Raw genomic sequence first — 66,552 nt, 5'->3', positions numbered from 1 at the left:
CAAAAATATCATTTTGGTTGTACAGATTTTGGCGCGGTTTTTATACAAGGTTCGACCGAGGTCAGTGAGATCACAATCTACTCCACGACCAAGTTTTTCAGTCTGCGAAATCTTTTTTTTATCCACAATCGCAATACTTTTTCTCTGATTTTGTGATTGAATGCAAATATTCAAAAGTTTAAAAGTGTAGTATCAAATTATAGAGGACTGTTTGTTCAATTAAGAGAAATGGACGATACCCACAAATTTATTCAATTCGTCGACAATATACAAAATTTTAATCAAAGTAAAAGTAGCTAACATTGTATATCACTAAGCCACTTCCTTCTGCCTTAAAAAAATAACCTTAATTCTATTTTATTCCAAAGTGAACTTTTGTTAACCCGAATGATTTTAGCTTCGTCATTGGAAAAACATGTCATCAGCTTGTAAGGCTTATCAACACGAAGAACATCGTGTCAATAAATTTACCTCAGAAACTATAGGTGCCAGGCAGATTTACTCTACGATTCTACGACGGGACCTTAATTTAGAACGCACTATACACATTTCCTGCCACATTCATATATATTATAATATTAATTACAAACAAAATAACGACCAAACCCAAGTTCGTGATAGTTCAAAGAAAGCCTGTTGAGCATGATCGCCTGAACTATTTAAATTTAAGACGAATGCTGTAAGCCACATGCACCTCAGGAAAAAAAAAATTTCGACTCAGCACGGAATATTAATTTAATATTTATTTATTTTTTGATTTTATTTTTTAATGATTTTTAATCACACTTCTATTAATAAAGTAGTCGATACTTCTCCAATCCTTCCGATTCTTTTTTCATTAAAAATAGAACTAGAGCTGATTTATATAAATTATGTGGTTTGTTGTATCTATTTTTATCTTAGTAAATGATATTCAGGTATAGACTCGATAATTTTCTCCGGAATACTATTTCGCAAAGATCTCGTCAGCAAATTCCAATGTTGCTGAGTGCTGACTAGCTTCGAATCACTAGTTTCATTCTCGGCATATCTTGACATTCATAAGAATGCTAGAAATAATTGTTACTAATAAATAAGATGCCGAATTGCCAAAGTTGTTCGTGTTAAATGCCTTTACCGTAACAAGTAATAGACTAGGAAAAAAATAACAAATGATTTTTTCTTGTCGAACATGGCGTTGTTGGTCACCAAACGAAAAAAACTTCTTTTACATTTTATGTAATCAATGATTATTAATTCTTCGATTTTGATTTTGAATATTACTCTGGGACGTAAGCGAAATCATAATCATCATTTCCAAAGGAAAAAATCACTTGAAATATGGACGCAACCTGTGAAATTTATTCTTTGATTTTTAATTCAATAATATTATTACGCTTGACGTAAGCGTAATCAAAATCACCATTTTAAAACAAAAAATATTCTTGAAATTCTGATATATACTATATTCACAAACCATGTGCGAAAAAGAGCCATAGTTTTAGAATCGTGAAACCAGTGCAAATTGCAATCCAAGAAATAAATATACCACTTAATGAAGAGAATCTTTTTATCATACATGTTAAAGGTGATGGAATAGTGTTGTGAAGATTCCGAGAGAAATATAGTTTTTGTAGGTTAACGTATTACTTCTGTTGTTGTGTTTTTCTATGTTCGATAACTCGAAAAATTTTGTAAATTTGTTTACTTCGGAAATTCCATAGCCATGTAGTTGGGCATGTAAATCTCGTGGCACAAAATTTCTATCTCATTTCGATGTTAAAGCGTTTACAACACGTGTAACATTGCTAGAAACACGGCTACGATACTTTAACAATTTGTAAATGATTACCTGAATGTTTTACTAGGTTTTGTGTATATTGTCAGCAAAAAACGTTAAATTATTTCGTAATTTTCGTGTCATTTAATTTCTGACGTCGAAGTCGAAATTAAAAAATTTGAGGTCAAATTTATATTTAATATTCCGAAAAACTAACTTACAATGCAATTCTTGAATCAGTTATTTTTTCACGCCCAAATCTGTAATATACAGTGATATATAAAGTAAATTTCTACCGCCATATTGGGTCAAACGAATGGTAAATGGAGAAATTGCCTATTTGCTATACAAGATCACAATAAAGTGTATTATGTAGATCAAATACAACCACACTAAAACATTGAATCATCATTTTGATTAGACCACTTCAATTTAAATTTTTAAAACATCGCTGTAATCGACCGAGAATCGCAGCATCGAATAATTTTTCATCGTTGTAATAATAGATCTATGACTAACACAGAGAAATTTCAAACCGTTGCAATTTTTTCGAGAAAGGGAAAAAAGGGTTTCAACATGGTTTTAACTTTAGAAATGATGTAATGTAATGCGATGGTTGGAAGGTTTCCTTGGGCGATATGTGATGTCATTTTGCCAATCAAGTGAGACCGACCGTTCATCCGTGATTCTCGTGTGCGGTTGTCGACATAGAAACCTAATAAGTTTGATTTTAAACAAAAATTCATAGATTTATTCCACTTTTGATAAACTTTTTTTAGTTTTCATTATTAAAAGTCAACGACATCGCTGTAGGTAAAGTGAAGTATATACATATAGTCTTTCAACCCTACAGTTTTTGCCTTGCTATCTGTGATCACTGTTGCATTTATAATAATATACAATGAAGAGGTCACATTTTATATGCTCCTATTTTCGCAAGTATTTTTTGATATATTCTAAATCAAAACAAATTGACTAATCACAAAGTAACTTATGTATCAAGAGAAGCGCGCCAATACCTCATTTATCAATAATCATAGTAAAAAAATTCGAGTAGAATAGTATACAATCGAATAGATTCAAATCGGTATTACTTAAAAATTTTATATTCACATATTTTTTCAGTAGTGTATGACATTTGAAAACGTAAACGAATTACGAACGAATTCTACGATGTGATAGCTGGTTTTACTTTGGTTGATATCCTTAGGCGATGTATGATGATAGTTTACATAAAAATTTGTATTCTGCCTCAACTGTAATCCGGTTACATATGAAATCGTTCGGGCGCAACAATTTTCCGTAATCCTGAAAATCAAACGTTTACCTTGGCGAGGAAATGTACATACAACATGTCAGTCGTTTATAAAATTCTACGACAACGGCTTTTGAAACTTTGCCTACTTTATATTTGCTTTTCTATTTCGGTTTCTACACCATTTTGTGTAGCATACAAATCCTTCCTGATGATTTGTGTTTGCGATATATATATATATATATATATGGAATAATGTTGGGCCTGTCATATATTGCTCTAATTTGGTAAAGTATGGTATTATTTCTTCTGCTATGAAAACATCGAACGAATTCTATACCAATTTTTTTTACCAAACTACCTAACTATTTGATTCAGCTGGGCTCGAATATCAGCAAACGCTTAATCACCTTTTACCAGATCAAAATATTATAAAATTATAATTTTCAATAAAATTATAAAAATATTATTTTTGTTGAAATTTTTGCCTTAAACAATGCTTCACGCACTACTTGATAAGCAAAAATGCGTAAAATGATCAAAGCTTGCGATTTCTGGTATAAAATTTATGGAAAATAAATTGCATTGCAATAATAGGTAGCTTCACCAAACTGATTTGGTATTGCTATTTGAATTTTCCTTCAAGCATTGCATTGTGTTTCACTTAATTTACTACCAGATTATTCGAAAATTTATCCTACTTTTAGTTAGTTACCAAAATCTATTGGAATGAGTTATTCCAAACCTTGCACTCAGCATGAACTTGGAATCCCAACTTGGAAATGTGAGAGGCCAAACTCATAATGTAATTTGTATACATTGGTATTTTGCACTAACAAAATTTAGTTGTGGTCTTAAAATATGCTCATTTGAATTTCTAAGAAAACCTTGGCAGTTGACGGGTGGGAATGTACTAATACTTTTTGTCCAGTTTCATATTTTGCATGTTCGATTATACGCAAAATTTTTGTGTTGTTAGTCGTTACAATGTTGAAATCACCCTTTCGAGTTCAAAATTGAGATTTTATGCGATAGACATATAATTAATGAACGACATTCTCACCGTATTGCTTCAAAAACAAGCATTTTAATGACAAACTTCACAAGTGCTCATTTTCTTTTTAAGTATGAGAATACAATCGATAAGTTGGTTGGAAAACAATTGCAAATCACACTTTTGAGATAGATGAAAGGCGCCGGGTCACCGCTGATTGCTTTCTGCGAAAATTGACCAAACTAAAAGTAACTCTAAACATTTTCCGGTCTGAATCAAATACTATTATTTAGTCTGCTCTTCGTTGGAAGGCGTTATTAAAGCAGATGGCTACCCGGTAATTTTATCAGCAAATTAAAAAGACTTAACCATTGATTGCCAATTTCTTTAGTTTTCTTGACAGGAAACAATTTGTCGCACATCTCATTACAGAATCTAGTCCACCTTTAGCAGATTACTACAAATTTTTTTGAAATATTGTAAAATTAGTACTCTTTACCTTCTTCAATTTGGATAGTTCAAATTTTTAAAAGACTGTCATTTTAGTAAGCTGGTCTTGATTGTTTTTTAGATGACCTCTTTCAAGATTGTAACGACGGTAAAGTGGTACCGGACAATAAAACAAACTTGACTCTCTTTACTGAACGCGTATTATCACAAAATATGTTTGCAAATATTGAAGTATTCGTCTATGGCTGTCGATTGTGTTGTTCCGTAGTTCAGAACGTCAAACATGCATGTACAAAACTACAATTATATTTTTTTTAAATGTTAGTTGTAAGTCGTAGTTTCACAATTCGGTAGTAAAATATTTTACACTGTTCTCGATTTGAAATTGATTTAATATATGATCCAGTAATATTATTCCTCTTTTACTGAGATTGTGTCAGTCACTCAATGAAGTGAAAAGGTTATAATTTTAGAGTGAGAGCCTGTCATTCTTATGCGACTGCTGAAACAGGTTTGTAAGCAGATTGCTGTAACCTAACAGGAACTACAAGCCTGAAGCCGAAGCCATATTTGACCCAAAATTTATTTGATTTTCTTCCGAATTCCTATCTATTTTACCTTAATTGCTAACCCGTTTGTAACAAATTAGATATATTTTATGATCATGTTTTTTTATTGAAATACAATAATATAGTGCTGTGAATTACCTCACACACACAGTATTAATAAAATAATACAGAAAAGGATAAAAACAGATAAGAACAGTAAGTTGACGCTAGGAAAATATCGCGAAAATATGTAATAGCGAATTAAAATTTTAATAACAATAATTATACCAGGCGATCGCATCTTTCAAAAATCACAAAATAAAACAAAAATTGGCTGATAAAATATCAAATATAAATTATTTTATGGAAGCCAATAATTTATTCTCTAAAATAGAAATGCATGTATATTACAATACAAATAATTACGAATATAATTTAGCGTTAATACACAAAGCAAGAATTTTAAAAAATAATACGAATTTTAAAGGAAAATGAGAATCATTATGTCTTCATAAAGACGGTATATAACGTTCAATACTAAATATTGGTGAACGGAAATAAATATTCATAATTCTGATAAGTCTGAAACCATTTCACAATTTGGAACTTTGCAGCACTCACAAAAAATGCTTTGTGGAAATATGTACATACAATTGGTATTTCACAGTAATTGAACTATAGTGTCGCTTTTTCAAGTTGAAATCTTAGGCGTGTGATTTTATAATTATACTAGAGAATAAGAATGCTTTAGATAGTTGGCCAAGAACCCTGCTGATGGGTGTATATCGAAGACGGAACTTGGTGATACTGGTGTTGATTTTCGTGTTGTAGATATGAATTAGCATAATAAGGATGATGTCGAAAATGATGCATATGCGACATGCCATTGGCTTGGGTAGTTTGGACATTTGTATTTCGATAATCGAAGTGATTTTGGTTGGCATTGGCACAGTTTGAAAAATTCGAAGTTGCCATATTTATTGGACTGTTAGCGGCGGCCATGTCTTGAACGTCTTGTGAATGTCCGACCTCACAATACTGGGAAGAAAATAAATTTGGAGCAATTGATGCTGAAAAATGTCCGCGTTGAATTTTTCCTTGTAAATCTCCTTGATGTGTTGAGACTGTTTTGTATCCAGCATCCTGCTTTACATTCGATATGTTGTTAGAAATTTCACCACCATAAAAACCTTCGTACTGTCGTTGTGCCGCCGTGTTACACATCGAAACATTGACATCACATTGACTGGTATCAGAGGATTTGCCGCTTGGAACTGTTCCAGTATAGTTGGAGGTAAATGCAGGATTTGCGTGCTTTGGGATTTGATGGCCCGTTGGGGACATTTGCTCTGTTTTAACTGGCACAGTAGGTAACATGTTCGAATTTTGCGACGCTTCGTATTGTGTTACCGGCGAGGGAATACTTTTTGGAGACCTTTGTGACATTTTTTGTGGCGACGAAACCTGACCGCCGTGCATCGAAAAAGTTGACGTGGGAACCGTAGGAGATGGCTCCATTCCACAACTTGATTCATTTTGCGGGTACTGCGTCATCGTTTGATGTTGTTGTGGAGAGGTGGAATGTTGTCCTATCTGTGGAACCACTCCGTCTAATGTCCCAGAGTCGACTCTAGTAAGCGGTGAGGATGAGCTACCCTGTATCCAACCAGAATTGGTTGACGACGAGGATGATACTCTTCTCAAAGGCATGAATGGTTGATGGGGTGATTGTGAATCGTGCATTGTACCCTCGCACTGTCCGTGTTGAGCACGAGCGGAATAGTCGACCGGGGACATCATTGCTTCACTGTTTTCGTAGTATATTGACCCTTGATTTTGTTTCGAATAATCCAATCCTGCAGATCCAGGGTATCCTTGATACCGAGATGTCATTTGCGCCGAGTTAGCATTTGAATACTTTCCATAGTCCTCATAACACGAATCATTTCCGGCCATCAAGGTGTCCTGGGCTGTCGCAGAAGTATAATCTTGATGCATTGCATGAGAATATGGGTGGGGCAGTTTGCCTAAAACGTTCAGGTGCTGCGGACGACTCATTGATTTAGCATCGATGTGATTATTTTTATGAGTGTCGCACATTGACTCGTCTTTTAGTCCGCTGTTTTCATGTTCTGTAATTTGCATTTTGGAATGTATTTCGCCATATGCCGAAGCACAAGCAATTGAAGATGACTGATTCTCGTGTAGAGAGGAGTTAATATAGTCCATATTCATTGGGTTGCTAGCTGCCGTGACGCTAGATTGTCCCATTGAGGAATTAACAAAATGAGACGAATCATTTGACATTGGGTAGTAGGGACTTGTTGTTGGCCCATGCAATGAGGAAGATGTGGGTGAAAGTTGACCATAAACTTCACCATTTGTGGGTGATCGATGCTGGGTAATTGGATGCGCCACCAGAGCAGCTTGTTGCTTTTTCAAATTAATTTGCGGCATTATTTGCTTTTTGCATGGTACTTGTTGCTGTTGGCCTGGTCCAATCATCTGGCTTGGATTGGTTTCTCCCGAAATATTTTTACTGCTTTTCCTTCTGCGAGGTTGGTATTTGTAATCTGGGTGATCTTTCTTATGTTTAATACGAAGTCTTTCAGCTTCGTCGACAAATGGTTTCTTTTCTGCATCACTCAACAATCTAGAACAAAGACACACAAAATTGAAATTTATGTTTTAATTATTAAATATAGGAAGTTTACTCAAGACTGTTTATGGTAGAGTCGCATTTAGAAACGTTTTATCCATATTGCAAATATGTTTTAATTCTTAGCAAACATAAACATAGTTATAACAATAGATGAAGAACAATTGACTCATCCGTCAACGGCAATTAATTACTTTTATCTATGAAGTAGAGTTCAAAGTTCAAGTGCAGTATTGTACAACACCTGTATTTGCGATTGAAAAACGAAATTACAGACCAACATAAGCTCCGCTGAACCTAATTTTCTATATGCCTGCGTCGCTTCCTTGTTTAGGACAGACTCCTGGCATTAAGAAGTATACTAAAGACCCGATAAAACTCAATATTCTATACCGTGGCTGTTTCTTTTATTCAAAATATGTGAATTAGTAATATGTATGAAGAATTTTATATCAGATGGTCATCCATTATACGATTATATCGCAATATGTGTGTTCTGCGGACCATTTGTCATTCTATGCTATGTGTTATACGCTCATATTGCTTACCTCCAAAGTTTTCCCAATGTCTTGCTCAGTTCAGCATTATGCAGATGTGGATACTGGTCGGCTAGTTTTCTTCGTGCCGCCTAGAAATAAATTAATACAAATAAGTCCGGAACTGCAATGAATATGTTTAACAGTGATAAAAACAAATTTCAAGATCGTTATTTACCTGTGCCCACACCATAAAAGCATTCATTGGTCTTTTGACGTGTGGCTTCGATTTTTGCGATCCGCCCCCACGTACAGGCATCGGCACTAAAGTCCAATCATATCCTTTCAGCACTTGACTGACCGCGTCTTTTATATCTTTAGACATGTCGTCCACGTCACCTCCGGAATTGGATTCTCTGTCAGAGGAAGAGTCATCACCTCCCAATAACGATGAGCATGTGGATGCAGTTGATGCCGATGATAATGTGCTACAGAGTGGAGTAGAAGTTCTTCCCGTTGCAGAACTGGTGCTGGAACCATCAGCGCGTGACTGAATCAGAGTCGCGGCAGCTCTCGCTACAGCAACCGCGGAACTAACATCGCATAGGTTGCCGAGACTAGAGGTATTCCCTTCAATATTATCATCATTTTGTTCATGTATATAATTTTTCAAGCAACTTTCTTCCTTCATTGATTGTCCGTCATTTCCATCGAAGGGAGTTAAACTTCGTGCCATTAAATCTCCTCTTTGCTTGTCGTGGTACATCGGTAAAGAAAATGCATTACTCTCAATACTTGTGGAGCCTGCCATACTGTCACCACCGTTCTGATTCTGTATTTGGTTTTGATAGGTATAATTCGATCGTTGTTTTCTATTGCTGGTCTGTCGATTTGATGTTCGTGTTTCAGTAAATTTCGAATCCGATCCAATCATGATATTATGACATCGGGTTATTTAAGTTTCATTACAGCTATATCAATGATATATCTATGATAAATAAGTAAAAATTATATTAAATAGACCATAAATGATAAATCTCTCAAGCTCATTAAATGGTAGTGTATACAGATTAATATTTAAAACAATTCATATACTAATCATACTTCTATCTATCTGTAACTGAACTGCTCTCTGCCACATTCTTTAAAATGAAACCTGTCCGTCGAGAAAGCCGAGTCGTTATGAACGAAAACTCAGAATCGTCTCGTCTTAAATAGTTTGAGCATCGCAATTGCTCGCTATGCGGTTCAAAGCGCGCTCTCGCTTGAGGTGACATGCCAAGCCTTACCTTCTGTGCAACGAGAGACGTACAGTATTTCAAGCAGAGACATCATATTGCTATTTTAGGCACGACCATTTTCTGACAAAAATCTGAGAGACGCTTCCGAGTCTGAAGCAAGTAGTCGTTTTATCCTAGTTTAAAAATATTTTTGTTGTCGTTAAGCTGAAAATGGGTAATTCATGTATGCCGCTTTAAGATCTGTATATGGCGCGTGATTGGAAATCTACGATAAATAACTAGTATATAACTAAGTTTGTCCGCTATCGAAGATGTCGATCATTTGTACTTTTTGCCTTGCTACTAGAACCAACTAAAATTGTTTGTTTTAGTGAGAATAGCCCGACTGTGGCCAATCTCTACTTCCACTTCCAAAGCTTAATATAATATCGCTTCATCTACAATGTACGGTAATCATAACTTCAATTTCTCCTAATTCTCTGCAAGCGATTTCAAAGTTAAATATTATCGAAATGGCGTTAATGCTTTGATTTCTTTTACATACTTCACGTTTAAAAGATGTCTGAAATTCTATTTGCTTGTGAATGTCATAAAACGTTTACGTCACATTCACTAAACTTCATTTAATGAGGACAAATAAAAAAAATAACCCATGTGCCACACAATTTAATTGTATTGATATAACTATGACAAAACTGTGAAGCTGTTGGACAAAACATTTTCCATCTAATTTTTTTTTATTATGAATGATGTGTATACACTAAAATGGTCGCGATTACTATTTCTATTTACAACATAATTTTCCGGCTTAAACTGATTGAGCGAAGGGATGTTTTATTTTCTATAAAGCGCAACATGTGTGCCTATTTTTTCAGCCAAATACCTTGTTTCATAGGGTCAAAAATATTTGTAAAATTAATGCAGAAGTCAAAGTTATTTGAATTGAAATGATGCAGTAGTAGTATTCTGTCACTGTTTCATGCCAATTAGCATTACGGCATAACCTACAATCTGAAATTATGAATGAAACATTCCACAGCATGTATAGCGGTCGTTCAATATCGCGCGCGAAATTTAGCTTCTCTATCATGCTGTCGGAATTTCTAAAAATAACTTGGTAAGGTAATTTGACGTTTTCGGACTATTTTTTCACGCTCTATGCAACTTTTTTTGCGATTTTTATAATCTCCAACGAGAGGGTTGCTCACGAGCAGGGATGCGTTACTAACTCGTCTTTGAAGTGAAAAGTGACGCGGTATTTGAAAGTTGGGTGAAGTTTGGTTGACCCTAGGCTATTTTTACCATTCTTTGACGCAATGCTAATAAAAGTTATTAGTATAACAATGCGGACAAAATTGCATAAGCTGATTGTTGCCAAATTTGTTTTTCAAAATATAATTATAACATGCATGTAGTAACAACGGGATAAAAATACAAACCGGCGCCAGACGCAACGTAACGTAACCACTCGCTTAAAACTGTCTAACACCCTGCGTATAAACAACTATTGCATATTTTGGGATTATTGCTCTTGTTTTTAGGGCTGCTGTGAGGCTTACGTAAGGGCATATTTGTGATCGTAAGCAAAATAAATGAGAAAGTGTTGAAAGTCGTAGAAACGATTTTTCTGGAAGCTAAACCAACCAGAAAATATTTATCCACGGCGGAAATCAAGAGTGGTTGACTGCTTCGTTCTTGATTTGTGGTTTATCTAAGAATCGCATTTGGCACTGGAACTTTATCTTTGAATGTTTCGCTCATATGTAGTATATTTTAATTCATTTAAATTTGCTTGGTTTTTGGATTTAACGAAATAAATCATTTGTTTTGGTAGAATGTATGGTCAATTCATTACATACACACGCCGAATGAACGTAATAATGGTATTCATATAGTTCCAATTTAGAATATTAAAACTATATCTAATATACGAAGTTCAATATCATAAAGTATAACAATGAAATATATCTAAATTGAGAAAAACGGGAACTTTTCGAAACAAAACTTTTTTTTAAAAATCAAACTCTGCTCAAAGGGGATAAAGCGAGCCAAGTACCATTCCCGAGTATTTCAAAACATACCAGATTTTGAGATATCAAACTGCAGGTCGATGATCATTTCGTTAAATCCTCAAAGTCAAGTTTCGCCGCAAATTGGCTTCATGTATGTTATTACCTGTTTGAAATCTGACTTTTCATTTACACGACAAAGTAATTTTTGTACGTGTGCGCCTAATGTTCATGAGTATGAATATATGAATTTCGATGCAAAATTTGAGTCTTGTATTAGATGTAGACTGTTTCATGTGTGAAGTGTCTACCTCCATGTTTTGCTATATTACGAATTTTTTGAGTGTGTTTAATAGCTTGTTTAGAAATATTTCAATACTAACTGACGAAGAATATCCTGCACTTCAAGTGTCAGAAGTTTTCTTTTTTTAGGCATTTCCACATTTTTTTAACTTTTCAAGACTTGAAATATACAATAAATCTACCGGAAAGTCTTACTGAACTTATGCAACTCCATCCGTGACGTTTCCACGATGAAGAAATATGTATTTCCGTATACGTACAACTAATGTGTTTATTCAGACGTCGACATCCTAATACCCACTTGTGATTATGGTGTATCTAATTTATGAACTAAGGTTAACTATGTCATATATTTTATCAGGGTCACGCCACATAAGTTGGAGCAGATTCCTATTGGCTATTACGTGGATTGGTGATAAGAAGCACAACAGAGGTTAAAAGCGGTCAGAAAAAATATGGAATATGCTCATCGGTAAGCTATATAGTAAACTAAACATTGACCTGAACTTTATTAGATAGACCAATAGTTTTGGCCACACATGGACTGCTTCTCAAAAATAAGAAGAAACATGGCCCGCACTCGAATTTATGTAGACTAACAATCATTTCGCACTGGGACGTGGTGTAACGCAAATATTGCCGTTGCAATCAAACCTTATCATATTGTCAAAAACTCCGTAAGTGTAGAACAAATTGATCTGGTCAGGCAATACAATGAAAGAGAGCATTATTTTTTCGCATAAAATTTGCTCAATTCAAGGTAACGCGCACTAACTCAGAAGTACAGGGATCTCATTTCTGAGCAGCAAAGTTACAGGCGATCACTGGAATGCCAAGATCTTCTGGAACTATGTGGATTTAAATAATCCGACTTTTTTGCAAATTCATACAGTAGGAAATAGATAATTAAATAGTTTTAAACACATTTTGAAAGCACATTCAACAATAAAAAGTTTTTGTATACGAAAAAAAAACTCAATAAACCCTACGCACAAAATAGTTTGGATATCAAATTTTGGGTGGGAGCCTTATTATACGAATCAAAATATGCATTTGTGTATTCTTTGCTCTTAAACCAAGCTTATCTCTAAATACACAAAATAGTTCATTGCGCTCGATTGAACACCGGTCGCGCAAACACATGCATGAGCTTATGTCTGTCTCGTCTCCACAACAGTGCAAATTTGCTGTGATCACCGGATAGTCATACGATATAACCTCGTTTACTTTCTTATCAGCAATCTCGAAATAAATGTTCTATCGGCCAAGTACGATGCGTTGGAAGAAAAGCATCTATAACACAAAATTCATATCAACAAACTAGGGCTGATAGAGGAAGGGTTTGGGTATAGCTGAGAAACTGTGAACTGTGAATCAAATTTATTTCACAGTATTACGACTATTATTAGCATTCTTATTTTCGCATCGTTCTCCTCGTGTTAAATAATAATCAGCAATTTCACTGGGTTTCCATACAACTAGTTATCATGATATATTTTGTATGATATATCTTAAATATATTATTGATCAATATTTAATTTCATACACATCAATATTGGCATGGTTTTAAATATCAACGAATAAATAAATACCAAACGAAATTAGCAACAAAAATATTTGAGATTATAATGCTGCCCCGCAGATTAGCAGGGGAGCAATTTTTGAATAATATAAAATATATGGTTTTGTAATTGTTGCTATCCATACTACGAAGTCTCATAAAGCAATTTACTGTTTACTCAAACCTCGAACAAATAAGTTTGGAAGAAAAATACCTTGCTGTTTTCCGTTACTGTTAGTTTTATTATATGTGTTTATTGCTTTACATTGATTCTTGCTCGATGAAAATGAATATCGAAAACTGAAAAGATATAACACGTTTAATCTCATGAAATGATTCTTTAACAATGACTGTCAGTGATCGGATAATCCACAATTTGTGAAAAAAAGTATGGAAAAATTCCAATTAAAGTATGGAATTGTCTTCCGTAGAGAGCTCAATTTAAACACTTTCTGCAGTGTTCGCATATCGTTTGGCATTTCCTCTGACTATTTGCAGATCAAACGACAGCTCTTCTCCTTAATAATAGTTACTACAAAAACCCCGCATGTGTATTACTGCTGTATTTTAGATCAGAATCGTTATTGTTACAACTCTGTTATCAAAATCTATTGTTCATTGTCGCTTGAACAAAAGATAATACGAATTTTATGACTGTTATTACTGAGGATGACGCCATATGAAGCATGCGATCTAGAAGTATGATCAATTTTGTATGCTTTGCATAATCTTTGTAATAGTTATTGTAATATAACCTAAAATATGAAACTGTATGCGTGATGAAACGCAACACTGCGTTCTCTGACGCACTTTGGCGGTTGAATATTCTATTTTTGGATATTCTAGGGGAGACGAGCACTTTCTCTCGTGTACATGATAATATAGTACACTCTCTATCCAAAAAAGTCTGCCAGCAATTTATCCATCACCCACAAGCAATTTGGGTCATATATAATTAACCTTAGTGGATGAAGATAATGATTTATAGTAAGTTGTGACAATAGCTATTGCCTGAACTATCTATTCGAAACACCTACTTGTATGCCCGTGTTTAGAAGTGTTAAGGTTCTATATAATCTGTATTGCTGTAGAATGCAAGTGAATTGCTGTCTCGGATATTAAAGTGTACAGTCCGACCGGTAATTTACGTTTTCCGCCTTATTGTAATTCGCGAAGATTTGATTCAGGCTTGAGTGCGTCGGTGGGTCTGTTGGATTACCAACGCCACATTAGGGGACGAAATTGACGTCACAACTTGGACCGCAAAACTGAACGATAACCTCAAGTATTATCTGGGTGACTATGATTTAAAGGTTGGGTCAAGTAGTGGTTATACCGCTGTTACTCTCGTTTCGTCGGCGTTGTGGTAGGCGTTCGTTTCGCACTTCTTGAGAATGGTAATGAAAACCAGCTATTTTTAGAAGCTGACTGAAGTCCAAAAGTTGGATTATTACACCTTGTTTGCCGTTTGGCGTCACTGGTTTATTTTGCACTAAATGAAGTGGCGCGACCAAACAATCCGGTTTAATTGATAGAAGTAACTGGTGAATGAATCGCGAATCGGAAATTATTAGGCTTTAATTTTTCTTGGCCACAAATGGTAATTAAAAGCTTTACTGAAGTCAACAGAAAACGACAAGCTACACTAATAGAAACATCACAACTTTAGAGTGGCTTTCAATTAATTTAGTATTGGGTAGCTATAACTTCAACTGCAAACTCATGGCGATCAAAGAGGTCAAATCGTATAAAAAGAGGTACTTTTCTAAATAAATAGTGTACCTTAACTATTTAGTCCCCCTTTTTTAGGAAATATTGGATTATATTGTAAGCGTATTTCGCCTAAATTTCGATCTCAATTGCTGTTGTTTTATCAGCTGATTCTTCTTAAACATTTTTCCTAATAATTGGCAGACCAGTGAAGGAAAATATTCAAAATCAGACGAGACTATAAACTGATAATCTACGATCTGATCTGTTAAGAATCGCGTCATATATAGAAATGACATCACGAATGCCGGCGGCGATTAAAATGTCGTGTTGTGGTGCCCACACCCTAACATATGATATGTGAACTATGACAGTATAGGTTGACACTACACTAAAAACAAAAATAAACATATTATTCAAATTCAGATTAATTTAACCGATTTTCGAAGGAAGACAGTTTTGGTTGCAAGGAATGTAGTTGGTGTAAAGTGTGCCGAAAGAAGTACCAATAATTCAATACTATGAGCAATATCGCATTATGTCTATGACACTTGCCAAGCCTGCAGCTACTGCATGTTTGAATTTATGAAGCATATTCTGTTTTATTGTAACATGGTAGTGAAACTTTGCTCACTTTTAATAATACGATCGTCTTCTTACAAAACTTTACCACAATAAATTTTGTTTACATCTGAGATTGATCTAATGGCGTGTCATGTTGATGATATCAGAATCGGTTGTTAACTATCAAAAGATCACATTTTGACTCATGTGACTAACATAATCCGATTCCGAAGCCAATGGAAATCCAAGATAGTAATTTGTAATATGAGGAATGTTTTACTTTTACCATTTATCAACAAGTGATTATTTACTTAAAGAAAATATCTGATATTTCTGGAATAAATTATATAAGACAATTGACTTAAATAAATTTTGATATTATTATAAACCGAGCGATGTCAATCTTATCCAAATGTCTTCGATCCAAAGTAATTGAGTGAGATCGCCGGATCAAGTGTTGCCGCGAGCAAGGCGATTATATTTACCAGCAATAAACATACACTTCCTGTAGCGGAGAAATGCGATAACGCCGAACACGGAACTTGAGAACCACAACGTGGATCATTTTTCTCTCTTTTTTACCAAACTTTTTTGAAAAAAATCTCTCATTTTAACCACGAACGATTATTTTCGCTGCATTACTCGAAATAAAGCTCAACCATCGTGTCTATATTTAAAGGTATGATGTAATCATATGAAGACATATCTAATATCTTGATATCGTTATAAATCGTTTTTTTCCGACTTTTCGGGCAGATTGTTATCATTTCTACGTTCATCATGATTCTGTCAATGATTTCCTAATTAATCACATTATCATGACCTGCTAGGATTATTCCAGAAGTACGCTAAAGTTAAACGAATGAAATTAAATTTCACTTCATTTTTTTATTAATTTGAATTCAGATCCCAATCCAAATTCGCAAAAATATTCATTATAGAAAATAGAAATAATAGTATTTTAGTAGACTTCCAGATTAGTGATACAAAGCAATATCTAGGCATGAATATTGGAATAGACATGAAAAAATATGTGAATTTGGTTTATACATTTGAAAAAAATCTGTGAACTATATTTGTATACCAAGCGGCAATGTGTTATTCCTAAACTTTCTGACAAATATTTCTAGACACGAGTGAATTTTTGTAAGAGTTAGATATTTTTGGAGATTCTATAAGTCAATTTTACAATATAGAACATTGGATATCGCAATCAGACGATGGAATCCGTCATTTTGTGGTTGTTTAATTAAGTTTGTACCATTTGTCTATTATTTTACATGGGAATATTACGTGTGAATTTCATGCTGTGATTAACCAATTTTGATTCAATTTGAAAAATCGCGGCTGTTTAATTTCAGATAAATTATCACGGCTGTCAAGAAACTTTTCTCAGAAAAAGAAATAGATAATTAACAACTGGTTCGATTTTATAATTTACCTATGTGTTCTATGTGTACAATAGAGTGTAATTTTGTTATTCATGTATTACACTAAGTGAGGTTGTTTCAATGTTTAAACATACACAGTTTACTAAACATACTTAAGTTTACGATTAGTAACTCAACAGATCTTGCAACATTGTATTGACTGGAAAATATCCAATTATGATGATTTTCAGGCAATATATTACATTTCATGAGTATGTATCGTTGTAAGTCAAAGCTTTCGAAAATTAAAATATTATATTCGATGTAAAAAAAATTTGTCCTCTGAGATGTATTCGAAAATATCTTATAGAGAAATTATGATTTAGAGCAGTGTTTTTCATACTTTTTGCATCACGACCCCATTGGTACGGCAAAAGTTTTTTGCGGTCCCCATAGGAACTAAAATGAAAATAAAATAAAATGCAATAACATTTATTTGCAAATATTTACATTAATGAGACCGAGGTGCTTGCATATTTTCGCACAAAAGATCGAAGCTTGTCTCTATTTCGATGAAGGGGAGATTTCAGTAATGGTTCCTAATTTGATCAATATTTTGTAGAATAGAAAAAGATTCTTTAAATTTGAAACAAAAATTAATTCTTCTAAAATGGAAATGATACGAACGCTCGCAGAAAATATCATCACTTATACATAAATATATTGTTGTAATTGATTTAGGGTCGAGGTGATATGACAATTTAATTTAATTATACAAAATGCGAGTAATCTATTCGAATAAAAATTCCGCGGTGTCTATGCTCAGAACTTTGCCACAGCCACGAGCTTCAACCTAACAGCATTTAATACCGTGGCTAGTGACCACAGCACCCATACCACCGGTGAAATGTACATATTTGAAAGAACTTGAAATGAAGATAATTATTTATAATTAGGGTTTTAATGTATTACTAATATCTCGAAAGCGACTTTAATGTGATAATCGCATCACCCTTTAACATCCGATGCGAGCAATTATTCTCAGTCAATTTTGCGGCTCAGCGTTTATTATCAACATTAAGTCGGTAGAACCTTATCATTAACTCACTTTCCCATAGCTAACGAAGATATCTTCATTATTTCGAAAGTACATGGGCCCGTATTTATACAAAATACTATAACACAATTCGTCTATGGCCGCTGTACGATGTCAAAGTTTACTTACATATATTAGGCAAAAGCGATCTATTTGCGGGGAAAGTTTGTAAATCTCTGATAGCTAGAATTAATAATATTTTACTGGATCACTTTGATGTTGCAATTAAATCTGCATGCGATTTAATTGGAAAACTTGAAAATACGCTTGAAAAGGGGTTGTGGTGGACGTTGACCGCCGATTAATAAGTAATTATTGAAATGAATAATCAGTGAGAATATAAGAATTATGTGAACTATGATGAGTTCACTCAAAATCATTTTTTATTCTTACGAATGGCGAGTTTACAATGGTTCGTGTTTCAACGATGATTCATACTTGACTTTCTCAAATTTCGAAAATTATTCAATATTTTTAAATACTCGAAAATGGACTTTGCTGGTTGTCATCTCGTGAGTATAATGATGCTCGAAAATTTAAATATTAATTTTTTAAATTTCAATATTCGAAGTTTTTGTAATTTTCTGTAAAATAGGCCATTTTCGAAATAAAATAAGGATGTATGCCAAATATGAGTGAATTTTAGCATACATCCTTCAAAATAGATTTGAATAGTCACTTCTTATTTTGACTAGCAATGCATATTTTTTTATTAACCTACACTACAGCCTACTTTCTACGAAAATTATTTTTTTTGCAATAAATAACATTATAGTAATAAAATAACAATGACAACACTCGGTATGTTTTATCGATGATGAAACAACTTGAACAAGAGTCATAAAAGCTCCGTAAATCTTAAATAAATAAGTAAATATTATCGTGACTGGCAAGTAGAGGGATACAATTTCGAACCGATCAGCACCTTCAGTGAAATATAGGTTATTTTTAAGAAGTTCGAGTAATTAAAAATTGATCGACCCGACAAGAGCCAAACCCATCCTCACGAAAAGCGCTTGTTTGTAAAAAGTTCAGTCAACCGCGCTTAAATAGTTTCCATATTTACGGAATGCTCAACTTTTATTAGATTTTAATTTTCTGGACACATTCGCTAGATTATAAAAACAATTTTTAGTTTGTAATTAATTACAAAATTCATTACTTTTTAGTTTGTATTAGTTCCAATATAAATGCATATCAATAAAGTAAATTACACATATTGATAAAAGTATAATATGAATATTATCTATAAAATTATAGTTAATTCGACGCATGTTTGTTATAAAGTTATTCCGATGAATAAAAAATTAACTCAAAATTATCTAACCTGCGGTGATGTCCGATTTACCGAGTGTATAGATTATTATGTTGATATATCGCTATCTAATCCTTCATATTTTGTACAACATCGGCTTTTCCGCCCAAGTTTAACCTTTCTAAGAAGTTAGTACGTTGCCTGAGGTCGTTATTTGTTTGTTTATACAAGATAAAAAGCTTCCTCTATTGGTGGTTATCAGTCAAACGTAATGCCTAAATTAGTAATTGAAAGTAACTTGCGACATCAAGTGTCTGTTACATACGCCTCGTCATGAGAAATGCCAAAGAGAAGTTACAATCACAAAAATTCACAACTCGGCAATCTCAAATATTGCTCTGTTATGTAGGTGAACTTTCACGCCAAAGTAGAATCACGCCAAGTAGAGACATAATAGAAGTGGAATCCATTTTTATTTACACCTGTTTTTGCAATGTCCATAAGCTAGAATTAATTTGCAAATATCTAGCTGAAGGAGAAAAGTATAAGCAGTGCTCACTTTTATAAATGAAAAAAAGTATAGATATCAAACATTTATATTTTCATTACACATTTAATACCATTAATAAATGAATTTTTTTAATTTTTCAGATAGCATGGATTCGTTTGGAAAATCTTGTCAAAGATGCGTTAAGTTCACCGGAAAATCTGCTCAGTACAAACACAGTAAGTTATTAATATTTTATTTTATTTCTTGTTTTATGAATGACCATTTTTAGACGAATTGTCACCTTTGCTTTTGAAATAGTAGAGTTTCGGAACAATCAGAACTCGATTTCGGAACTCAATTTGAAACATATTTGGAGCAGTAGTGATTGTGAGCAAGAACCAAGAATCTTAATTTGCTGTGAACAGATTTAAAATATAGTATACTTCTTTGCTGTATCAGCGTGAGTGTTTGCTTGTTTCATTGAAAGGTACAATTTACATAAAAATTAGTAAAACAATAAAAGTCAAAGAGAACATCCATTTAAAACTCAGTCACAAATGGTTATTTTTAAGGTGAATTCGACATGCGATGCGGTAGCTACAGGTAGGAATTAACATATACCGGTAAGGGAAAAATAGCTTCTCCTCATATGGGAATTAAAATCAAAATTCTTCTTTATTTCATATATAACAAAAAAATAATGCTCAATACTTTTACGCTAGTTTAGTATGACATTTGGAGATGTATAACGGTATTTTGTTATTTTTCTACACGCTTGAATATAATCATAGTCTCTTGTGAACTTTGTTTATATTAATATCTTTTTCCTATTTTGTTGATTTATATTCGCTAGATTTTTGGACGACGTCTAATAACGAAAACGCGTCTTGATATATTGTATATTGACATAAATCTGAGAATCGTTTAATCTTAGGTGTCGTCATTTAAAATACGGTTGTAACAAATGACCCGGGGCGTTCGGTCACTCCGGTAAAATTTCCTGGAGTTTAGTCAGGCTCGATGTTTCGTAAACAAAAGCATTTCGTAATCTATCGATGAGATAAACATTCAGGCAATAAATATGATGTAATGGAGAATGAGTGACAAAAGTCAGGTCCTGCTATGTTGTTTTTGTGAAATGATGTTCCGAGAATATCCTTTAGGCATAGGGAAAAGGTACATGCTTATGCTTGTATGAAACAGAAGCAACGCACCATCGGTGGCGCTCATCGTTGCCGTATCATCGCGCAAACGAGTCAAAAATATTTCCTATTGAAGATTGGGTCAAGCACAACGACCGAAGCAGGGTCACCCGATAATATTATTAGACTGATGATCGGATAATAACGAAAATATTCATACTCCAAAATGGTGGTTCACAAAAACAGTTTCACATTTTCTGCTTTTAAATCTTTCGAAATGCTTTTAAAATCTGAATTTCAAGAAAAAATACATAATACATTCATCAAAATACTGATAATATATTTAGAAAAAGTACTCGGTTAAATTTCCATACTCACGACGAACTAAACGTGATTTGATGCTGTCTATTGTTTGGTTGACACTGCATGATACCGCTCTTTGCTCTAGGATTCCAAGTGTGGCCTAAGCCTACATCTAGAATAGAAAGGAGTTTGAACAGTTTTTTGGACTTGTGTCGAATACTAATTGTTCTGCGCCATTTCAATCGTTGTCGACAACAATGTCAACCAAGAAATCAAGCCACAGACTTAGAATTATCTCGCCCAGATGTGTCGGTTAAGTATTGTGGGCAGGCCAATGTAACCACGTTAGATAACCGAGTTCGTACAAATTCAATGTATACAATTTCATTTGTAAACGTTTATAATACCAGTAAAATTATGCATATTTTTTGGTCATTCATATAATTTTTAAGATTTTTCATTCTATGGAATGGTGAATTCAATATTGCACTTTTGTAGATCGAGAAAATGTGTTTTTAATTTGGTTCTAAGTTGACCATTCACACCATTTTATATCAAAAGTTACAGTTTTTTCGGTTAATTTCACTGCATAAGTTGAATCGTATAGTCGCTGACACTATAAGATAATAGTTCTACCGGAAACAGCACCGACCTTCAATAGTCGATGACAGACAGAGTGTGTGAATATGTTTGCAGAATATCATACCACTGATAAATGATGCGACATTATAATAATATCTGCGCTCAACGATTACGTTCACACTATGATAAAAAGCATCATTTTAACTGGCGTTAAAGTGTAAATAACACTCCAAAAAAGTTTCAGTTAGGAAAACATATCAACCACTCAGACATTGAACTTGGCTTGCAACCAAGTAACGGCCAATTGTAACATCATGCGCTTAAAAATTAGTACTATCCACAGTTCTTTGAGGAATATTCATTTTCAAAGCGTTTCCAAACCCTCAATATATCGAGCAGCAGGGAATATAATTAATCTACAGTGGGCATGTACGAATTTTCGCTGGAATAAAATCATGAAGTTTAAAAATTGCTCTCAAACATTAATCAAATATTCAAATGTGGAGAATTTAAAATTGCCACTACTTGAAATGAATGATATAAAGGAGGTTGATATATTGAAAGTATTTAATGATAATATATATCTATACATTACCTGAAGCTGTATCTATTTCATTCTTTTCCAAACTTGTTGTGGCTGAAAGTCTATGACAAATTTAATACTATTGTTAAATAACAGCTATTTTCGTATTAAAAATAATAATTTACTTTCGAGTAAGTGTCTTTAGAGATGCCCCAAGCAGTCGTTTCGTCAAATGACAATTGTTTTGATCTCTCGGGATTTTTGCAGTATTATATATTTTTATTTGAGATGGCAACAGTGCGTTTGGCATTTCATTCCTCTATTTTAGTGCCCATAAGGCCCATTAGATTGACTTCAAGGACATCCAATTAATAACTTCTTCTATAAAGTAGTAATAATTCATTTATATATATATTTGTACACTGGTGAATAAAACTTAACGTCGTAAGCTACGAATAAAATTTTTCTAAAACACAACTCTACTCTGTTCAATTACATTTCTACCGGTGACTCGTAGAATAACAGAATTCGTCATGCTATGATCAAGTGATGTGAAGGGGAATTCTAATCGTTTTCGCTCGCCACGATCGTATATTCTACCTTTACTGGCTGAATTTGTCATACTACAAAGTTGGGAGTCGCATTTTAACAATAAAACAACGAAAATTTCAACACTGAAATTTTCAGAGCCAGTATATGTTATTTGCCATGAGGTGGAGTACGACAACTCGATTTCGCAACCCAAAAATATGCGCTTGGATTTGGTATGATGTACAACTAAAAAACACAGTTATCAAAAAAGTAGCAGAAATTGAAAATGTCAAATGTTATGTCATGTGAGTTGCGTTCTATTGTAAACATGTGTAATAATTACGGTGAAGTTAGTTATTCAGTTGACCGAGTATACTCTTACAATAGGAAAGCTACTGAAAACCATGTTTTTGCCGTTCGGAATTGAAAATCAACTAGAAACTAAATTATGCTTCTCAGCCGATCCAAATTTCTTATCTATTATGTAACTAATAATCGGATTTGTATCGTAATCTGTGAGTTGATGAATCTGTCTAAAAAATCTCTCACCCAAAAACTTCTGAAGCATAAATTTTGTTTTCAATGCCGGAGGAGAGAATCAGAAAAAGATTTGTGCGTCTGTTTTACTGATTACTAATTCGACTCAAAATTCATTTGAGTGAGATATCATAGACAAGTGTTTCACTACTCAAAAACCAGCTCGGAAAATTTACGTCATCATAATTTATCAGAGAGGAAGTCCTCTAGCGACATCTTGCGGCACTCTGCTATAAACGCGATTAGAAACAAAAAAATTAGTTTGTAAATCAGTGATAGATTCGCTTTAGTATGTTGGCATTGCAGGATATAAATGATGAGTCACTTAGTTTATATTCACCGCTTTACCATGGTGTAATGTCTTCGATAGACAATACCAAACCGACGAACCAGAACCAAACGATTCCCTTATTACTGGCGCATGTGGAATACTCACTCAGCTGCGGTGGTGTCAAAAATCACATACTAAGAAAATTAATCCATACATGGCATTTTAGTGACCTTGAGAGAAATTTTGTTGTTCCCAAGTGGCCAGGATCCTAATCAATTGTATGCATATATATATTGTTCAAAATAGCTTGTTACAAACAAAATCTTTACTCAAAATAGCCACAATTTTTTTTACTATTTAGCACATAATAGCCTACATACTGCAGGTGCATTTCGAATTCAGCCCTTTACTTTGACCTGCACTGATTTCTCTATTTTATTCTGATAAAATTGAAAATTTCACGAGTCATGCATAAAGCAGAATATATGCCGTACTGATTAACTGTATCTCTAAGCGTCATCACATGGTCGACTTTGGATTCAGGATTCATCTCCATAATATGATAGTAGGAAATGAAAAGAAGACTACGTGCGAATAAAAGATACATCATTTCAATTTTGCACTTACTAAATGTTAAATCAATTATATCCAACAAAATGATCTTAATTCGTTTTACAACATCTTATAATTTTTATCTTTGCACATATATATATATATTGAAAACTCACCACAGCAGAACACACATAAACAAGATGTAACCAGTAATATGACACTGACAATTTTTCGACAAAAATCAAATATGTATTGAGATCTGGAATAATTCCATTGCGAAAATGTAATAAATTTCGAACATTGATAACACCCCATTTTGTGCATACAATACGATTTGATTTGTTGATGGCATGCTGATTTATTATGAGTTCTTGAAAGTGATATCGAATGATGATATGAAGTTATCACGAGTACAACAGGGGATACATTTGGATTGTATGGCTCGGGTTATGCAGAAAATACGTTCAGATAAAGAAATTGGGCACACATCCATGCAAATTACAAGAACATATCTTCAATGTGTGAAGCTATACAAAATTTTACATTTCTGTTCGTGAACTGCAAATTTTGACAAAAAAATCAAATTTTCGCCATTAATTCATAATTTTCATATTAACCCATGAGATTTAATATTTTTATATAATCTGCGCAGAAAAATCCCTTCCATTGAATTTTTGATGTTTTTTTAACGACCGCTTCCTAGTTCAATCAGGAACACGAACTTGACACGTTTCTGGGCCACAATCTCGTACACATGCTATTTTCAGTTGCTAACTTAACGGTAAGTGTCGCGTCGCTGGTCGTTCAATGATATAGCACGTACATAAATAGCGGCACAATAACCACATGTTTTCCATTGGAAAAGATATTTCGTACTGACAATATCCAGAACTTCACTACTGCAACGACAGTTTAGGTTATAAAGGTATACAGAGTATACTTCAGATTTCGATTTTTAAAATGTAGTTTAGGTTTTCGAATCCACAGTTCAATATGATCAGCTTGTTCATAGTTTTATGTAGAATTATATTTGTTTATTTGTTTTGCAATAAATAATTAAAATCAATCCCCGTAGCCTATCTTCTCGAGATTTAAAAATGAATTGGAACAGAAAAATGCTTTTTTATTATATATATATATTATAATGAATTGCTGTATCTACCATAAATTTGACTGTTGGGATTGTTAATGTGAACGAGAGAATTGGATACATAGGTTTTTGAAATTTTAAAACGCAATATTCTAATATATAGAAATGATATTCCAGGTGCTTTTCGGAAGAAAATGAATAACGAAGCACAAGAGCAAAAGGATCAAGGATGGAGTTTATCGTATGGAAGAAAAGCCTTCTATGCACCAAGAAGACCTCAAGACAGACCAATGCCTAGCGCAAGTATGCAAAACACATCAATATATTTCAAGCCTTATATAATGCTGATGAATGTAAAAAAATACGAAATTCATACTTCCAGAACAGCCTGCCTACAAATGTACGTTAAATAAAATGCTCTGTAAATTTTAGGACATGGAATAAACCGCTGGAGAATTGAACCGAGATCAATATTTGATTACGACCCCGTCGAGGATGGCAAAGAATCTCTGAGTCTCAGTAAGTAAAGTTGAATTTGTTATACAATCCAAACTCCTACGAACGTTAACTACTAGAGGCAACAGCTCACGTCAATTTCGGCAACGTGATTTGCTTTTGGTTGGTGAAGACATATGCTATCCCAATATTGAAACTTATCTCGCTAGATAAGTCCTGGTTGGCATAACTAAACTAATTTTATTTTGGTGAATAATTCTAATTTTTCATGAAACGACTTGTTCTGACTCCAAATGTGATGCCCGATCACAGATGGCGTGCAAGACCATTTTGTCGACTCTAGTTATCTCAAGCTTTATACGCTATCGTTTATCACCGTCTTATACATCAGTGATTTCCAAACTTTTTTGTACCATCGCCCCATTTCAGTCCTTTTGACGTTATCATCGCCCGCCGGCAAACAAATTTATTGCAAATCAATTTACAAGTAGACGAATCATGGTGCATCGCGTTTTCAATAAGATAAATAATTTTCAACGAGTTTTTTTTCTTTAATACTCGAAGACATTTTAGTCAGGTATGTCTGCTGAAATGAAGATGATTTCTTTGATTTAATGACCCCCTTTCCTATCAAATAAGATGCTAGAAATAAAAGAGTCAACAGTTCTACTTTGTCGAAATAAATGCCAGATGAATTGCACTAAACTATATCTTCAGTATTAATTTTATTTCGAATTATTCATCAATAGCATTTTCAACTTCCATATCCTCTGAATTGGCAGGTTCAATTATACAACATGGGACAGTGTGGTTAATGAGATCTGCAAATCGAATGTGCTAATTTGTAGGAATAGATATCAGTTAGAATTACGAAATTGAAATTTAGGAATATTTGCTGTTGAGTTCGTAATAGGATTGTTGTACCTTCGTTTCTAAATTATCGTTTACAATTTTAGGCTATCTTCACGAATCACACGAGAGAACTGTATACGAAGGATACGGAAAACGACAGTTCCATCGTGCGAGAGAAGACAATTCCCTTGGTATTGAAGAATATTTTGACCCAGCACACGACAACAAACCGTCTTTGGTTTCATTCCATCCAAGTTTCCGGCCGAAGACAGCCGAGCCACAGAACGATTCAGACTCAACAGCAAAAATTACTGAATCTGGTTCGAATATATCTGATAACATGAAAACAGCAATAGAATCTCAAGCTGTGGAGGAAATAGCAAATGATACTCCTGACTTTGGATCAAATTCATTGCAGACTTCAACCGGACTACGTTCATTTGTTTATTCGCCCATCCCGTTTGGATACCACGAATTCGTTCCGCCAGAAGTTCCAATCTACACCAATTTCAATCGTGTGCCCACTCCCTTCACAAAGAAATAAACTGTTTGGTATTTTACAATGAAGTATCGCTATGACCCCAATCTGTTTTAAATTTCCATATTCTGATAAAGTGGAAAGTTTCGCCGCCATCATGCTTTTGCCTAAATACTAAGCATATTACGCTCAAAATATTCATCACTTATTCTACATTTTATTTATAAAAAATAATATTTTATTCTGTATTATTGCCATATATCAAAGATTCAATATTGCAATTATTTTCTGGTGGAATTTTCGGCCTTTGTCACAGCTTTTTTTTTATGATATATGAAATAAAGATTCAACTGTGCAAAAAGGTTTTTCATTTCATCTTATTCATATATATATAGTCGACGCGGAGTTTAAACTAACCTTCTTTGAACATCATAAAATAGATGAATCAATAAATCTTATAAACCAGAGAGCAATGCTCAAATAAATGGACACGAAAGCCAAAACCATGTAATATCAGATCTTTAATAGTACCGGTAGTATTCCTTGTTAAAAACTCCATACTTTGTGACCACCAGATCGTTGAAATGCGATCGCGGAACCGCGCAACTTTTAATTTTGATAACGTGATCACACAAAACTTCTCAGTGGAAAACGAATTCCACAGAGTCCACTGAAATAAATAAAAGTGATATAATAGCCTTTTAGTGACAAAAACAATCTTTAACCACTGATATTTCAAAGCAATTTGCATAGTGTAGGTAATGAAAAGGGGATTTTTTCATACTTAGTAACAACAACGAAATTAACAAAAACAACAACAATTTAATTAACAAAACTATCCATATAGGTCCACTTCTTGTCCAGAGATTTATTGATTCTAATAATGAAGATACGGAAATTGAGAAATCAGCAACAAACTAATCAAGTCTGGAAGGGAAAATGATCCAGGGAAATCCCAAATGGTTTTTTAGTATTTTGTACTGGACCTATACCGAAACAAAATAATCTATCTGTTAGAAAATATAAATTGTATATATATTATATGCTACTTTGGCAAGTCTGAAATCTATTGTAGTCTTGCGATAATTTGCTTAACTATTCGTTATTGAATGAGCTTCTCATCCCAAGAATTCTGATATATATCTTATGAACTATTGGAAGCAACATCTAGATAAATTCATTTAAAACAGCATGGCAAAAACACAAAAAGGGGAAGGATCTAGCGAATGCTGAAAACTGAAAATAGCTTGAAAACATACCCAAAGCGTTTACCCGCAGTATGGAAGAAAGAAAGACCGTGCTTCGTTAGTCATGGGTGTAACTTTGTAATCAATTTATTTTGCGTAGCTTGCTCACAGACAGGTCATTTTTTGCACTTCATTTGGATATGCTATCGCATCACATATATATAACATAAATTGGCGGAGTGATCTCTTATTAAAGCTTTAATGTTGTTATCCTGTTCATTCTGGGAGATGGCCCGAATGTTCTCTAATCGTTTTTTTTTTCATGTCATAGTTTGCCCGGCTGACGATTAATTCATTTGCTTTGGTTTATTGCGTCATGGCCGCCAACGAACATATTATGGGATGAGTACGAGTAGGGCAGTTGTTTTCAACTGAGGTACCGTGGCACATTGGAGTTCCGCCAGTACAGTTCAGACAGGGGCGGATTATGCCCCTTTGGTGCCCTAAGCACTGAAGACTTTGGTGCCCCCTCATGTGTAATTTAATTATAAAAACAATAAACCACATAAGTGTATTATTATTCATTAAAAATAATCATAACCAACAGTATAAAACAACTTTTACGAACATTTTTAGATTTTTTAACTGTTATATATATATATAGACACAACATCGGGCCGATATAACGGTTGAGCTCTAAACCTGAAGGAGTGTGACAATAAAGATTCATGCTTTCAGTCTCAACGTGAATCAAAATACCAAAGTATACAAGTCTTTGCCTAGTTTGCCTAGTAGTCTACCTCAGGGGGGGTTCAAGGTTGCTAGGTTGAAGGACCGCAAAAACTTTTGAGGAGGTCTCGCGGGCCACAAGTCGGAGAAAACCCAAAAGTGATCGAAATATCGCGAGTTTACCGCTCTAATCAGACCATTATTATGTTGCATGGGTGGCGATTTTTTGAAGAAGATGTATAAAGCCTTCAGTTATTTAAAAATTAATTTCCTAAAATTAACGCTGTATTTTCCGCATCTCGCGTTTGATGTCGCTTCAAAGTATATTCTTTCGTAACAGATATTACTTGAATTCAAACCAGACACTGTGTGAGGGGCAAGGAAATACGTTTCCGCCGTGTTTTCCTTATGTCACTTTTCTTGTGACAATCATTTTATTACGAATTGTTATATTTGAGTAATTTAAAAACTTGCAGCGTGGGCAAGCTTAGAGCCATCGTCAAATAACCACCAAGTCCGTCTAAGTTGGTATTTCTGGACCTTGCTGAAAAAAACGAATTGCGCGGCGTTAAGTCGGCTCTGCGTTTCGTCACTACTGTCACATGGCCCACGCTTGAAAACAGAAGAGTGTTTTTACTAAAAAAAAAGGCAGAGAGCGTTAGAAAAAAGGGTTTGAATCTCTGTGGGCCGCACGGAATGAATGTATCAGCATGACAGGGTCTGGATTGGACCACCCTGGTCTACCTTATCAAAAAACTCCCGACTTCGCTGACCACTAGATCGTTAAAATGCGATCGTAGAATCGCCACATAGTGCAAATGGTTCATTGGTCCAATTGTTGAAGAGTAAATAATTGTTTTTAAAACAAAAATGCAGCAACAAGGAGAATAAAAAAAAAAATTTACAAAACCACTCATAGGCTCATTTCGTGTCCAATAAATAAGTTTCAGTGTTTATTTTTAATAAAGAAAGATAATATGATACTTGAAGACAAAAAATAAGCAAACATTTTAAAGTTTGGGTCGTATGGTGAACTAATATTTTAAATAAACAACGATAAACTATATAAAATTCTGCTATAAAAATTTCTGTGTTGCCCCCTTTGCTTGGTGCCCTAAGCACGTGCTTATATTGTTTAATGGTTAATCCGGCGCTGAGTCCAGGGGTTCGCAACAAGCTGCAATCCCAACGACCGTACACTTACGTTGAAAGAAACTTCATTCTGTTCAGAGCTCACAAGGTGTAGATGCATTACACAAGAGCCATAAACATTTACAGTATAGGTATAGTGTCCGTGTGAACCTTAATGATGAAATGACCGTTTTCGACCAGAACTCAAAGAAGCAAGCAAGCATGCAAGGATAAAAATGAAAAAAAAAATGGTAAAGCATGAAGTCAAATTACATTTGTCCACAGAACTTACAAGCACGACATAATGATGGGAAGCGTAACAGCTTACTAAACGGTTCCATTACATTGGAACCCGTAATTTGAACCCACGACAATTGCACCTGCATACTATTGCACCTATAGATTTCTTTTTAGTTTACGGATATTTAAACTCATACTAACCCTAACCCATGGTTTTTAGCCCCCTCATTTAGATTGAACCCGAGGATATACGGGCGCAAAATGCAAATGTATGGGTTCAAATGTACGTGTGTTCAAATGTACGGTCACCCTACTAAACATAAAATTCACACCTGACAATCATTGCACAATGTATAAACAGAAGACTAACCCGAAACAGGTAATTAGTCAACAATAAAATCTAAATACGCATAGCACCCCCGGTAATCCGTAAAGTGGGGCAAGCGTATATCGTTTGTTGAGTAACAATTTTAGGAGACCATAAAGCGCCGAGAAATATGAGTTCCTCTGTTACGTCATAGTAGAGATGGAAATATCAAATCATAAGCGCGACTAATTTGACAGTGCATGAATTAAACCATGAAATTCATGAACCTTGTTAACCTATAAACATGGTACAAAATAAAGACTTAAGTTTCATCAAATCGGCATGCATACATTTCGTGCAGATCCTATTACCCCTTTTCGGAACCTCAACACATTAACGCCTCACTGTGGTCTAAAACTGAAGCAACCAACGCTGGAAGTCGTGATGGAGTGTAGGCCTACTGCAGGTGTTCATTTTCCCTCCGATCGCAAATTTTTTTCCCACCTAGCCGCTTTTAATTTTGGTAAACTAGGCGTTTTTCATATAGAATTAAAACTAGATACCGGATATACAGACCAGCAGTCAACTACAGAACTATGATTGAAGTGACGTAACGATAGGACTGCAAATGCCTTGTTTCGTGATTTTGTATCGGGCTAGCATCTGACAACCCTCACATAACTGGCGATTTCTTTTTTCATTCTTTCAGCAATATCTATAGTTTTAAAGACATTCGATATTACACTCGTAAATGCTACGTCTAGTGATCGGTCTTCCCTAATTAGATCAGCCCACCCATAAGTGGGTACTCTGTGTCACGTGGGTCATGACTTGACTCTAGATTATTATATGCATGCCCCTAGGTCCCTTCCTAAGGTCCCCAATGCAAGCCTAAATCGTCCGTCTCGAAACTTGACGCGTCATCGACCAAAATGAGAAAAGTTGTTTTGATGGTTCATGCCTGATGATAACTTATTGGTAATAATTACTACGGCTGACTTTGATTGAAAATTCTCGAACAAAAATTTTATGAAATTTCTGTTTTAACAACCCACCACGATAGGGAGAATAGCAATATGGCTCTTTGGCAGCCTCACGCGGAAAGAGGCCTAAAAATCCTTTCCAGAGATACTTGGTTGGTAATTCTAGCACGTTTGAACGGGGAAGAAAAACTGTTTATATAAAAAGTGTGAAAATCCCTGAGGGCCTACCGATTACAAAGGGTTTCAGTGGCGTATCTACGTAAAAAGACGCCCATGGCAAAGCACCCTTTTGATCGGTGACTGACAATTTTAACGACAGACGTTGAATAGAGATACTTGTACGTTATTATTTAAAAACGTTGTTATAACCTACGAGTCGCAATTATTTTCAATTTAAAATCGATTTATTGAAACATTTCAGTATTAAAAATTTTCCCCCTTTTTGCGACCAAGGCAATGTCATACGCTAGATCAGGGTGGTCCAAACCCAGGCGCCAGAGGCGTAGCTTAGGGAGGGCAATGGGGTACATATGTCCCATAGCGCCAAGGTACAGGGGCGCCAAAATGGGGATAGCAAAATTTTCACAACAAGGGTAAAAAACAGTCACAAGCAAGATCGCACTGGCGGCAGACATCTAGCCTTAGTAGCCTACACAGCAAACTGTACACTTGGTCAGACCACTTACGTCGACTGCCGACGTCATCAGGCACATAGCTCGCGCACGGTCAGATTTCCATCGTAATTACATGGCCAAGAAATCTGGCCCGGAAACAAAGCAAAAATTGATTTGGTAACGTTAGGTAACAAAATACACGGGGTTAATTACGTGGTTCTGTATCGTTAAGTTCTTGCTTGCGCACTCCGATGTAAGTTGATATTAGTTCTGTGCTGGAGACAAATGGCAACGGAATTTGGTTGAATGATGTTAATACATGTTTTGAGTAATACGTGATTGTATTTCGTGGTTGTCAGAGTACCGTACTTTGCGGCAGAGTTACATAAAATTTATTATACTGTGCTAAAGGACCCCAATGCCGTTTTCGACAATTCGACGAGATTGCACATATTTTGCCAATTTCTACGACACGGACATCAATGGCCACGAACTTTTCACCAAAATTGAAGATTACAGAATGCTGCTCAGTAACAGAACTGAAGGTCAACCAGAAACTCCTTTGGCTATTCTTGGTTTTATTGTGTCTTTTGGAGACGACGTTTTACCCAATCTGCGAATTTCGCTACAAATTTTGTCAACAATATCAGTTTCTATTCAATTAAAGAGTCCAGACCAGATGCACACTAACACAAATGTAGTTCTGTAACGTTTCGTCCGACCAGAATCAGACTTCCTCAGACAAGCAGTTTACAACAATGGGGCTAGCAAAAATTGTTGTAAACTGCTTGTCTGAGGAAGTCTGATTCTGGTCGGACGAAACCTTACAGAAATACATTTGGAAATACAAATACAATGGGGCTAGCAACAATTGTTGTAAACCGCTTGTCTGAGGAAGTCTGATTCTGGTCGGACGAAACGTTACAGAAATACTTTTGTGTTAGTGTGCAGCTGGACTCTTTAATTGAATAGAATAGTCATGGTAATTCCAGCTACAGTATCCTTGCAGTATACGCATACGGATCCACTAGCATAAAGGCATAGCGAAAAGATAGGAAGTTAGTCTCGCGCAACCCAACTCAAATTAATATCAGTTTCAATTGCAAGCTGTGAACGGTCTTTCAGCAAATTGAAACTTATTTTGTCGTATTCGCGTGCATCAATGGGACAGGATCGTCTCAATGATCTTGCACTTCTAAGTGTTGAAAGAGAAACATTGGAAAAAAAAACAGATTTTGATGACGTGTTAACCAGTTTGCGACAGTGAAATAAAATAAAAAATTTGTTGTAGACTATGTAAAGAGGTCTGAAACTCAATTCACGTGGGGGCCGCTGGGGCAGAGTCTGGATGAGTCCGGGCCGCATCAGGTTTTTCATAATAAAAGCTTAGCAACTCGTTTAAATTGTATTCCTTGTGCACTGCAACTTTAACTGTGCAGATAAAACATGTCTGGATGCTCCTATGCTCAACAAAAAAATTTCGCATTTCCCAGTTTTTTTAAATTGTCTGTGCTCATCACAAACCTTTCTGTTTACTGAAACTTCACTTCCAACGACACGTTTAGGGATGAGCGAAACTATAAAATTCCATCTTGTAATAACTGTTGCGCTGATGTTTCAAATGCCACTAGCCCCACTACCCTAACTTAGTTAGTCCAATTTAGGCCGACGATGACACAATTTTAAACTGTCAGTTGGGCAAAACCTTTGTGATTCTCAGATCGCCATGGCGACCAATTTAGATGTATTTTTGATTCCCTTTCCACGCAACACTCGGGAGATGCTGGCGGAACATTAGTGTTCCGCGGAACAGAGTTTGGGATCGCTGTTATATTAAAAGCATTAATCGTGCTAAATGAGCTAAGTGTCTTGCGGGCCGCACTAACATTAAACTTTAATATCAAGGCGGGGGACACAAACTATCATCCCGCGAGCCGTGAGTTTGAGACCCCCGATGTAAATCATCTTAGACAGTAACTGAGTGGGACATATGCTATATTTTGTATAGCTTTGCGTCTTCTTTAAATAAATTGTTCCATTAAAATTTGAATACACATATTGTAACCAAAATTGCTGTTGGCTATCTTCTTGGTTAGTTGATGTTGACTAGTTAACTACTTTGATATATATTGTGCTCCTACTATCTAGACTCCGATATAAAACAATTATATATATTACTCAGAAGTTATACCTGCTCAATTGGGAGCTCCTGTTAATTTTATATAACAGATCAACTTAATATCCATCCTTTAGTATAATTTTATTGCTCCGGTTAAACAAATTACGATCGTTAATAGAAGAAGGTTTTTCCTCGACCAATCAAATTCTAGTTTGTCTTCTAGTCGTTTTTGATAGGAGGAGTTTAGGATGGGCACGATATTTTCGTCAAATATCTTGTAAAGTTTATGAAATGACCTAGTTTAAGTTTAAAAATAACGATGATTTTATTGTCCCGTGAGCATGAATCTTTATATGCTCGTGGAAATTTACAGGTGCTAAGTCGAAAGTCAAGTATTTAAGATTAATTGGGGTAATATTCGATGATTTGTGACAAATTGCAAACTTGTTACAATATATATACATATTTTTTTGAATAAGTTTTAAAATATATAAATACATATAAATTTGAATTTACATATATAATTTGATTTTACATATACAATTAAATGTAATAGAAAATATGATTGGACGTGGAGGTCGGGGCGCCAATTTTATAGTTTGCCCCGGGCGCAAAATATGCTGGCTACGGCTCTGCACAGGCCTGCTTCATTATCTGTGGCCCGCGTCAAATTTGGAGAGTAATCAAAAAATCGCAGTACGTGTTGCTTTGTCATAAAATGAATCAAAAAATCTTATGACATATTGCCATCACTAATGTCACTGAATTAAATAGTTTTATGGCTAGCTGGGGAAACTAGCAAAGTTGAATGATGCGCTTGGCAGTCTAAATTATTATCTGGCTTTCTAACTTTTTGGTCGGAAATATATGCTAACAATATAGGCATCATAGAAAACTAAAAATCAAATGCGGATTCTATTAGCCTGGAATGGCAATGCCTGATGACTATGTGATTGCACAATAAAAGTGTTTGTTTTGATTTACACTGTTTACCTATTCTTGTCACTATTGTGGCCCGCGAACAATGCAAAATTAATTTTGTGGCCCGCGGAGCCGACAACCTTGGACCACCCTGCGCTAGATATAACACTGCCTTTAATACACTCAAGTTATTTAGGAATCAGAATAGAAATAATGCGTTTTCTGGGCCTGACTTTCTTCTTCATCCACTGAAACTTGTGACGCCATTGATAGGCGCGGCGGTGTGGCTCATCGTGCTAAGCATTAGGAGACAGGAGTGCGCTTGCCACCGCACTTGTGATTACTCTGCGTGGGTTCGCATCCCATGCAGGGATGGTTATGTGCGAGAGAATTGCTGGACTCCTCGCCGCCATAGGGTGGTTCACGTAACCACTGGTCGGTTACGGCTTCCATCCGGTCCATGCTTCCGAAAACAAATAACTAATCCCATACCTGACATGGAATGGTAACCGGACGCGGGCCCGTGGTTCGCCATATGATTAAGCCGTCTTTTGGGCTTTCTCCTATGTCCGAGATAAATATGTAAATCCTTTCCTTGCTCAGTCACCTTTTTATACATGCTTATGTATACTTGCATCTTCTTCAGGTCGGATCTACTACAATATTGAAAAAGGGGGTTCACAATTGAAGTATTTTTTTTATAATTATATCAAAACTTACCTGGATTAACCTTCCACTGTGCTCCAATAAATTTTCAGAAATAGAAGTTCAGCTTCAAACACATATTTAATTCAATATACGAAAAATACTAATAAGTCTGGTCAATAGTGTAAGAATTGGTAAAACCACATATCCGACTCTGCTTATGGGAGTGCCTAGCAACAAAAAGATATAGTGGTATTTACTGGTATATTTTTTCCACCCAACACAAATAAAAAAGTTGTTAACAACTAAGCGGACATTTATTTAAGCATTTTTACACGATCTCAAATAAAATTGCAGTGTTCAAAGTCTGAATACAGAGCTCAATGTCAAACACTCAAAGAATAGGATCTGAGTTGAAATATTCAGAAAGATAATAATGAAATTAAAAGAAGTAATGTGTAAACTGCAGAGGGGTAGAACTAAAATATAAGTGCAAGTAAAAGTTATTGCAACAGTGGTTGGTTGTACGATGGAATAATAATATATATGACAGTGGATAATTGACAACTTACATCTAAATCACTATATGTTATCAGTAGTAGCATTTAAATACTTATTTGATAGCCACTAAAATTCACCATCAAGGCTCATTTCTTACATTATTGGAAAGTTATTTTGAGTGCTTGATCACCAGACATAGGGGTAGCAAACTCAAGTTTAATACTTTTTTGAAACTGATTTGATATTTACTATATACATTTCAAGTGTTATCAGAAAATATTTCAATTCTACATGCATTGGACAGTACCAGGCTGGGCATAATTCTTTATAATACATAGACGATAGTGACAAATTGTTGAACCATTGATAACTTATTGTATTAAACACATTCAAAAGATTTTTAAACTCTTTGTTTTTCTAACTCAATTTTAATAGTCTTATCAATCGTAGATAAAAAAAAAATTGCTAGGAGCATGCAGTGACTACTTCTACTGAAGACCACTTGGACCAGCTTCGTTTGATGTGCTTGAGTGTACCGAGATGTTAGTACGTTGTCTTGGTTGGAATGACGGTTTGGTTTGATCATCATGACTTTTCAAGGAGGACATGGAGCCATGGTGTTTCAAATTGAGATCAGAATCTGTATCATGGTGCAGGTTCATATTTGATAATGCCCTTTCAATCAAGCTCCAAGATTCTCTCTCATTCGTGACGCTTTGTAGATACAAAAGTAAATCAATCATTCCATTTTTTTGTAATTGATCCTTGTAAGGTTTCAACTCTGACATTCTGAATAATATGTTAGCAAGAACATTTTGTAGTGTTATATCACTAGCATAAGCATAGTATCGAAGGTCATCCACAACACTTTCTTGTGAAACTAACTGCTCACAGGATTCGACAGAGTCTGCAAACTGTAACAGTAACTTTGCGGCAAAATATTGAAGTTTCTTGTCTAATGTTTTATTGGGAAAATTCAGCAAATATTTCATCAAATCTTCATTCGTATTGATCATTTTAGGAGCTTCTATAGCCAGCAGTTCCAGAGTCTGCAGGGAAGTTGCTATCGTTTCTTCATCAGAGCTGCGTTTCAATATACACAAAAGGGCATCAATGGTTGAATTTCTCGATGTCAAAACAACTCTTGTATCATCGTAATCCGCCAATTCCAAATAAATTAAAGACAGACTCCGTAATCCAGCAGAATCAGTGTATTTGCATGCATATAAAAGATCTTCAAGACCATGATCTGCAATTGCAGCAGGCTTGTTTTCATCAGAATCTGTGACAACATAAGAAATTGCCATTATTGCTGCTTTCACCGTTCTCAAATTATTAGCATTAAGTAAAGCAGTTAAAACACGCATTCCTCCAATTACCACAAACTGATCTTGTATGGCGGGAACTGTGAGACATTCTGTGATGGCTTCCGTGGCATATTCCTGTGTTGTGGCATCTTCATTCAGTCCAAGGGAAATCAGTGCTTCAAGACCACCTTCAGAAACTATCTGAAATTTGTTGTCATCACCAGAAGTTGCTAATGTAGCGAGTTCGAATGCTGCATTTCTTTTCTCGCTTGTTGTTCCGACTTTTGCTGCTTCTAGAATTTGATTCAATTCTCTCATTTGCATCAAGTAATACTCAATTCTATCTCCAACATTGAACTTGAAATTGCTGAATAAAATCCAAGAAAATATGGAATTGATGAGCATAACCAGAATTTCTAGACAAAAATAAACAGCCGTCCACACTGACCTCTCGTAACATTGTTTCTGATACGCGTAACAAACACCTTCTTCTATTGTATTTTGAGCACTTGAAAAACATGAAGCAACATTTTGTGAACATCTTGCTGTGGGATAGGATGATGACTTCAGATCAATGACAATAAGAGTGAATAAAGCTATTCCAACTCCCATCATTGCTAAAGTTAAAACTCCAAACACAATCATGAATTCCTTGCTCCTTACACTGTTTTTCCCGACCCATCCACCAATTCTGGTAAACGTTGGACAGAAAGTGTACGCAATAAACAACACCACAGCATATGCAAAGAAAAAGTACCAGTACACAGTAAATAGAGACAGGAACAGAAGAATTATCTGCATCATCAAGATTGTTTTGAAGACTCCCAATGTTTTTTCTCGATTGTTCAGAAGATGCACTTCTGATTTTAATGCGACTTGCACAAGGTCTTCTACATTTAACTTCTCCATTTTTGATTTATTGCTTTGATGAAATCTCATGTCCTTTTTCCAATCTGATATATCATTGAGAGGAACCATCTTTATCACTGCATTATTAAGTATTTTATATTCTTCCAGAGTATAAGCATCTCTCATGTAGTTACCTTTGTGACGAAGCCTGAACTGATGGTTAGAATGTCCTATTTCATACAACGAATGCAGAAGTTGAGCTCTGACACGAGCAACTGTATCCGAAGGTTGGCACAAGACAACAAATGTCTTCAGAGGATAAGCTTTATTTTCAATGTACAATAGCATCGTTACGAATGTTTGGGAATTTTGAACTTAAGATTTAAATCAAATATTTATGTTTAGGAATTGATCTGAATACTGAAATATGAGTGTATTGCGCTAATGAAGATCTTCATGGAAAGAAAGTCAACGAAAGGTAGGCCATATAATGTTATTCCAACCTGACTATCTTTCATGTACGATAATATTTCATACTACAGTACTATCTTAGATCTGTTGGCAGGTTGGTGTTTAGCAATAAAAAGAGTATTACTAGTACCGTACAGTACTAGTGAATCCAACCGTAAATATAGGCCTGGTTTCATAACTATTAACCGATTTATTTGACTGTTCAGTTGGTTGAATCCTTTCGGTTTTGAAACATTGGGAAGTCGCAAGTTTTTATTTACCCTAAATCATTTTGAGATACCGGTACCAGTAAAAACCTTCTCAACATGATCGAAAATATTTCAACACTCAAGAGAGAGAGTGTAAATACTGAGATAGTAGCAAGAAAAATATAAGTAGACTACCGGTGCCGGTATATATTTGAATAAAAACAAAAGCTACTTTGTACCGTACCGGTACGGTACTGTTGTACCATATCCTACCTCTATTGAAGCAATCACCGAATCTTTCTGTCTTTATACTGAGGCAGGCAGCAGTATCCTGCACAATTATCTGCAAAGACGTATGGCACTTAAACTCGTACCGGTACCGTACAAAGGCTTAACCACGCCAGAATCAACTGGCATCAGTAGCCTAGCCCGGACGGATTTTTTGTTTAAAGAGTACCCTTCTGCCATCAGAAATCTATCGGAGTAATCAGTCATGAAACCAATACAAATATAAATAGGCCAACACGGTAATGATATCCCACTAAACACTCTCTACAAAAGTCTAAAACACACAAGAACATCGCAACAAACAGCAAATATTAGCCATTGTTGATTCTCTGGCGTCATTCTCGTTGGTAACCAGAAGCGTGGTGGGCGGAGTGAAAATTTAGAAATGTTAGGTCTTCACCGGTTACGAACGACAGGATTATTTCGACTTCATAATCAGCATAAAGGTTGATAAAAACAAATAAATAAAAACTGATTATGAAATCAGAAGAGTAAACAAAATCTTGGATAAGGTTTAAAACGTACAGAATATGAGACGGAAGATAGTGCCAAAAAGAAGTGGTACGTGTTCACTCACCTAAAATTATTGAATCAAATCATACACACTCGCACACACACACATACATGGGACATTAATAAAATTAGAAAAAAGAGTGAAGCTTTAGATAAATTATATGGTAACAAAAAATAAATAAACACGTAAAAAAGAAGTTAGAATAAAATATAGGAAATGTAATGAAAAATAAGAATTGTTTGCCTCACCATTTTAATAATTTTATAAAAATTCCCAAACAGGAGTGAACAGTATTTAATATAAGGACAAAAAAAAAATGATTTTGCCAAGCTGATTATAATTGGAGTCAAATAGCCCAACCAAAGTTGAGTGCATGAAGAGTTGGGCTAAACCTTCTTATTTACCAAGGACATGACAAAATATTGCCAAATTATAGCTCAGATTACATCAATTATTAAATAACCCTGGTAACAGTTTGGATATAATATAATTAGATTAGGGGATTGATACTGAGGTAGGTATTGGAATTTATTGGTTATGAAGGGCGGGAGCAAGGATAAATAAAGGAATTGAAGATGTTTTTCCATAGAATCCTTTGAGATTAACAAGGAAGATTCAGTCTTTAAACCTTTTTTACATATTTCACGTCATTCGATGATTGTGACGTAGTCTGAATAACGAAAAAACATCTGCGAGTAGGCGTTTAGAAGATTACATATATGGATATATGGTACCTATTAATTATTAGGAGATAAATGAAATTATTCAATTGATTTTAGCAGGTATCGATCATTAAATTCTTATCACCCCATATCGGTGTTTGGAGAATCCAAAAGCAATTTCTGTTAGTGACACAATTGTCACACCATGCAAAAACACTCAACTTCGATCATATCACACTATCTACACTTTGGTCAACTCCACGGCAATAGCTTACCTAAACATAAAGTGCATGCATGCATTAGGAGGTAGAAAACCACATCAAATCAAAATCACCAACACAAAACTAAAAATTTGAAGGGGAGAATCCAATATAGCTCGACTGCTCGCCCAGTTACAATACTTGGTATCTTGCAGGAACTATAGCATGCTGTCTACAACCCTCATCAGGATATATCAACACCCACGCAGAAAACAAAAACCATACACGTTGTGGGATAAGTCCGCGTAGGGTACGATATCTGATGTCTCCCACTGCGACTCCAAGTTACAGGGTAACTGGAGACGCGTCCTGTCCCTGGGTCCCCAGATAATGTCTTCAATCTATGCACCAACTGACCAACACTGCGCCCTGTACACCAACAATCCCGTAGACCCGTGTTGAAAGAAACTTTATTATATTGTATAAACACATCTAATGTTGGACTCAAAGAACTGCCATAGGTATGCTAAGATACAAAATAAAACAATGATCAGTATAACGATACATCAAAACCTATTCGGCTAATGTATGAATAAGCCTAATAATATTCTGAGCATAAATTCCCCCTTGTTTATCATTATGTAACGCATGATTATGGTAAAGTGTAGTGTTAGATCTGTTATAAGTATTTTCAAATAGCAATGGATCACATTAGAAATTTGTTAGAGTCTGATTATATTCCTTTTATACAATATCCACAAACTACGGGAGTACCACATCTAAATTTGGTTAAAAGTTCTTCTGTACATATCAGATGAGAAAAGAGAGCAAACCGCTGGTGAAAACCACTACCTTTGGATTTTATCAGCGGTCTTCCTCACTTAAGAAGATATTACAAGTAAACCGATCTTAAAACATAATTCACACCAAAATGATGGCGTGGCAATGGCGTTCGTTCGTATATGTTGAGTTTCAGAAAGTAATAGTATGTGACTTGCAAATAGCATTTCAGCTCTGAATTATCAGTACTTGACATAAATTAAAAGATTAAAAAAGTTCACCATGATCTTAAAGAAAATACTTTTCTGCCGAACATTATGACTCAATAAAATGTATGTTCGTCTCAATATGACGAATAGATAATGTTAAAATGATACAAAATAGCATAAACTAATTCAGGAAATACAAATTAACGACGCAGTCATGTTTACATTTGCAGCAATATGAATCACTTTGAATTATACAATATCAAATGCAATTATGGCTAGTCAGTTTCGCTATTTTATTATTGAAGCATTGTTATCTCAGCTACCGTGTGAAAATGTTCTAATGGTAGTTGATCACGCTATAAAAATGTGCATAAAGATTAACAGTATAAACCATAGATGTGCAACATACGGATTGTGGGCCACGGAACCTACTGATTACCGCATCCCGCAAGAGACTTTGTGCACCGTAAGACTGGTGGTAAAAGCGTCCGGCAAGAATTCGATAGGGCAATATTACGTCATTGGCCACAGTAAAATCTGACATTCGCATGATCTCTAAATCAAGCGGAAATCACTTACCTAATGAATAAATTTACATCATATGCTGGTTCTATAGTAAGATTTATTTATAAAAATTAATGAGCTGTTCGGTGGTCGGGCCCTAATCTTAATTTTACGTTTTGCTCCATCACGGTAAACAGTTGCACGCCCCTGGTATAAACAAATATATACTGAAATATCTTATTTTTTCGAGGATCTTATGTACAGTCTTTTGCACAGATAGTCTGTTCATAAACGTGCTCAAAATATCGAATGACATCCTTCCCTATTCAACAGCCACCTCACTTTCCTTATTTCTTCGCAATTGTCTTCGATGCAAAGTTTCCGCCATAACTGGAAAGAAAACAATTTCGCCAAAATATTTTTACGACCGAATCACGCCGCAGAAACATCTTACAAGTAAATAGTATTTTGATCTTTGTGTAATTGACTATTATATTTTTGATATTCATCCATAAATGTTTCAGTTAGGGTGAGTGCAATTTTTCGAATCATTGCTCGTTTCTTGGACGTTGAACTATGTATCTGTATCCTACAACAGGCAATATATAGATTGTGCCAAGCAGAGCACGCCATGCTATAAGGTAAAATTTAGATGCCAATTTGGTTCTCAATGTTTGCCTAAATGTGTTTTTTTTTGTACGCAATGCAAACTATATAAACTTGAAAAAACAAAAAACGTTATTAGACTGCGAAGCAACAATCTTACCGTATCCAATCATGCTCATAATCAGCACCCCCATCTGAATAAAGATTTTTGTTCGTACGCATAGTCTTGTGCTCCAGGCAAATTGAATGGCAATGCCAAGCATATAGTAAATATTCCAAACAGGACAGGCGACATCCAGCCGATCGCGGAAGTAATTTACTTGTACCACTGAACAGAATAATAGATCATGTTGAAAATTAAAAATACACTAAGTATTGAGAGTGTTTATTATACAAACTTACCATGACCGTTAGACATCCATATTCCCTGTGTTCCTCCAAATAGAAAGTACATTGGAACCAAACACCAGTGTGACGAAAATGTAGCTGAAGACCATAGTAACCCGTAGATGTATATGCTCATATCAGTCAACGTAGCAATGACGAAAAACCAATCACGAGAAATTTGTTTCCCTAGTTTTCCCATTAGATAGCAAACTACACCCCCTCCGATACCATAGAAAACAGAGTGAACTGGCACCTAAAAGAGGTAAAATATGTTTCAAGTTTATGTAAAGTAAATTTGTACTAGAATCTTATATTTTATAAACATGAATCTTCCATGGAAAATTTTTAATTCCAGACCATTAGGCTGTGTATCAAATATATGTTCTAACAAAAAAATAAGGTTAATAAACACATAAAAATAAACAATGCCTGCTGCGAGTATAATGCGGTATTGCAACTGTTATTACTTACATAACTGGTCACAAATAAGTATCTATGAATTTTATATGAATTGCAACAAGATGTTCTGGTTGCTTCTACATTTGAAAAAGTTGATAGACTCGAATATTCCAAGTTCATTGGTGCAGGTTATTGAATATAAATAAAAAGTATAGCATCGCGAATGTTGAGGTGATATGCTTAAGGAGAATTCTCGCATACCTTGAACACTTGGTATCATTTTAGAAATATATTTTAAATCTTATTAATTTAGGAATTTTATACTACAAAAGGCAATCCTATGTCATCCAATATGCTCGATTCAAATATTTCTGTGCCATAAACTCCAAATCAAATAAAAATTGAGCAAATATCAGTGGTGGGATCCATGGGGTTCGCGCGAACCTGTTCTGATTTACGTGAACCGCAGCCGACGACTAACGCTGTATTTGCCGCTTGAAAGTTATGTATTACTGTTTTGAAAACCAACCCAAAATGAGTGAACACCTCGTAAATCAATACAACTGGTCAGCTTTTTTAACTGATGGCATTTGCTGATGTGCACGGTACTAAGAATTCCTGAGTACAGGTGATAAAGATGAATTATACAATACATTTCCAGTGGTCGGTGTATACAAGATATATTATCACTTGATAACTTACTGTTTAGATTAAATCGTGGTGATCTAATATATCAGAAAAATACTTCTATTTTTTTTATTTAATAATAATAACTAGGCTTTGTTCGACGTATTCACAGCTAAACACAAAGCATGAAACTAAAAGGCGAATAATAACCAAATGACATACGTACGTATTGACATTCAGTAAACTAGAAAAGTGGCCGGCCCAATTATAAGAGTAATTTAGACTAAAAAGCATAGCCAATGAGTAAAAAATAAAAAAGATCAGCTAAACAAATTCAAACATAAAGACACGAAACGTTAATTTAATGTTGTGAAATTTTACCATTGGCTGGTACCTGATTTTGTGTAAGAGAAACGGGTTTTCGTTAGCCACTACGTCAAGTAGGCATTTGAGAGGTGGCATAAATGCACTTCTACGAATGTTAGTGAGCTGACTTACATGCAATTTCGTTTCATTACCTGATTTATCATGATTTCCGTGTATATTTTATTAACTGAATAATACATACACATTACACAATGACGACAAAGTTTACCATGGCCACTCCAAAAGCACACGTAGTATATGATCTTGTTATTTCCGATGTAATATATCCGTATGTCATCCCGTGGTAGATGAAGATGAGTGTTACCAATATTTGCTTGAAATCCACAACTTGTCTTCCGATATCTTTCACAGTGGTAAACGCGAAAGATACATAACTTTGGTCCTGTAAATATAAAAAAAAAATTCAGTTTGTCGGTACAGAATGAAAACTAATTTATTTATCTCTATGCAAGACCGCATGGTCTTAAACATAAGATCGTGTAAGTTCTCCAACATCCATCTTATTTTCGTTTCGGGAGGCTTTTTTAGGTGTTTTCACTGATATTTTTGCATAAATCGAAGACTCATCTTAGCCCATATGTAGGCATTCAGATGTTGGATAAAATTCTACGTAAGTCAATTTTGATAGCAGAAATTTTGCAAGTACGCTATTAGACACTTCAAAATATGTACCGAGACTATGATTGCTTCGGTTGCAAATTTCTGGTCGTCGATCCCATCAGATTTTTGCATCTTTGAAGTTCGGCGTGACACGCCGTAATCGCCGGTTTCAGGAATAAAAACAAAGTGTATGACAACTGCCATCACGCATAACATAGTCAAAATTCCCATTAAAATGTAAATGGACAATCTATTCGCTGGTACGTACTGCTCCAGTGTATTTCTTACGATCACAGCATCTTGACAATCATTTGCTCCACAGTGTTCAAAGTCGTTTAGGCTGATTATATCTTCGTTTGAGACATTAAATGTGATGTTGTTGGCATATAAAGTTACTGGATTTTCTGATTTTGTGTTGAAAGCATACAAAACAATGTATGTTATGATATTCCCCGGAATCTAGGAAGGTGAGATTATTGTGATGCACTTGAATTCAAAGAGTAAAATATGCATTCAAAGCGGTACGAATAATCCGCCGTTATGAAAGTAAATTTCTCAATTCCATTTTAACTGATGTTGCAAAAAAATATCAATTTAGACAACAAGATCGGTGTCTGGATACACTAACATCGCGTAATCCGTTTCTGCTATTGCCGCGGGCTGCTTGCGTAACGGGTGCTTTTAACTGAAATTACTAAAAATTTGAATCTGTGTTTATAGGATGAATATAAAGTATATTTATATGTGTTAGTTCTATTAATGCGATCGTATTTTAAACAATTTGTCAACAGATGATGTTCTGTCCATTCATTTTTTTCTCATTGGTTCCTCATGGGCTTGAATATGTGTATATATATATATAATTGAATACAGTCCTATTAGAATAAAGCAGTGGCCACCAGCCTTGAACAGAGTTAAAAATAGCAAGCCTGAATCAATTGAATTCACCTTCGCCCCCAGAACGATGGAATAAAAATACCCAGAAAATCTAGACTCGTTTTTTGACTGTTGGCCATTTCCAGAAAATGCAGAATATTTTGTAGCAAAATATGAGTTTAGCAGAGGCATACAACTCCATAATGTTGAATCTCCGATACCAACCAGAAAAGATGCCGGCACCATTGTGTAATAGGCTGAAAATTACAATATTTGATACGTTGATATTTAATCATTTACACATTTTGGCATACATAAAATGAAAATGTTATATTCATTATAAACTTTTCAGTTAGTCCCGCAGAAACCAAAGAAATAGAATAATTTAAATATTTATTGATTTTACACGATATCTTATCTCAAAGATCATCATTTCCAACCGCATTATTTGTTCAAAAATTGAGACATTCAAAACCTAAGCGTGACTCTGACAAAGGAAGGCCTAAAGGCAAAGTTGAAAATTCGGGTTTGTGGTTGATCGTAACGAAAAAATTCAATAATTTCGATTATATGAATTTTTCTAACATAGTTTTTTTTACTTTTATTTAACTGTAGCCTAATTGAATTTTTCGAAATCAAAACACTTTTAACGCATATATACAACGAGAGAAGATTTTAAATCTGGTACTTACTGGGATACATATTTGCTACCGTGTATAATATGTAAGTACACTCGCACCAACAAAAACATTTCTTTGCACCAAATCTTCGAAGTAAAGAAGGAACGCAAAATAACGTGAACAGAACAGCCGTTATATTGATTATGGATGCACAATAAGTTCCTGAAAATGAAATCGGCATCAATGTTAGTGCTTCACTGAGTACACTCAGAACAATTGGCTCGTTGCGTATTCACAAATATTGCGCTTATTATTTGTTCTAACTTTACTGCTAAACCGTGGTCTAGCGGCTAGACTCTAGCCGATCAAGGTACCAGGGCATACGTGGAGTAAAGTCATATAACATTTTCAGTAAAGCGACCCGTGGTGAAAATGCGTTTCGCTGTAGTTGGTGTCATTCGGGCGAACGACGTAATTTGCACAGCAGTTTCTGAGTCATACTGCAAATGATATTGATAATTACTACAACAAGTGTAAAGTTGCAAACCAACGAGCTTGCTATCGGAGGGATATCATCGACCGCACCAACTGAATATTTTTTCCCCTTCACGTTCGTGGCAAATTTTTAATAAAATCCACGAATAACCTAGCGGAGAGCATGAAATAATCGAAAAATCAGTGGTCATGAACATCTATGATGACCATATGAAACCAGACTTCATGACTTCAGACATGAAACCGTTTCCATCGTCGGGTGTTACTGCTTGTTCGACCGCCTAAACTAATTTTATTTCCTACTTTAGTCAAATGCTGTATATATACATCCAAATTTGATGACCCGCAATAATAATATAGAGTAAAAACCATGCTCACCCAGACCATCGATGATATTGATGCTTGATTGAAGATTCAGCAAAGATCCGTAAGCGGCATATTGTAGGAAAACACCGAAGGAATACAGGAAGAAACACTTCCAAACTTTGCGAACAGTCCCGCTACGGTTTTCAACTTTCTCTGCCATAATAATTTTCTAGAGCTGTAGAAACAGCACACCAGATTCAGATCGTACACTTTTAGACTTAGTCCGTAAGGCTAATCGACTATTTGTGTTTGTGTCGTCTCGCCAAAACACTCATTTTATAAAAGTCTAAATACGGGTAAATACAGCAGTGGTGGGAATCAGCCGGTTCGCACCGGTTCTATATAACCGTCTCGCGGAATTTTATGAGGCCAGCGAACCGGTTAGCATTACTAAAAAAACATATAACAGAACAGGCCAAAAAATATGACTTCTGTGATGGAACCAGCTGACAAATATTTTGAATCTCACCATTGAAATACAGTCACTGAAATATGAACAATTCACCACAGTTATGTTATTATGATGCACGACAATACTATACAGTATTTTATCGTCACATGTGGTGTAAAATGTAAATGAAGAGCGGCATTTGACAACAAGCTCCCATAGCGCATTGCATGACCGATTTTTGCATGACGTAGTTTTAAACCTGGCGAGAGTGAGAAACATTGAGATATTTATATACATGGCAATAAAAGTATTTCTCTTATACCTAAATACTGACTAGGCTCTAATTTATCCCCCGCACGCTCTGTTCTGGTGCTTTCAAGAATCACATAGATTTTCGATTACTCCTGTTATGATTCATGTAATTCATATGCAGCGAATGTGACGTGACTTTAATACGATATCGCGATACCATGCATACAGTGGTGAGATTCAAATTTTTTGACAGCCGGTACCTTCACAAAAGTCATGTTTTTCAGCCGGTTCTGTTACAAACAGAACATTGACAGTAACCAGTAATGCTAACCGGTTCGCTGATCTCATAAAAATCCGTGAGACGGTTCATTAGAACCGGTGCAAACCGGCTGAATCCCACCACTGCATACATAACAGTACAATATATTTAATACAACTTTATATTGATAGTAAAAATCGGAATTCGATTTTATGATCAGAAAATGTAGGTCACTCGACGGAATCGAATACCTCATATCGCGACGAGTACGTGCTATATCCAGTGGTGGGATTCAAATTTTTTGTCAGTCGGTTCCTTCACAAAAGTCCTATTTTTCAGCGGGTTCTGTTACACACAAAACATTGACAGTAACCAGTAATGCTAACCGGTTCGCTGATCTCATTAAATTCCGTGCGAAGGTTCTATAGAACCGGTTGAATCCGACCACTGGCTATATCTGATGGCACTAATTGCATGTGTCACAACAATCGCCACAATGGCTAAGACTACAAATCGTCCTGACAAGCCATACATGGTGATCATCCAGTGTATGTGAACAACCCTGCGATGTCTACAACCTTCGCCACGATTGAGTGTCTATAGTCCAGCGGATAAGACCCTCAAATATGATAGAATTGTGCACTTTTGGATGCATTCATGAAACTTGGCACACGTCTTCTGATTAATTTTGGATATGGTGCCATCCAAGAAAATACCTCGTTGCCATGGAAACGAGGCATCATTCGTATTGCTATCCAAGTGTAAGAAACATTACTTTATGAAAGGATATTTTCAAGATAAGTAAACCGATGTCTATTTAAGAAGTAAGGAATATGATAAAAAGTGCGTTTTGACAATTGCCCTTGATATCAGAATACCTGGAAACGAGGTATCGTTATCGACCAAACACGATTATTAGTCGCACAACCTGAACGCTAATCGGAGCACAAACACTACGTTAATGTTGTGCGCCACCTTGGTGCACATACGTCTGGATCACCCCTGTCCCTACTACTGTACTTAATGGACATACTTTCTATGTACATGCATATTATAGTTGATCAACATGATATCCCAGCCAAACTATACGCTTGGGAATATTACCGTGTTTTCACGCATCGACTGCACCGAATAGACCTTATTCATTAAAAACCCATCCTACGCGCAAAAAAAAGTGATGCCGTGGGCAGTTTTGAGGATAGATTTTTTTTTACATATTCCTTAATATTTTTATCATGATAAACATGGTCAAGATTTTTGATAATTGTTCATCAAAATTTTATGAGCGCTGTGTTTCCGATGACGTCATTCTCACAATACCATGACATTCTGCCAACGCGCCGTGCTTTGTGGGATATGCGCTGCAAATGCGGCGCTAATGTCGCTTTGGGTACGGTACCGGTACTGGAATCGTTTAACATTGGCAATCTATAACCCATACCATTTCTATCACGTTTGTTTACTGGTTTTACGCATCTATACCTGCACATCTAGCATTTTTTGTAAATTTTCACTTAGTGGGCACTTAGCAAGTACATCAATCAATTCATAAATAAAAAAAAAATTGTAAATTAATAACTAATAACAAGTCAGTAGAAGTCAGCTCGGGTATTCAAACATGTGATGATTTAAGTGAGAAAAATAAACAACAAGGGAAAAGATACCTTGGAATTATTCAAGCTTCAAATGCTAATGGCATTAATGAAAAGAAATAAAAGATTATGAGAAATGAAGAATGAAGTTTCCATAAACTTTATAGACTTGATAGAGTGTGGAGCGCCTTCTCACAATGTAGTAATAATGGAGCATATATTTGTAATATCATTATACAGACTTCAAGTTGAACTATATGTTTAATTAAAATATCTATCTTTGCTAATAAATGCTGAAAACCATTTATTTCAATCTGCTGGGTGATTAGGGCCAGAAATTTGCTGTAGGGACCATCACCAGGGCTGGATTTATCAATAGGCTAGGCAGGCTGAAACCTAGGGCCTCGAAATTCGGTTTCGAAGTTTGTAATTCTTTTGAAAACTTGACAAGTTTAAACCCTACGAAAAGTATATATATATATATATATATGAAGCTTTTCAAAGTAGAAAATTCTGTACACAACTGGTTTCAACCACGTTGCGCCAGTTGTGGTCCCGGTACCGGTATTCTGTTATCACAAGCAGTTGGAGCGCATATCCTGCAGAGCACGGCGCGTCGGCAGAATCTCATGGTATAGTGAGAATGACGTCATCGGAAACACCGCGCTCATTAAAATTTCAGTGAACGATTATCATAAAGACGTCATCATAAAGATAAATTTATTCTCATAACTTTGGCATGGAGTATCTCAGACAGATATTCTGTGGAAGACGGAAAACTTGCATTACATTTCAGCTCAAACTCGGCTGGAATCATTGATTCTTGTAATTTAGATTTAACGTCGCCCTATGTAAGTGCTACAATAAAAAATAAATAGAAAAACGATCGAAATAATTATATATTTCCAAAAATATATTCCACAAACACTCCCCAGTAACTAGTGGGGTAAGTTTACTATTTAGATATATATTTCAAACAAGGCACTTATAATGCATGAAATATATTGCCTAATTAAATTCTATTCTTGAAACAAACTTTTAGGTACGTTCTACACTTCCATATATTGCCGTGGGATATCTGTGTCGTGTGATAATAGTAAATAACAAACCTCAATATTTTCACTACAATTCATAAGACTGCAATTCTATTGAATACCAGGCAACATACTGTTCTATATCTGTCACAATGATTATTATCGCGGTGCTCAGGAAATGTGTTTTCGACATTGTTATTTAACGGTAATAAATTCGACGAATCGATATAATAAATAGCGGTTTAAAAGACCGTAATATGTATGAAATAATATTGTGTGTACAAGGATTGAAATTAGATTATGGGAATCAATTTTTATGGCTTATATCTTGACAGGTTGGTGGATCGAAATAAGAAAAGGGAAATGTTTTCTACTCGGCGTAGTTTATCTCACCCCGGCAGGTGCGTTAAATCACTTTCCATAGGGGTCCAGTTACAGATAATAGACTTAGTTAGTGGGCTATGAAGTGAAGTGAGCTTTATACCTGTATCTGCTGCCCTGGTTTTAAGCTCTTGTGTCGATAATTATTGCCGAAAGTCTTATATATGTTTTGTTAAAAAAAAAGGTCTCGTAATGTTATATTCTCCGAACACCGAATACCCTTCATTACAAAATAAGCAGGCAGTTGAATATTATCTTTAAAAAATACGTCTCTCCATTTCTTGTTAAACAACGTTGTTCGGAATCAACATTGCGTTTCCCACTCATACTGATGGATTTGTTACAGTGGCTGGCAAATTACGGCAGCTGCAGAGAGAATGTTGGTAGAAAATTAAGTCCAAACTCCAAACCTAGACTAAGGTTTATATAATAAACAGCATAATGTAATAATCGGGTCATCTTGGATAAGTTTTGGGTATAGGCGGCTGGCTTTCCACATTATTTACAGGTGCAGATAATACATGTCTATATCTTAGCCGACAACTCGTTAGTTTCAACGCAAATTTATATCCATAAAAACTATATATATATACAGGCCTCATACAGGCTGTGCGACTAATAATAGTGTTTGGTCGATAACGATACCTCGTTCCCATGATAACCAGGTATTCCGTTATCAAGGGCAATTGTCAAAATGCACTTCTGGTCATATTCTCTGCTTCTCAAATACACACCGGTTTACTTATCTTGAAAATACTAGCAATACTCTCGCTTATGATTATCTGCACGGGGCTCTAACCTGCCAAGTCAAGATAACATGGCATCTAATTCCTGGTGTAGTAGCCATGGTTAGTACTCGCTAATTGTAATCCGAGCCAAATCAGCCAAACTTGGAAGAACTCACATAAACTTCACCGAAAGTGTTTCACGTTTGAGAGCGTTTTTGTTACACGATAGCATTTTTATATGCATGAGTTGTTATGGCAAACGACGTATTCATGAAAAATATTTTAGGTTTGAAAAATAAATAACGAGAGCCATTGTTGTTCTCGTGGTTTTTCAGCTTCCCGATCTCCGAAGTTCTTACACTTTCCACCCAAACATAAAGTATGTTTTTGCCAACAAGTCCTCTGCCGCCAACGTCACTGTGGCACAACGATATTTATTTTGTTGTTATATTGACATCTTAAGTTACATCACAATGCTCGCAAGTTTGTCCGCAAAACTCCTAGCGATTTCATTCCGAGGTTATTTTTGAGAAATATGTTAACCAAAATAGGCACTTAGTCGGATGATTATGTGCACTTAATAAAACTGCAGTTCAAAAAATTGCAGAAAGTAGTGCATGCCTCTATTGTTACGTGACAATAGAGGCAGATTTCACGTAACATAAAATCCAACTGCTGGGAAAGGTGAAATGAATTTATTGGTTTATATACACAGCACACACACAGCGGCGCACTAATTTTTAATTTCCTTTACTGTTCGTTTGAATTATTCGACTGAAACTCGATACTGAGGCACCGATGACACAGTTGTTATTGTTGTGTGAAAATCCATATTCAGTGGTTAAAGATTGTATTCATCGCTAGAGAGTATTACTTTTATTTATTCCAAAAATTTCAGTGGGCGGATTCGTTTTTTATTTTGGATTTTTATTTGATGACATCATCGAAATTGGAAATGCGCACCTTGTGGCGATCACGAATTTGCAATAGTTGCGGGTGGTCAGTCGAAGTTGGAAAGTGTACGGCACTGTGAATGATTTCATACTAATTGATTATTTTTATTGATTAGTGGTGGGACACGCGGTGTCGCTATTGAGTCAGAGCGAAGGAATCGAAACCGCAAGATCGATAAGTCGGCTGTCATCGATCGCTATATAGTATAAATATTTAATTAAACCCGGAATGAATGTTTCAATATTTATTTAAATCATACAATTCAGATAAAGGGCCTGCCTAATTTTTATTCGTAAGGTTTGAAAATTCTTCAACCTTGCCAAGTATTATCCAAACAGCGAAAAATAAATATTGAATGAATGTTACATGAATGCTCAAACTTCACTAGCCTATCTAATTTACAATTTTTTCGCTTGCTTAGAATTAGAACGAATTGGGCATTTTAATGCCACTGCTACCATTGCGAATAAAATTTATCACACCACTCTTGGAGTGAGACAATAACTCTCGCACACTGCGGAAGTTATTGTAGGATCGTTTGTCACTCTACCAACGCAAGATTCGGCACTTCATTTTTAAAAGTTTGGCAGCTGAAAAACTTGCATTTGTCACCTTAATAATATGCTTTTCCGGGCTTGCCCACTCTCAAATACTGTATGTGTATATTGTATTTTGCGCATTTAAAGTACTGTATTTTTCCTGTTGTGAAACACACAACTGGTTCGAGACAATTTTGAGTTGTGTGTCAATAAAATACACTCAACATCAGACGCGATCGACTCCTCGAGATGTGGCGATCGACGTGTTGGCCACCCCTGTACTATAGCATATCAATAATAGTAGATATATACGTAGCCTATTTAACTACATTGCAACACATTTAAATCGCGGAAGCCACCATAAAAAATAGAGAATGATACAACAACGAAATTATGCTTAGTCAACAATACTTTGCATTTGAGACATCAAATTTTCTAAAAAAAATTCGGTCGTGTTTGGGGCACAACGTGTTTAAAGAAACAAGTTGAGGATTCAGAGATTCATTGAGGATCATAGATAACTGTAACATGCAATTTTGTGAGTGCAATCTATGAACATGAATTCATATTTAATCAATGAGTAAGCCAATAACACGTATTTACGGGTAAGTAATAACGGGTGTGTGGACTTTCTGTTGTCGTACCATTTTAGGAAATATATATATATATATATATATATATATATATATATATATATATATATATAATCTCAATTTGATGATATTGAAGACATTAAAAACAAGAGAGCTATGCTCAAATATATGGACACGTTGCGCCACATTGTGGCAAATTTTGATGGCGTAATAGCACACAAAAAAACGATAAATAAATGTAATAGCTTTCTAGCAAAAATATAATCTTTACTCACTGAAAAGTTCAAAGCAATTGGTTCAGTATTCGAAGAGAAAAGCAATTTTATAATGAGGACAAAAAATACCAACAAGGACTACAACAAAATATTGAAACGATCGTTATGTCCACTAAACGTGTCCAATAATATTTATATAGTATTACATTAGTTAAATGAATTCTTAACGAGATCATTAATTCTAAATAAAAACAAGGACTTGTTGGGAATATTTCCTTACATATTATTAGCGTCAATATTTATTTATTTTCATATTTTTGTAAAAAGTGTACATTAGTTATTTTATTGGTGAACTTCAATTATGCACTCGTTGATTTGAATTGAAATGTAACATGATCTATAGATGAATAGTGGTACACGGGTAATCAGTTTGAAGCCACCTCTCCGCCGTCTGGAAAGAGCTCATAATTATTTATTTCATGTTTTATTGCCTAATCCTAAACGAAGGGTATAGGGGCAGCGTCGTTCCACATTGTTCAACATGTAGGAACCTCGTTGTTATCACTTCCGCTGCACACAGACATGATTCGGAAGTTTTATTCATGATTAAATATTTTTTTGTTTGAGAATTTTAGAATCTAATTCACGTGTTTACGCAGCTTTTTATTGTTATATATTTCATGTGTCTATATATTTCTCGAAATGTTATTATCAAAAACTATTTGTACTCAATTGTGTTTTAGTATTTTGTGAACTGGGTATATTTTCTACTAAATGAGGATTGTCCGACTACCTACATAGAACATAGTATAAAAAGTGATCTACGGAAAATATATGATACGTTCTGGTAGAGAAGTCCGTTACAAATGGCAGTAGAACAAATAGGCAACTGTCAAAAATGGTAGATTTGTTATTTGCACTTTGTGCACGTTTCTTCCAGACTAGAGTGACTACACAGACTTCCGTGAAGTATATGACCCTAGATATTTTCATAAATGGTAGGTCATACCATTTTATTTAATACTTATTTTGGAAAAAAGTCATCCACGCTTACAGTTTGAGTCAATCAGACTAAGTGGAATTATTGTGCGAAATTTTTCTCAAATTGTACCAAGAATGTAATATTTGAATAGTAGAATAGCCATTATTGCCGACTTATTTAATCATATTTTGAACTTAAAATAGAATTCAGGATTCACGCCATGACTTTGCAGGGTTTTTATTCACTATTTAATACGAAAATGAAACAGCCACAATAAAAAAGTAAAATCAGGAAGGTCAACAGTCGTCTTCATAAATATCCGCATTCCAGCGTCAGAAATGATAATATTGTTAGCTTCAATTTGAAAAGCTCAATTCACAAACGGTGAAAAGAAAGATCGAAGCGGTTAAAAATCGGAATAAAATCCCGAATTCAACCCGATATTCGACAAGTCGCTAAAATTATTCGATTCGATGAAAATATACTATTTTGCCCACGCTTGCGATCTGTAATCACGTCAGTAATCTGGCGAATCGCGTGGTAGTCCAAACACTGATGCAATGAAACATAAAACCTTCATATTTCAGTAAATTGCACTACTTCACGAAAGTGTGGTGGAATTGATTATAATTTCTTATCTCGAACACAAAAACGCTTATCTATTTCGGATAGTTTTTTGCGGTCTGAAAAGTCGAATAAGCGTTTCGACATAGTAAATGCCATGATCTTTACTATCAACTTATGCTCGGGCCTTGCATAAAAATCATAACTTGAAAAGATACGTCCAGCGATGAAAATTGTTTATAACAACTTTAAACATATTCAGTGTTTTTAGCGATAATAATTAATTGTTGTAATGAAATACAGTTTGTTTGCCACTTTCATTTCTCTTGCAAGTGACGACAATAACACTATTGAATGATTTTGGCAATGGCAGAAACATATTAAATTATAACAAAAATGAATTAGGTTGTGCAAAAGTGAGAATACATGTTATAATAAGAGCGTAACGTGAAACGGGGAAAGGTGAGCAAAACCGAAGCGCATGATCGGCGGTGCGTATGAAGACCACGTATTACTAAAGAGCCATTTGGACCCGTTCGACTATCGCACTCTTTATGGGTAGAAAATGTTCGTGTTTTGTGATAGGTGTGCCGCGATATAAAAAAGGTTGGGAACCACTGTTCTAGATTAGAGTGTAATGATATATAGTAAAAATATCTTCTGGTCGATCGCGCAACATATATGGGCTGAGACAGGCTATACTGGACAGCCTGAGTATTATTTCAAAATTGAGTCGAAATACTGAGAAATAACGTAAGGGCAGAAGTTTAGTGGTTTTCGTGATGTGAGAAACAATTGATTTTGAATATATTAGATTATTATATGTGAGTTGGATACATGATGGATTGCATAAGCTCGCACTCCCCTGCCCCCAGTTACATATTGCCTGGTCGCCTGTATTACTGTAGACTGTCGATGTATGAAGCCGACCGGATATCTGTTTAGCGCTCTAGTTAGAGTGAGCATTTGATTCGAAATAGAGTGACTCACCGATAACGCACTAATGTTACATAAGTGATGCTAATACTTCCATGGCCTCAAGCTAAATGGATATTAATCCATAGCATTCGAAATAGAGTGGCTCACCGATAACGCACTAATGTTACATAAGTGGTGCTAATATTTCCATGGCCTCACGCCAAAGGTATATTAATCCATAGCAATGGCTGACACGGCCTGGATAACATTGATTTATGATATATATGTAATGAGGCTGAGGATGGCGTTTGGAAGTATACGATGTGTATCAGACAGCGACGTGCTTTGCAAGAGACAATGTTCAAACTCAATCAATAGCATAGATTTAACCACTTATATGTGTGAACTGAGAGGAAATACTTTTTTGCCTATTGATGTGGCACAATAAATATTAGTCTAGGTGTGAAGAATGAATATTGTTTAATATTAAATGACCTAGTATAGATATGGATTGAAGCAGATTTACAAAATAAAAATATAACAAAATAATTATATTGGCGTATATTATATTGTGATTAATTTGAAATAACTTTCAAACCAATGCGTGATAGATAGGTTGATTATATATCAATCTGTCTGTTATTAAAATAAATCATCGTGATCTTCAGATATCATTTGAAAAATGTCCGAACTGCTCGTAAACAATTCAGCCGTAAATACATCATTAATATTTCTACTTGGTCGCAATTTTGCTAGATCAGGGGTTCTCAACCTTTCACTGACCGCGTACCACTTTACTGTTTTTTACTATGGCCGCGTACCACCGACAAAGCTCCTTTTTTGGCGTGGGGAAAAAGACACAAAAAACATGCTATGCGTGTATTTTATAATGTGGCACTACATCCTTCGTGGCGTAACACGCAAAACGAACAAAAACATGCCCATATCGCTTCATTTAAGGCGCTAACCAGCGCTATGGACGTTTCCCCGACCACCTCGGAAAAACTACTCTTATACTTTACTATTGCAAACTTTATGCTTATTCTGAGAGTGTTTTGGTGTGTTGGCGCATATAAACTGGTTTACGTGTTTGAAATTTTTAATAAAATTAATCAACCACGTGTCCTATGCAGGTACTTATAGATAAGTTTAGCCTTGTCCATCGCAGCATTTGCGATAAACAATTTCGATCACTGCAATTAAAGTGAAGCTCCGCGGAAGACATAATGACAATTAAGTTAAAAAATTCACAATTATTTTCTTGAAACACAACTGAATTCTGACAAATATCACTCAAAACTACAAAAACGAGGCAATGTTTGCAACCATGCTTGAATATCTGTTTGAGCGACAGAAGTGTCTGAGCGGCTGAGTGCAGAAATTGCAGTTGTTACATGTTGCGTCATTATTGACTTATTGCTGATTGGTTATAGTTACGGAAATAAACAAGGAAACTGTACTTGGAGAAACACCCCTAAACGCTGTTTAGCGAATACATACAGTAAGGAAGATAAAGCGTTTAGCCAATGGAAAGGTTAATTGTTGCAATAATTCAAATCTGCTCGCGTACCACTTAAAAGTTCCTGCGTACCACTAGTGGTACGCGTTCACAGGCTGAGAACCGCTGTGCTAGATGGAGTGCTTTTGACATATGACTTCATTACGCTGTAGATACTTCACACGAATTGGTATAATTCACCGATAACTTATAAAGAGATCATAGGTATTAAAATTAATGCTACAAAAAGTCAGATTTTATAATGCAAATCACGCTCTAATACACACAGACTTCCGTGAAGTATATGGACCTGAACCATTTCCTGCGTGTGGCATTTATATGGGCGTTTATCAATTTCACGAAGAAACAAAATCCTGATTTCAAATCGATTTGGCTTAATGCGTTGGAGCGGTAGAGAAGTGGCAAAATAGTTTTGTTATATTCAAGCCATGCGTGTTACGACCTGTGAAATGCACACATGCGGGGAGCCGCTAAGAATAGTAGAAACTGGACTTCCAGATATCATTGGAAATACTATCTTGGATAAAGTCGCTTTCATACGTGAAAACTGTGATGACATCAGAAAGTATGTATTCGTGAAATTGGTATTCATAGATTTTTGTAGTCTTTAAACATGTACAGTTAGCATACCCTGGCGCAAAGCTGCCCAACCCGCGGGCTGCATGCTGCCCGCCTGACTGTTTTTAAGGCCCACCCCATAAAGTTGTAAGCAGACTTTTGATGTTTTTACTATGTTCTATATCAATATATAGGTTAAGCATGTTTCGTGATTATTGCTGTCATCTATCTGCATTCAATTGCCGGTTCTTATTATTACGTATGTGTCAAGTCTTGCACCCTGGTGGACATCGACGTCTGTTTTTTTATATTTCTCGCAGAACTGAGCGTTCTGTTTGACGAACTCGAAAGATATTGTATAGGACGAACTCTGAGCGCAATTATAGGAATGAATTTGGAGCCTAAATTTGCAAATTAATTTCATTCTGATTGTTTTCTCACGTGTCTGCTTTGATCGTCTTTATCGCCAACGTAAAATAAAAAGTCAACAATATTATTTGATACTGTTCCCGGGACTCGTCCTTTTATGTTTTTTTTTATCAAATGTTTGGGTTAAATTAGATTTCGGAAATGTCGTCACTGCGTATCCGTCAATAATTCTGATGAAATTGACATTGCTGCATATTGGTCACGAATCAGTATATATAAGGTATTCGTCCAGAAATCTTCATAATATTTTTTATTAAATATATGTATTGGTGTCAAATTTTAAGAAACGGCCAACTTAAACTTGATATTCCCGCGACATTTGCCCACATTATGTTCATTTAAACATTGAGACAGTATCATAGGCCATAGCTACTGAAAATGAATGAATAAAAACACTATATAATGCAAATATAACACTCAGTTTCGACGTGATTTGTGTGCTCTCGGGGGGTCGTCAAAGAACCACAAGTGTCATGTCCACGACCCGTGTTACCAGATTCTAATATTCGACTTGATATTCGAATAATTTGCCAGCCCTACTCAGTAACCAGAAAGCAATTATTAAATTGATTGATTTGATGTTAATAAAATTGCCTTTTATGTATTATGTAAATTACCTACGCCGAAATCAGGGCTTAGCTGGTATTAATGATTGGTACAAACATTTGCGGCCCTCAACGAATTTCGTAACTTAAAAGTGGCCCGCGAGACAAAAACGGTTGGGCAGGCCTGGGCCTAGCGGGTCATGTTATCGTAAGGTTGTCGACTGGTTGTTCTCTTAAATATTCCAGGTGTATCACAAAAATATGGTCAATTATGATATTTTTTTCGCAAACTTATTAAGCGCATGATAAATGTTTAATGTCAATCGCTCGTTTTAATGTCAATCTTTTGACGTGGAAAAAAATATCGATCAACAGCAAAAACCATTTCATGTAATAAGTACCAAAACTCGTTAATGTTTATCACTTTTAGTGCGGATGTTTACCGACATGTATAAAACGGCCGTGAGAATTGACTGAATATAAGAATAAATTGAGTATTTTTTTAAAGATTTCTGATGCACGAGCCTCGTGGACATCATGATATGTTTGGGACATTAAGAGTTGAGCCTGACTTACCGAGTGCAGACGCAGCATTTGTATTTATGAACAATGAAGGGTATACTACAATGTGCGGGCATGCCATCATCGCCCTGGGAAGGTGGGGAAAATATACTGCAGGCAGCCGTGTATCATTTTTTTATGTGACTGTTCATTAATTATTTGTGTTATTGAGTGTCGCTGCCAGACAATTCATTTTGGTTTACCATGATGTGCTTAAATTGCGGAAATAATATTAGGGTTTTTATAATCAATTTGTGTTCACCATTTTAATTTGGTAATGAAACTATTATGGATTTTTTTTAATTGATTTGAAAAACAGGTCTCTCCGCAAATTTTTAATCCCAATGAAAGTTCAAATGTTTGTTTTGATAATAGCAGCCATGGAAATTTTTATTTAGATACTGTGTTGATAATGGTATAGTGGAGGCAGAAGAACCGGAAACTTTGGTCAATATTCAATGTCCGTGCGGGCTTATTCCAACCTATGTTTCGTCCAATAAAGAACGATCTGGTAGAGTGCGGTTTCACAGTGTTCCATCATTTGTTTTGCAAATGGGTAAGAAATATATCAATTTAGAGAAAAAATCACGTGGAAAAAAATTTTCAATCGAAGTATTGAAAAGATACAGTAAGCTATATAATGTTGATCGCGTGAGAGGTAACTCAAATCTAACTGAAATAAAGACTCTAGCGACACTTGTCTGTACATGTCGACAAGCAGGAAGCTGAAACATAAAGAAGAGATATTAAACTAGTAATGACAAATTGATATTTTTAAATACGGAAACATCAAATGAACGCAACAATGTCATGCAACACATTACGTTGCAAAAAAGCATGCTAATGGGAGACAGTTTTATTTTTTAGCACCTGAACAGCAATTATTTATGATGATACCATTTTTAGATGTCAGCGTCCGTGTACCAAAGATTGGTGTTATTACTGTAGACATATCTTATGGAGGAGCATTCTACGCATTCGTATCCACCGATGCACTCGGTTTGACGAGCAAAGCTGCCGATGCATTGACAGCAGTAGAAGTTGGACAAGCTGTAACAAATGCCATTAAAAAACTGGTAAGTAACAATTGTTCTGAATCCTGAACAACTTGCTAAATTCATAGTTTATCGAACCTATAATCTAAAACATTAGTCTACTGATCCCTGGAGAATAGCCCAACATTTATAACAATCCCAAGAGAAATCTCCTTAAAATATTTATAAATTAAAATAGTATTATCAATTGAGAAAAGTTTACTCACATAACTATACTATTTTAATTTCCTTTCACATATTTATTACATCGTGTTCTTTTAAATTCACATACATTATAGATAAAGATAAAACATCCAGAAAATGAAGACCTTGGATTCTTAGCTGGCACAATAATAGTCGATAGAACGGGACTTGATACAAAAAATTTAGTTCGGCAAATGGCAGTGTTCGCCGATCATGAGTTGGATAGAAGCCCATGTGGCTCAGGAACAGCAGCTCACATTGCTCTGCTACATGCGAAGGGTCTGCTAGGTGTTAATTGTGAAAAAACATTTCAGAGTATTGTCAATGATTCAAAGTAAGTACTCTATGTCTCATGATTTGAAAGTTAGGTATTCAATAGTTTGTTAATAATCCTTAGCTTGAACCGTTTTCATAATAAATAAAGGCAATATTCCATAAAATTGACTTGCTAAATAAGAAAACTATTCTAATTTGGTTTGCAGATTTGTTGGCAGAGTTATCAGAAAAGCCACATGCGGTCTCTTTGACGCTGTAATAGCAGAAGTGGGTGGAAATGCATACTACACTGGTAGAAGCTTATTTACGTCAGAAGATGAAGACCCCTTAATGACTGGGTTTACTTCCAGACCCCGGATGACTGCACACACAATTGAAACATAGGAGCAATTTGTTAGAAATTCAGATTATTTGAAAGCAGCAACAACACACGAAATAAACAAAATCCAAAAAAATAGTGCTCTGAAACTGACACTGCTGACCTCATCAAAGTTGCAATACAGTTTTGAACAAATATAAAGGCATCACCACAAGTATGTGTTCATTTCACGCTATAGTAGTAATGGCTATTCTTACATATATATATATATGTGAGTACCTGCAAATTTTTCTTTTTTCAAATGTCCAGCAGCCTTTCAGTTGAGCACCGCCTGCTCAAATTTATTGAATCCGGTATTGAGGTTGAAAACACGTGACACTGTGGCAAACTTTTGGCCTGTAAAGTAAAGAAGTTGAATAAATTTATAAAAATCACGCCATGACGACAAAAAATGGCTGTAGCGAGTTGGTAAAATAAAGTGAAAAAAAAAACGAAAACACAAAGACCCATTGTTATTTATCGTAATGTTCTTAAATGGATTAAAATTACTTTATTTAATGACTCAAATGTATTTGCTGCTTTGTATTTAAAATATATTCAGTAGTTTTCTTATTGTTATTGTTACTTACTCGAATAAATCATCGCTGGTTCATCAATTTTGTATGTATAGAAAAAAATATTAAACAGAATTAAAATACTGAACCTTTCTTCATAGTGAGAATACAAGCTACAAATAAATCTACATTTTATGGATAAATTATATTAACGCTGCAAATATGACACTTGACAAAAATTAAGTGGTGTCGAAATGTGGCAACAAGGCGGAAATTGAAATATGGCATTATCTATTGAAACTTATAGAATATAGATGATTTTGATGTATCGTCTTGTCCATATCTAAGTACTAAACTATTCTAGAATAACACCAAAAAAACTCAAATATCGTTTAAACTAAATTAACACAACCAACTCAATGTTGCACAGATGTTTGAATTACTTTATTTATCAATGTGCTTATTATTTATTTATAAATATTTATACATATTTATAATATTTATTTATCAATGTCAATTGAAATACATAAAATAGTCTGTGTAGGTAGGCGATTCATCACTGGCGAGTTGTCCTTGTAGGTCACCTATCCGCCTCCCATAATACTTCAATATTTACCTTCTACAAAAGGTTAACCGCACACGATTCTTGTCGATTCTCTGGTATCAACCGGGAGCGTGTTAGAGTTGAAATAAACGCCAAAGATGAATTAAAACTACGAAAATTTTTTTCACTCAAGCGCTCATTCAATACATTTAATGTTTATTGGTAATTTTTATATTTCTTGAGAAGTATATTTTTTCTATTATTCTTGCCCATAGCATATATGTTAATTCCACGCCTCTCGACCCTTATAGTTTATAATTAATGTGGACACGACTATCAATAAAGTTATGGAAGTTCATCCAAACTTGAAGCGTTTATTGGTCGTTGAATTGGTGCAATAGCGTACGTCACGTGTTACAGTTTTCAGGTTGTGTTTTAAAAAATTAAAACATACCTAGTATATACCTACAATTGTCCGGTCACGACTGCTGTCGATTTTCTGAACAACCCCACGATGGTGTAATTACTGCGTGATTTGTCATTCCGACTGTCAGCACATTTTTATTAAATGAAGACCAGACGCAACAAACGAAATTATATTTTTAAAAGTAGCGATATGCATACGAATACTATGATGCACTGCAAGGTTTTTGCAATAGTATTGTTTTGTTCACTTGTCACGATTGACTTTTCGGTAACAAGTTATCAAACATGTAGAATAAATTCAAAAGCAATTGTGAATTGGCGAAGGTTAAAGTATAAACTGCAAGGGACATTGTAACGTTCCGGCTCTCATTCGCGCAGACTTTATGATATGCGACTGGTTTTATCTAGATCTTCAGGAACTAGTAATTTTCAATCGCATTTCATCAAATATTATCATTCCGGCTAAGCACTCAATAATAAACTTCAATATTAATTCCGTAATCAGCGGATTTAGAAAGTCCCCATCTACTTGATAAATACTGAAATAATCGAAAGAGCAAAGTCAAACGTATTTGGGCATCACCTTAATCCCAACTTAACCGCTCTTACAAGGCAGTAGTGACTGTTTATCGATTAAAAATTGAAGGATGATAAGATAAAACAACACAGTACTTCTTAAAACTAATATTGGGCGCAAGATTCAACAAAAGTATAACATCTTATTCTCAGCATGATACATAGACTAGACCAGTGTGGTTCAAGGTTGTCGGCTCCGGGGGCCACAAAATTATTTTGCAATGTTCGCGGGCCACAATAGTGCCAAGAATAGGTAACCAGTGCAATGCAAAACAAACAAACGACACATCAAGCAAGCATTGTGGTATGTTCCCCTCCACATCCAGTTGAAAATCTGTTTGAATTCACCAGCTTTCTTTAATCAATAACTTACGAATACCTACAGATTGATTGATTACCAAATGTGGGGTACAGAATGGTAATTACTAGATTTTCTAACATATAGGCAGCATATTTTGTGATACCGTTTAGGCTGGTTTCATAAATAACCCGGCCTATTGTTATAGGCCATAACATTAATATTTAGTTATCAGGCATAGCCAACCTAAGAGTATAGAATCCGCATTCGATTTTTAGGTTTATATGATGCCAAAATTATTAGCATCTATTCCCGAACATAAAGATAGAAAGCCAGATAACAATTTGGACTTCCAAGCACATCATTCAACTTCGCTAGTTGCCTCAGCTAGCCATAACACTAGTCAATTCCGTGACATTAGTGATGTAACAATATGTCAAAAGATTTTGCTGGGTAATTTTATACTGGAACAACACCAAATACGATTCTTTGATTAATTTCCGAATGCGACGCGGGCCACAGATAATGAAGCAGCGGGCTGAATGAGCCCCGCGGGCCTGGGTTTGGATCACCCTGACCTAGACCATTGGTGTGCAACAGGCGACCAGCGGGTCACAACCCGGCCCGCCAAGCCATCTAGTGGGGGTGGCCCTTGTCGACACTCAGATTTTTTAACATTGAGCATAAAATCCTAATCCGGCAGTTTATGTATAAAAATGCGCTCACGTGGGTAAAAATACATTAATGTTTTTTTTTTACACTTTTCGAATCTTAAGCAATTTAATTCGTTGTATATGAATCGAACGAGAATATCGGTCGGAGACCAAAGACTTATCGATCGGAGGTTAGGCGCTCTTAAACAGCGCTCTTACTCCTTAGTGACACCGTGTGTCCAATCACTAATTAATTAATAACTCGCTAATTATACGAAATAATTCATCGAAAATCAATAGGCTTCTGTTCCGAACTATGATGAATGCACATGCCAAATTTGGAGCAGATTCAACCTCGCTTTCGTGAGATATTGCGTGTATCTAACAGACAAACAAACTAACAAACAAACGAGAATATCGGTTGGAAACCGAAGACTTATCGATCGATAGTTAGGGGATCCCCCAAAACAGAAACTGCAGTTTCGGTTCATCCGCTCTTGTAACTTGCGCACTGCGCATCGCACACACACACTCGGCGGGTTTCAAAATTCTCTCGCTTTACAAAAATCTAGATCACTATATCAATAATTGATTGATAACTCGCTAATTATACGACATAATTCGCCCAAAATCAATAGGATTCTGGTCCGAGATAAGATGAATGCACATGCAAAATCTGGAGCAGATTCAATCCCGCTTTCGTGAGATATCGCGTGCATCTAACACACACACACACACACAGACAGACATACAAATACCTATCAATATACTTACCGATCTTAAGATCGATAAGTAACAAACAAACAGACAAATACCTATCAACATAATTACCGATCTTTAGATCGATAAGTGATAAGTAGGTCAGTTTATATATACTGTATCCTA

At 35.3% G+C, this 66,552-nt stretch overlaps 5 protein-coding genes across 9 annotated transcripts; 2 read left to right on the top strand and 3 right to left on the bottom strand.

Moving 5' to 3' along the window:
• Positions 1–5,203: 5,203 nt before the first annotated feature.
• On the bottom strand, positions 5,204–9,278 carry LOC120331423 (uncharacterized). Its single transcript, XM_039398500.2, has 3 exons — positions 8,380–9,278; positions 8,214–8,293; positions 5,204–7,659 (listed from the first exon to the last, which is right to left on the bottom strand). The coding sequence occupies exons 1-3, from the start codon at positions 9,073–9,075 to the stop codon at positions 5,754–5,756; spliced, it is 2,682 nt and encodes an 893-aa protein (XP_039254434.2). The 5' UTR covers positions 9,076–9,278; the 3' UTR covers positions 5,204–5,753.
• Positions 9,279–24,986: 15,708 nt separating this feature from the next.
• On the top strand, positions 24,987–27,418 carry LOC120331424 (uncharacterized). Of its 3 annotated transcripts, none has more exons than XM_039398501.2 (4): positions 24,987–25,106; positions 25,449–25,574; positions 25,704–25,790; positions 26,684–27,418. In XM_039398501.2, the coding sequence occupies exons 2-4, from the start codon at positions 25,466–25,468 to the stop codon at positions 27,121–27,123; spliced, it is 636 nt and encodes a 211-aa protein (XP_039254435.2). In that variant the 5' UTR covers positions 24,987–25,106; positions 25,449–25,465; the 3' UTR covers positions 27,124–27,418. The 3 variants fall into 3 exon arrangements, with proteins under 3 accessions (XP_039254435.2, XP_039254436.2, XP_077969816.1); XM_039398502.2 differs by having other exon boundaries at positions 25,035–25,097; XM_078113690.1 differs by having other exon boundaries at positions 25,074–25,106; positions 25,435–25,574.
• An 8,611-nt stretch (positions 27,419–36,029) lies between these two features.
• On the bottom strand, positions 36,030–39,113 carry LOC120331634 (uncharacterized). Of its 2 annotated transcripts, XM_039398744.2 has the most exons (2): positions 38,190–39,113; positions 36,030–38,108 (listed from the first exon to the last, which is right to left on the bottom strand). In XM_039398744.2, exons 1-2 carry the CDS (start codon positions 38,936–38,938, stop codon positions 36,923–36,925), a joined length of 1,935 nt encoding a protein of 644 aa, XP_039254678.2. In that variant the 5' UTR covers positions 38,939–39,113; the 3' UTR covers positions 36,030–36,922. The 2 variants fall into 2 exon arrangements, with proteins under 2 accessions (XP_039254678.2, XP_039254677.2); XM_039398743.2 differs by having other exon boundaries at positions 36,032–39,108.
• A 2,252-nt stretch (positions 39,114–41,365) lies between these two features.
• Positions 41,366–48,127, bottom strand: LOC120331945 (protein unc-93 homolog A-like). The gene is made up of 8 exons (XM_039399130.2): positions 47,782–48,127; positions 46,981–47,130; positions 46,361–46,545; positions 45,485–45,871; positions 45,021–45,194; positions 43,415–43,652; positions 43,173–43,340; positions 41,366–42,796 (listed from the first exon to the last, which is right to left on the bottom strand). The coding sequence occupies exons 1-8, from the start codon at positions 47,927–47,929 to the stop codon at positions 42,729–42,731; spliced, it is 1,518 nt and encodes a 505-aa protein (XP_039255064.2). The 5' UTR covers positions 47,930–48,127; the 3' UTR covers positions 41,366–42,728.
• A 9,210-nt stretch (positions 48,128–57,337) lies between these two features.
• On the top strand, positions 57,338–63,667 carry LOC120331895 (trans-L-3-hydroxyproline dehydratase-like). Of its 2 annotated transcripts, XM_039399063.2 has the most exons (6): positions 57,745–59,255; positions 60,731–60,880; positions 61,182–61,339; positions 61,690–61,859; positions 62,117–62,355; positions 62,504–63,667. In XM_039399063.2, the coding sequence occupies exons 1-6, from the start codon at positions 59,119–59,121 to the stop codon at positions 62,679–62,681; spliced, it is 1,032 nt and encodes a 343-aa protein (XP_039254997.2). In that variant the 5' UTR covers positions 57,745–59,118; the 3' UTR covers positions 62,682–63,667. The 2 variants fall into 2 exon arrangements, with proteins under 2 accessions (XP_039254998.2, XP_039254997.2); XM_039399064.2 differs by lacking the exon at positions 60,731–60,880 and having other exon boundaries at positions 57,338–59,255.
• Positions 63,668–66,552: the final 2,885 nt, after the last annotated feature.

Source organism: Styela clava, chromosome 6, assembly GCF_964204865.1.
Source record: "Styela clava chromosome 6, kaStyClav1.hap1.2, whole genome shotgun sequence".
NCBI classification, from domain to species: Eukaryota; Metazoa; Chordata; class Ascidiacea; order Stolidobranchia; family Styelidae; genus Styela; species Styela clava.
This window is presented reverse-complemented; position numbering and strand designations above follow the sequence as displayed.

Coding starts and splice junctions, on each gene's coding strand:
- LOC120331424 (XM_039398501.2), top strand. CDS start 25,466: ATGAATAACGAAGCACAAGAGCAAAAGGATCAAGGATGGAGTTTATCG. Junction 25,575..25,703: donor CAGACCAATGCCTAGCGCAA/GTATGCAAAACA, acceptor TGTAAATTTTAG/GACATGGAATAAACCGCTGG. Junction 25,791..26,683: donor CAAAGAATCTCTGAGTCTCA/GTAAGTAAAGTT, acceptor TTACAATTTTAG/GCTATCTTCACGAATCACAC.
- LOC120331423 (XM_039398500.2), bottom strand. CDS start 9,075: ATGATTGGATCGGATTCGAAATTTACTGAAACACGAACATCAAATCGA. Junction 8,294..8,379: donor CTTTTATGGTGTGGGCACAG/GTAAATAACGAT, acceptor ATTTATTTCTAG/GCGGCACGAAGAAAACTAGC. Junction 7,660..8,213: donor ACATTGGGAAAACTTTGGAG/GTAAGCAATATG, acceptor TCTTTGTTCTAG/ATTGTTGAGTGATGCAGAAA.
- LOC120331895 (XM_039399063.2), top strand. CDS start 59,119: ATGCGTGTTACGACCTGTGAAATGCACACATGCGGGGAGCCGCTAAGA. Junction 60,881..61,181: donor GCCATCATCGCCCTGGGAAG/GTGGGGAAAATA, acceptor ATTTTTATTTAG/ATACTGTGTTGATAATGGTA. Junction 61,860..62,116: donor CAAATGCCATTAAAAAACTG/GTAAGTAACAAT, acceptor CATACATTATAG/ATAAAGATAAAACATCCAGA.
- LOC120331634 (XM_039398743.2), bottom strand. CDS start 38,938: ATGCTATTGTACATTGAAAATAAAGCTTATCCTCTGAAGACATTTGTT.
- LOC120331945 (XM_039399130.2), bottom strand. CDS start 47,929: ATGGCAGAGAAAGTTGAAAACCGTAGCGGGACTGTTCGCAAAGTTTGG. Junction 46,546..46,980: donor GGTAGCAAATATGTATCCCA/GTAAGTACCAGA, acceptor TGTAATTTTCAG/CCTATTACACAATGGTGCCG. Junction 42,797..43,172: donor TATGAGCATGATTGGATACG/GTAAGATTGTTG, acceptor TTTTCTTTCCAG/TTATGGCGGAAACTTTGCAT.